The sequence below is a fragment of the Diceros bicornis genome, unplaced genomic scaffold, assembly GCF_020826845.1.
Source record: "Diceros bicornis minor isolate mBicDic1 unplaced genomic scaffold, mDicBic1.mat.cur scaffold_97_ctg1, whole genome shotgun sequence".
NCBI lineage: Eukaryota > Metazoa > Chordata > Mammalia > Perissodactyla > Rhinocerotidae > Diceros > Diceros bicornis.
Window position 1 is genome coordinate 93878 of NW_026691866.1, and position 72089 is coordinate 165966.

The 72089-nt window shown below is 38.8% G+C and overlaps 1 long non-coding RNA gene across 1 annotated transcript; it reads right to left on the minus strand.

Annotated features, from left to right (window-relative positions):
* Positions 1 to 4513: 4513 nt before the first annotated feature.
* Positions 4514 to 27865, minus strand: LOC131403946 (uncharacterized). The gene is made up of 5 exons (XR_009219658.1): positions 27749 to 27865; positions 18482 to 18545; positions 9400 to 9495; positions 7967 to 8164; positions 4514 to 4560 (listed from the first exon to the last, which is right to left on the minus strand). It is a non-coding gene; the product is annotated as an uncharacterized LOC131403946 (long non-coding RNA).
* Between the last annotated feature and the right edge of the window lie 44224 nt (positions 27866 to 72089).

Genomic DNA, 72089 nt, shown 5'->3' on the forward strand with positions numbered 1-72089 from the left:
GTTTTGTTGTATAATTATTCACTAAGGCACACACAGAACAAAATATTCTTAGTGGATTTCACTGGATACAAACTGGCCTGAATTAGTAAAAGTCATATATTCCAGAATATTTTTAAAGATTTACTGTTCTATTATTTTCACGTAACTCCAATCAATTAACTGTCCATAAAATGTTGTCAAGCAGATATCCAACTGAGGCTTCTTTAATGAATAAATAAGCCTTTGTTGGTAAATGTGGCGTCTAGAATGCTGATTAACGTCCACAGAAGTGTGTTGGTTCTTGGGGCAAGTATACAATAGTTAAGAGTGAGTTGTCAACCAGAAGACACACAGCTAGGTCAGAGTGCTAAAGAATATGCAGCATCTCTTTCTCAGGGAAGACAAGCATGTCGTTTCCTGGTTTGCAACACACCTTCTGCATGTTCTCTACCGCCTTTGTAGAAGCTCAGCAGGGAAGAAGAGAAACTGACTCTTTCTTTGAAGGCTCTTTCTTCTTTTTGATCGTGAAACAGATCAAGGCATGACCTACACTATTTCTGTTCACTCTGGTCTTAAGATAAGAAAATGGTATCTAAACTCAAAATCTGTCTACACTGAATACATTAATTTTGGAGTAAAGAAGGTCCAATGCTTTTTTACTGATTGATATTGTTTTCAATTTTTTTCTTTTTTTTTAAAGCTCAATTTGCTTATGTAGAGTATAGTCAATTCTGCATTCCCAATTCACTAGGCTTCTCAATTTTATCCACAGGCTTTTCTCAAATAGCACTTTTTCTCACTGTATCAACCTCAGACTAAGAAACTCCCCCAAGACCTCTTAGCAGCATGAAACGCCAGGCAAACACAAGAAAAATGTCTGCAAAGACCTACTTCTTTTGTATGTTTGTTTGTTTGTTTTTTTGGTGAGGAAGATTAGCCCTGAGCTAACATCTGTTGCCAATCCTCCTCGTTTTGCTGAGGAAGATTGGCCCTGGGCTAACATCCGTGCCCATCTTCCTCTACTTTATATGTGGGATGCCTGTCACAGCATGGCTTGATGAGCAGTGAGTAGGTCCGCACCTGGGATCCAAACCTGCAAACCCCAGGCCACCAAAGAGGAGTGTGTGAACTTAACCACTAATACACTGGGCCAGCCCCTGACATACTTATTTCTAACGACTTGATAACAAGAGATAACATTGTTCCCAACCTTCTCCACTTACCCAGGAGTTTTGCGATGCTATAAAGGGCCTGTCCCCAAAGAAACGGTTTTCCATCACGGCCACAGTTGCTAGGAAATCGCTTCTGACTACCAGGGTTTCTTTTTTCAGATTCTACAAAATCAGCTGGCACATAGTAGTACTTTGGTACAACAGGATAACCTATGGAGTTTAAAAATAAATATTTAAATTATAACAAATCAGTGTCCTTCCCAAATTTTCTCTTCAAGAAATTGCAATAACTAGAAAGGAGAGAGAAAGGTTGTAGAGGAGGTAACAGATTTGATAGACTACAGAAAATTGGATATTTTGGCTCCTTTCAGAAATTGCAAGTGCAAAATGCGGAAAAAGCTTCTTGACATTAAAACACTAATTTGACAGCATATGTTATGCTTTAGCCAACAATGTTAACATATCTCCTTTAACAACATTTAATTTTAACACCTTTAAATGAATCAACAAATATACAGTACGCAAATATTTAGAGCCATTGAAGAAGCTATTTTTAATAGGATTAGTCTATGGAAGTTTTACAAATGAGATACTGTATAATCTTAAATGAAGAATTATAACCCTGAGCCATTGCTTAGAGGGAAGAAATCCTCATTTTAATCATTAAACCCATTATCTACCATTCAATATCACTGAAGAGAAAAAATCCATCTTACCCTGTGAGCAAACTGTTTAAAAATATTCCTTGGTAGAAACTAAAAATTATTATTTAAAGACTAGAATCTCTGTGGATGATGTAAAGGGGGAAAAAAACCCAATTCCAGTAGAGTGCTACAGAAGACTTTTTGCAATATCAGCCCATAGTAAACTTCATTTCCCTCATTTCCCTAAAATTTGCTTCCTTCTTCATGCATCAATCAATCACGATATTTGCGTCTAAAACTAGTAAAAAGGTCTATGATTCACAGGGAGTAGTTTGAACACCACTCTCTGAATGTGATGAAGCCTAAAGCGTGGTACACTAAACCACCACCTCAAGGCATCAATGATTTACCACTGAGTACTAAAAGATCTCATTCGAGGGATTTTAAATATCATATGCATTACCACACGCATTACATTATTTCTCACATTGCACAAGTAATTATTTGGAGCATAAAGACATAAATAAATTAATTAATTTTTATTTCAAATTCAATGTTTATCCATAAACATTTCACTACTTTAACATTACAAGGATTTTTTTTTTTTTTTTTTTTTCTTTTTTTGTGAGGAGATCAGCCCTGAGCTAACATCCGCCAATCCTCCTCTTTTTTTGCTGAGGAAGACGGCCCTGGGCTAACATCTGTGCCTATCTTCCTCCACTTTATATGGGACGCCGCCACAGCATGGCTTACCAAGCAGTGCGTCGGTGCGCGCCCGGGATCCGAACCAGCGAACCCCGGGCCGCCGCAGCGGAGCGCGCGCACTTAACCGCTTGCGCCACCGGGCCGGCCCCTACAAGGATTTTAAAGGGTGAGTACATACTGTGAAGTATTTAGGGTACTTGTGGAAAACCCTAAAGAATATCACAAACTTCCTGTGAGATAGGAACAGGGCTCAGTGCTGTAACCGCCAGTTCATGCATTGTGCCCATAAGCCATCCATTTTTTACCAACAAATCATATATATATATTTGATTTTGTGAGGAAGATTGGCCCTGAGCTAACATCTGCCAATCCTCCTCTTTTTTTTGCTGAGGAAGACTGGCCCTGGGCTACCATCCGTGCCCATCTTCCTACACTTTATATGGGACACTGCCACAGCATGGCTTGACACGCAGTGTGTCGGTGCACGCCTGGGATCCGAACCGGTGAGCCTCCGGCCGCCGCAGTGGAGCGCGCACACTTAACCGCTTGCGCCGCTGGGCCAGCCCCAACAAATCATAATTTTTAACTTCCAGATAAATATGTTTTCAAAGGTGTTCACTTATGAGAACATATTCTCATTTTATTAATACTTCCAAACCCCAAAGATATTTGGAACTTCTCCTTTGGAATTCCTTTGATAACTAGTTTTCTAGTCATACAGAAAAATCAGTTATGTTCTTTTATGGGCCCTGACAGTGTTTAACTGCAACCAACATACTACTCATAAGATGGGGTCTTTTGACCATTTCTAAAATATTAAACCCATCCTCAAAGGATGACATTTTAGCATCACAGCAGACATTCAAAATAACATGCTAAAAGCCCTAGAAGCAACTCCAAAGAGGAGGCCAGAATGTTCTTGACAATGGTAGTACCTTTAGGCTAGGACAGAGCCTTTAGCTGGCCCTCTGGAGGGGGCAGCAGTCACCTGAACATACCATTTCTGGTGACCTGAATACAAATCAGTCATTTTATATTATTGCCACACTACACAGAGTGGAGTTACACAGTAGATAACAGATGAAGAACCCGGGCCTATCCAGTGAACTATTTTCCAATTACTACAGCCATGACGACCTAAATTCGTCTCCATCCTTGTATTGCCTAATGAACTCCTTTTATAAAAACAAATTTATTATAGCAAATTAATAAATTATTCTTTCTAATTCATTCAAGATCTCATTCATTTTTTTCAATTTAAATAAACTGTTCTGTTTAAAAAGCAATCATTTACGCTTTTCAAAGGAATGTGAAGGAAATATCAGGAGGAAGAATTTCTTGAAAAACAAGCCAACTATACCGTCTGTGGTCTGATGAAGCACTGGAGTCAGAAGGTCCTGATATTCCTTTACTTGGTTGGGATTTTGCCTCTAAAAACTCCTAAAACGTAAAATACAAAATCCAACAGCATCTGAGCTCAATAAGCACCACAGAAATTTTACCTTAGGAAAATCTATTAGCCCAGTTATAATTATTTTGGTAATTTTCTACATAAATGATAAAAATAAAATTGAAAAAGGTAATGCAAACGTGCATGATATTTTTTCAGGAAATTGATTTTAGAAGGTCATGTTAGCATTTAGAATCGAAAACAGAATTTTAATTGAAATATCTCTATTTATATGTGTAAATATTATAGATATTCACAATGTTACGAATTATGGTATTCGTGATTTCTATTCATAAAAAAACTTCTTTGCAAATATGAAAATATGTTTGCATCATTTTTTAAATAAAGTATTTCTTTAATTCTTTAAATTCTTTTACAGAAAATGATTTAATATTCACTCAGAAAGCAGAAGAGTAGCGTACAAAAATGCAGAGCAGTTAACATCACTGTGTGCAGTCTATTTTGCTAGCTGAAAGGAGTCATATTTCATTTTTCTCTTCTTTAAACCACTTACATCCTATAGCTTAAATTTCAGGAGGAAAGCTCACTTACCATCAACCATCATGTAAAGGAAAAATATGGGAAATTCACATTCAATGCCATCAAATAGCTAAAACAAAAATAAAATATTAAAAATTTCACTAAATTAATTAGAAAATTATATTAATTAGAATAATTATAGTTAGGATGTACATAAAAGATTCATTTATAGTAATAACAAAATTGGACTGATTTATAAGTAGTTTCATTGTTCTTTTTTAAAAATTTTTCTCAGAACTCTTATTATTCAAACGCTCATTCATTTAATCCATCACACATAGTAGTCATTCATTCAATAAGCATTTGCGAAGTACTCAGTAATGCCTGGCACCAACTAGACAGAGGGCTGTGAAGACAAAAAGACAGAGAAGCTGCCCTCAAGAGCTCACAGCCTAGGGGAGAGGCAGGCATGTAAACGAACAACTGTAGCACCCGATGAAATCTATATACGTGATATACCAGAAACACAGGGAATGAAAGACCCAAGTCTGCCTAGGGGGTCAGGGAAGGGTTTATAGGAAAAGAGATGCTTCAGCTAATGCTTGATGGATTTCTCCAGGGAGATGAGCTAAGGGAACTCCACACAGAGAAACAAAAGTATAAACTACAGATGCATGGAAGCACAAAGTTTCTTAAAGAAACTACCAGCAATTCAGTATTTCTGGAACAAGCAGGGAAGAAATAGTGAAAGCTGAAGCCCAACAGGTGGGCCAGGCCAGCCAGATCAAGAAGAGCCTGGCAGGTCACGCTAAGAGACTAAGACTTTGATCTGGAAGCGACACAGAACCACTGTTGAATACTGAGCAGGATCAGATTTATTCATTAGATTTACTTGCTAGATGGACAGCAGGCAGTGTTGAAGAGAGTTTTAGGGCAAGAAATGAGACCAATTGGAAGGCTGCTGGGAATAATCCAAAGAGAAAAGATGATAGCCTAAACCAAGGTTTTTCCGCTTCAGCATTTATTGACATTTTGGGCAAAATAATTCTTGGTTGTAAGGGCTATCCTGTGCATTGCAGGATGTTGGTAGAATCCCTGGCCTCTACCTCCAGATGCCAGTAGCACCCACCAAGTGGTGACAATGAAAAAATGTCTGCAGATATTGTCAAATGTCCCCTGGGGAGCAAAACTGTTCTTGGTTATGAACCACTAGCCTAAACCAAGGAGTTAATAGAGAGGAAGGTTAAATCTGTCAGCCTTGGTGAGTGACAATGAGGGGTGAGTGAGAGTGAAGTGCCTAGGATGACTCTCAGGTTTGCGACCTGGGCAGAAGAGCGGGAGACGCACATAAGCAGACTGCAGGGCATCCAAGGGAGGACGTCCAGAAGGCAGGTGGATACATGGTAGGGCACTCCTGGGGAGAAGTATGAGTTAGGGATAGAGACACTAAAGTTAACAGTGATAGCTATGATTGCATGAATAGCAGAAGAGTAAGGATGGAACCCAGGAGAAGAGTAATATTTAAGAGGTGGAAGAAGAGGAACCTGCAGAGGAGACTAACAAAGACAGTGAGAGAAGTAAGCAGAGTGAGGAAGAGAATGGGGTCACAGAAAACGTTCCAAGTAAGAGAACTCAGTTAAGACACCCAAATGCCAAGGAAATAAGTGAAATAAGGCCAGAAAAGCATCACTATGACCCAGTGACCTAAACTGACTGAAGCCAGCACAGCTACCGGAAGTACTGGGAAGAGGAGCAGGGTTATAAGGTGAAGGAGTGAGTAGAGACAAACGAGGTACTACACCTAGAATGGACCATGCTTTTCAGAAGTGTAGCCACAAAGAGAGAGGCGATGGGAGGCAGACAGGGGTGAGTGGTGAGGGAGAGTTTTCTGTTTGTTTTTTTAATGATGAACTTCATTGTGTTTATGTGAAGAAAAAGAAGCTGATTTGAGTTGGGGAAGCAAAACAGCGGAAAGGAAGAAGTGGGGAAGATGCGGAGACAAAAAGAAAGAGATCAAAACAGACACCTATCTATCAGGGAAGAAGACAAATGATACAGCAAGAATCCTAGGAAGTAAAAGAGAACAGGATGGGGTGTACATATGGAGGGTTAGCCTTAGAATGAAGAACAGACAGCAACTTCTGGGAGACAAGAGATATGGAGGTAAGTATGGATGAAGGATAGACGCAGTGGAGGAGGCCAAACAGAAATGTAAGGCTAACAAGTAGAAAGTGAGAAGTCAAGTCTGGGAACTTGAGTACAAATGGAAAAAATTTTGAAAAGCTTATAAGAGGAGTCCCTGGCAGGGTCACATAGCAGAACTAACAAGCAGTGAAAGCAATGATGAGAACTGAACCAAGATGGATGTCCTAAATCCGGGGTGGCATCTATCCACACTGCTGTGGCCTTTCTCAGTGGTGCTCAGCAACAGGTGGGAAATAGAGAGAGCCTGCTGGACTGATCCAAACTTGAAGGTATGCAGGGTGGTAGTTACAGGGGGTCCAGTTCAAATGTAAGTGCTGTAAATCAGCACAGGAAAGGTATTAAATAGAAAAGAAACATCTCAAGGTGTTTAAGAGATAAACGGATCTTTTGGCCCAATCTAACAGACTGCTGTAAGGTTTCAAAGATGTACACAATACAATGGCTCCTAATGCTCCCAAATGATAGTCAATTGTGAAATTAAATAAAATGATAAATAGTGTGTCTCGCTGTTCTGCAAAACTAAGTGTATACTAAATTTTAAAAGAGTATTTAATTGTCAAACAAATTACAAGGTACCATGCTGCCTGGACATTTTTTATATACAGATTCATGGGATTTTCCCTATCTTCAGTGAATGAGTCAAAATTATGACAATGCTTACAAAAATAATTTTCACTCTACCCCACTAATTGTATTCAGCAATGTGGAGGCACACTTACCATTTTGGGGGGTGTTATAGTTTTCTGGACAGCTTAAAAACACCTAGTATAAATCTAGATATAGTGGTACATATGTATATTTGAAATAGAAAATTTTTTAAAACTAATTATTTAGAGGACTATATTTCAAAGGGAAGTGTCTAAGTGAAACAAAAAAAAAGAGCATTTGCTTAACAGATTGAAAATTGGATCACAAATAGATATTTTCTATTACATGAGACAAATGGTATGAAACAGGCAGGCAGAGTTCTGAAAGTGTGAAAGAAGAATTATTCACCCGATGAATCAATATGGCTCCATATGAGCAAATGGGCTTCACTGGTGGTAAGAGCTAACACTTATCAAGTGCTTACGATGTGCGAAGCACCAATCTAAGCATTTTTATATATACTAACTCATTTAATCCTCACAAGAACCTCAATAATAGGACCAATAATAGTAGGTACTATTATTTTACCAATGAAGAATATTAACACAGAGAGGTTAATTAACATGCCCAAGGCCAGACAGCTAGTAAGTAGCAGAGCCAGAAGTCAAACCCAAGAAGTCTGACTCCTCAATCGGTGCTTTTGACCACTCTGTTATGCTCTGATATAGAATAGTTTTTGATACCTTCATTTCAGCTGGTTTGTAGTAGCGTCTGTTGGGATCTTCCAGTGATGTTCTATATCCATCTCTCAAGAAACGTTTAAATCCATATTTTCCTTTTAATTTTCTAACCACTTTATCAAGTGTCTGGCTAAACAGAACTTCATCATCCAGGGCAAATGCAGGATAAGTGATGCAGGGGAGCAGGGCAGCATCTGTGTTCTGGCAGCAATTAAAAAAAGAAGGGACTGTAAGTGCCTGCAGTGATATGATCAACACAGCCCAAGGAGAAGCATGGAGATGAAAAGCCGATAAAAATAAGTCAATAAATAAGGAATAGATAATAAAAGGTAAATAAATAAGAAATAAGTCAAGAATAAGTCAATAAAAGTCTTTAACTGACAGTGAGATTGCTGTGCTGCAAGGGACACACAGACGCTTATATGGTATGGTTTAGTGAAGCTTACAGAGGAGATGAAACTTTATTCACCAATAAGGAGTATTTTCAAGGTTCAAAACTGGACTCAAACTTTAAGATATTAATTAAGGCAGTGTGTAAAAATTTAACACCAATAACTAATCATTAAAACTTAGTTTCTCATAACAATTTTTTGGTATCAGTGAAAAACACAAAACAATCTAAATGTCCAACAATTAGATAAGTAAATTAGCAGCCATTAAAGTTTATATTGTAGAAACATTTATTGATCTGGAAACATGTCCATTCATAGAACCAGATTATCAAATATTATGAACAATATTCTCCCAGTATTATAAAATGAAAAGTATATATGTATATAAAAATATATAAAAACATATAAACACAAATGTTGTCACCCTAAGATTATAACTGAGTGGTGGAATAACGAGTGGATATTATATTATTATTATTCGCTTATTTGTGGGTTTTGTTTTTCTTTTATCATAATCCTGCATTACTTCTATAAAACAGTTATTTTTAAATAATTAAATTATTCCATTTTGAGTGTTTTCTAAGAATAGAGCCATAAATAACCCCTATAAAAATCCACAATTGCGTACTATAGGCATATAAAAGTTTATCAGCCAAAAAAAATTGTGACTCGAATGAGAGAAAAGAAGCATGAAAAATAATTTTATTCAAAAGGAATATAAATTATGAAAAATATTTTTCTAATATTCTGTGACAAAAAAATTCATTTTGGTATAATGTTGCTACTCCCTCCTGAAAAAATAAAAGGTCTACTTTTCTCCTGTTCTACAAAAGACTCGAAAGACAAAGCAGCTGTGTCCACAGCTCTGCTCACTTCCTGAACAAGACCTCCACAGACCAGGCAAGTGAGAGGCAACGTCTATTCTCTCTTCTCTTCTCTGCTGGCAACCTCTAACATTCTGGAACACATTCTTAGAAAAGTAAACAAAATTACATAACAATCATAAACGATAGCTCTTATTAATTTATTATAAAAATATCTCACATGAGATCTTGATTCTCTGGGTAAGAGTGAGCACAAAGTTTGCCTATTGCGATTGTGAGCATCGAGATCCACAAATATAACCGACCAAGAACAGCCCTGGAACAAGAAAGAGAAAAACATTTCCTAAATTAAGAAAAAACGACTTGTAGAACATTGGGCATTTTGACTGTAAGAAATTTCACAAAAACACTAACACTGGTTGCATTGAGAGTGGCATTACAGAAGATTTTAATTTTCTTTTTTTATACTTTCAGCACTTCCCAAATTTCTTGCAATAAACATTCATTTTATAATCATAAAAAATGTTATTTTTACATTTCCCTATTTCTCCTCAGTCTTCTTATAAATCAAAATGTATTGATTGTAAGATACCTAATCAATTAAGGATATTCATGTTAATAAAAATACAAATAGTTTACTCACATTTTTGACAAGGAATAAAACAAGAACCAATTTGAGTTCACAAAATCTGAATTGTACAGTCCTAATAAAGAATGTTGATTATATGATCAAACTAAGCAAATTTAGATACAATCTAGAATTATAGATATAAAAACTACTTGATTAAAATATAGAGACAGGAGAATCTCAAATAATAAAAATGCAAATAAAAGCTAATATTCACTGTGTGTCAGGCACTGTGCTTTATGCTTCACATGGATTATCTCATTTAATCCCCATATATAGAGGATTATTATCCCCATTTTACTGAAAAAGATGCTAAATCTTAGTTTAATAGAGCACGGGTTCAAAATCAAGTCTCTAACACAGAAGCCCACACCTTAACCACTAAGTTATACAATTTCCCACAATAAAAAATATCTTTCAAGTAAGAGCCAAAAAACTTGAACAAAAAGACAGGTGTAACAAAAAATGTCAATTGGTCTGCTAACCAAGTTAAAAAAAATTTAATATTTAGCCATTAGTGCTTTCCGTATTTATGAGCATAGCCATAAGTAAACATAGCTTTGTTCTTTTACTGGGGAGCTAAACATTTTGAAAACACAGAGAATGAAACTGGAATACAAATACAGCTTCCATTATAAGAGAATACTCAGAAAAACACATGGGGAAGGGAAGAAGAGAACTATCATTCTAATTCTCACCAACTTCAAAGACGCATTCACTCTGAAACTAAAATACCTCAAATCAATCACCTAGACTGAAACTCAATGTCTAGTGGTACTAGGCCCTACCTCCAAATATCAGACTCACTATATGTACATTTTTCCTGTTAACCCACGTACATACATGAGTATTAGCTCATAAAATAGAATGATTTCTCAGGCCGGCCCGGTGGTGGAAGTGGTTAAGCGCGCACGCTCCGCTGCGGCAGCATGGGGTTCGTCGGTTCGGATCCTGGGCGCGCACCAACACACCGCTTGGCAAGCCATGTTGTGGCGGCGTCCCATATAAAGTGGAGGAAGACGGGCACAGATGTTAACCCAGGGCCAGTCTTCCTCAGCAAAAAAAGAGGAGGATTGGCAGATGTTAGCACAGGGCTGATCTTCCTCACCAAAAAAAAAAAAATAGAATGATTTCTCATTCATAATATCATTTCTTAAATCTGTTTTAACTCTGACGAGTAAATTAATAAATGAAGAAGAAATGAGTGAGGCTGTCATTCTACAACCAGATTAACACTAAACTGTCCTTTCTATTATTTGAAATTCCCTAGTTTTCATATCCACTGACAAAATTGAATTCAACAAAGCTTCATGCGGTATCTGCCACTGTCAGAGTGATGTGTTCTCTGCTTTGAGGAAAACAAGATAGAACTTGACCTCTGCTCTCAAGGAGCTGACCCAGGTGATATTCAGTCCTAACCAGATGAATATTAAACAAAACAAAAAGACTGCACATGGCAGGCAATACATGACGATGTACCAAGATATGGGCCTATGTACCAAGTGAGTGGCTTAGATGAGAGAATAATAATGATAATAAATCTCTAAAGGTAACATAAAAAAAACAAAATAGGGAACCTGGGATACTTCATGGAGAAGGCAAGGACCAACGCTAGGATCTGAATTTTTGTGGGAAGGGGAGCAGGCAGGGTAGTTAGAACAAACAGCAGAGAAATGAATAGGTATGAGATGTTGGGAGCCTGTGAATACACAAAATAACAGGACTTATAATTTATCTTTAGGCTCATAATTAATAAAGTTAATTGCATGCCAAATCAGTCTGCCTTGAACTGAATTTTTAAAAGATAAAATCTAACTAGTGTAATTTATAAATAATGAAGTGAAATAGCAAATTTGGCAATTCTTGCCATTATCTGATTAATATAAACAAGCCAATTTCTATTTTCTGGCCACGAATAAATGGTTTATTTATCTAAATTCATCAAAGTATTTGTTCAGGTTTCTTCCTCTGCCAGCCTCTAAGAAATATGCACAAAGGGAAAAATAATTTCATAATATTACTGGATTTTAACAGTGAGAGCAAATGCTAGTTAACTATATTGTGTGGCTGTCCTCTTAAAAAATATACCATGCTTAGGCATAGGGCCAAGATTCACAGGAAGATAAAATTCACCATAAAATTCACCTAAGACCATGGGCACCTATTCCTCTTCAGAAGCAAATTTTTAAGAAAGTCATCAAGGAGACCCTACTTATGGAATTAATTATCACCAACTTTAAATCATCAGACACATTAATTTTATGCCTGCAAATTTCAAAGGAAGTTTGATATGTCTGCATTGCTTTGAATGCTCTGCATAACATGAGCAATTTCTCTAGTCATTACCTTTTAGATTCTGGCCTCAGCTCATTTGTCAGTATTGTGATTTCTCCAATCAAAACCAGGAATATGAAAGGATGTTTTATATGTATATGTCACTCCAAAGTATCTGATTAACACTGTATATTTTATTTTCATCTTCCATTTCCTGAAATTATCACAACTCTACCATCATATCCTGACTCCATCTACAGAGCATATTTTAAGACTGATAGCTCAAACTGTATTCCCAAACTGAGTTTCTATGACTACTTTCTAGTAAATACACTAGAAGATGATTCAACCTAACCACTGTCATGGGGACTTGAGTTCCAATGGTGGGGAAGAGCTGCACTGAACCATCTACCTCAGACTCCATGACTGCAACAAACACTTTTGAGATGGTACCTAAAGCCAAGGGTGACATCTATGACCATAAGACACTGCTGATCTCTTTAGTCTCAATTCAAAGGGAAATGATTTGAAGGATTGTCTGGGCCTTTCTTTACCCCATCAATCACTTCTCTGAACCTGAGCTAATAGGCTTGCTGCCACATAGCATCAAAGCATAAAACAAGATGAACCCACTCAGTGTATCTACTACACATGATTTCTGTTCTTCTGAATGCAAAATCATACCACAGAACTACCATCAGGAGACTTTCTTCCCTAGTTCAGCATTAAGCTGTTCTTGAGCTCCGTGGCAGAGCCTGGAGAGCAGGATTCTTACAGAAAGGATATTTACTGATGGGAATTACCCCTCTGCATCATGGCTGTGGTGGCAATGGGCATGTAAATAGTCAACTTTTACTTACTGGCCCAACAGTAGCTTCCAGCAGCCCCTCTCACAAGCCATGCTTCTCTTTTCTACAGAAGATTCTACTCACATGCGTTAAAAGAACTTTCCAACTACAGAGCGAGGTGAACCTGAGTAGTAATTCTTAGGGTTTCAGAAAGGGGAGAGCTGAGACTCAGACCCAGGAACCACAAAACTGTTGCTTAGCATGTCTATGACATTTGCTGAGTGTGAATTATAATTTATTTAAAAATTATTATTTAAATAGTGTCAAATATCACTTAAATATTATATATGTCACTATATTTATAGAGAACATATTTGAAAGTATGATGAAATATGTGATTCTCATATTGATGAGTATGTTTCTAAATGCTCCAAATTAGCCTTTATTATAAACTTATCACTAAAGACATTAGGCCATTTTATCACATTTTCTTCTTAGATATTTTCTGCCAAAGAAAAATAACTTGCTTTCACAGGGAAGATTTAAATGATAAGGTTTTTTCCTTGAATAATAAGACAAGTCTGACATTTTAAAAAAAAGAAGAAAGGAAGTGTAAGAACACATAATAACCATTATCAAAGCTAAAAGCTTATTCCACCCAACAATTTTCCATAAAAATAAAAATTAACATTTATCTTATCTCATACACTGAAGCACAAAAAGGGCAAAAGGCAAGCCTTTCACGCTGTTTGCCAAGTGGATGTCTCATTCAGAAGTTCAACAATTAAGAAGAAAATAATGTGGTCAAAAGGTAAAAACTTCCAGTTATAAAATAAATAACTCATGGGGACGTGATATACAGCATGGTGACTACAGTTAACAATACTGTACCGCATATTTGAAAGTTGCTAGGAGAGTTGATCTTAAAAGTTCTCACCACAAGAAAAATAAATTTGTAACTACGTGTGGGTTTGGATGTTAACTAGACTTATTATGGTGATCATTTCATAATATATACAAATACTGAATCACTATGTTGTACACCTGAAACTAATATGTTGATTACACCTCAATAAAAAAATTAAATTTTTTAAAAAAGAAGAAAATGGCTTAAAAGTTTTCAAAAGCAAATGCACAGTTCTCACCTCTAAAGGTAGAAAGCATTCAAGATTTAAGATTTCCTGTACTAATAGTTGATATTCCAGATTCATTACCAAGTGGCTTTGGTTTAATTCCTGTTCTGCCTCTTTGTTGCATGACCAGTGAAAAGCCACCTCAACTCTGTGACCACTCATTTTGAGAGAAGGGCCCTTCCAGCTCCAAAGATCTAAGATTGTCTGAGTTGCGATCAATAGGTGTACTTTTTCAAAGCTCTAAATTAATTTAGTTAAAGACACATGATCAGGTCTTCTAAAACACTACATCAACAGTTTTTGGAAATAGCTGAGAATATTCATCTGATCTGAAATCCCTCAAATCTTGAGGAGGTTTCTATAGGTTTTCATTTGAATAAAAACATTTCTTTGTTACATCAGTTCTTTTCCCAGCCACTGACTTCTAATTAGACCACAGCCCATTGAAGGACATGGAGCAATATGATAAAATGATTAAACACTGAAAAGATCATATGCACTCTTAAATGTGCTACTATTTAGCAGGTATATTTTTAACTTTGCTGTAGAGGTGGGAATTTTAACATTAACAAAGTCAGGTTTCTGTAATTCTCCACATCAGAAACAAAAATGAAAGGGAATTGGTAAAACTAGGATACTGTTTGATATTATCCAAAAAAAAGGAACATGGAGAGCTCCACTTGCAACATGTGACATCTATGTGGCTAAAGGAATAAGACATTATTTGTCTATATTTCCATCCAAAATACTCAACGAATAGTCAACTCGGCAAACATTTGGCACACAGCTCTGCTGGGAATGGACGTGAGCTAACCAAGGTCAATATTAACTCTGCTTAGAGCAGTCGTTCTCATCCTTGGCTGAACATTACAATTCCTGGGCAGTTGGAAACATCTCAAGGCCAAGGTCTCCCCCTAGACCAATTAAATCAGAATCTCCAGGGGTAGAGCCCAGCAATCAGTATTGCAAATAATTCCACTGTGCAGCCAAGACTGAGACATTATGGCTGAGGAACAATTCTAGCAGTATATTTATAACTCAGAATCAGAAAGTATAGTAGAGCAATTCAGTGCTTTTAGAGTTATGGCTAAGAGATCTATGAAAGCTTCCTGGGAAAAGTAGGCTGAAGACAGAGCCCTGAAACATGGGTAGTTAGGAAAGGTAGCATGTATACGTGTGGGCTTCTATGTAGGTGGAGGCATATATGTAGTATATATACCAGACACATAAGCAACATACACTAAGACTCAGGGACATCAAAGGAGATGGCACGATTGCAAAAAAGAGCTGACCAATACCTTATAATGTCCAACCTAGACACAAAACTCCATTCAGCACACTACTTGGTATGCCATGGAAGGCAGAAGAGCAAGACCTGTATCTTTCCAGACTGCTGCTGTAACACTATTGATTTAGTCCATGACTCCTCTAAGTCTCCTTGAAATACTCTCTAGAAGCTTTTCAGTCCAATCTCTTCATTTCCGTTCTTTAACATTACCAGTACTTCATTAACAATAACAAGAGATAATATTTATTGAGGGTTTAATCTTTGCCAAGCACTATACTAAGCTTTTTATTTGCATGAAAACCTTCTGAGTTAGGTCCTAGTATCATTATCTCTATTTTTTTAGTTGAGGAAGCCGAGACAGGTAAACAACTAGCCAATGTCACAGAACTCACTAGTGGGAGTACAGAGCATACAGTGAGTCTCCTGACTCCAAATACAATGCCATTCTTTTTTTTTTAATTGAGGTATAATTGACGTATAACATTATATTAGATTCAGGTGTACAACATAATGACTCAATATTTGTATATACTGCAATATGATCACCACAATAAGTCTAGTTAACATCCATCACCGTACATAGTTACAAAAATTTTCTTTCTTGTGAAGAGAACTTTTAAGATCTACTCTTAGCAATTTTCGAATATGCAATACAGTATTATTAACTATAGTCACCATGATACACATTACATCCCCATGACTTATGTTATAACTGGAAGTTTGTGCCTTTTGACCCCCTTCTCCTATTTCACCCACCCTCCACCCCCGACCTCTGGCATCCACCAATCTGTTCTCTGTATATATGTGCTTGGTGTTTTGTTGTTTTAGATTCCACATATAAGTGAGATCATATGCTATTTGTCTTTCTCTGTCTGACTTATTTCACTTAGCATAACGCCCTCAAGGTTCATCTATGTTGTCACAAATGTCAAGATTTCATTCTTTTTCATAGCTAAATAATGTTCCATTGTATAGTCATGCATCACTTGATGATGGGGATATGTTCTGAGAAATGTGCTGTTAGGCACACTGTATGCTGTTCATCATTGTGTGACTATCACAGAGTGTACTTACACAAACCTAGATTGTATAGCCTACTACACACCTATGCTACATGGTACTAATCTTATGGGACCACCATCATATATGCAGTCCATTGTTGACCAAAACATCGCAATGCGCCACATGATTGTATATATATTTACCACATTTTCTTTATCCATTCATCCATCGATGGACACTTAGGTTGTTTCCATATCTTGGCCATCGTAAATAATGCTACAATGCCATACCTTTATGCCATGTTTATGCCTTTATACCTTTATGCCATACTCCTTCCTTCCTTCCCACCTACCTATCTATCTAATATACCTATATACATACACAAACACAAACACAGACATACACACACACATATACACACACAAATTCATACATACACACGTACACACTAATTTAAATGAATGTACTGAGAGTGAGGCAAGGGTGAAAAGGAAATGAGAAGTACTGAAGGATACATGTGGGACTTCCATGAGTATGTTGACTCTTCCAGTGAGAAAGAAATGTTGACATAAGCCAAGAGATCAGTGCCAGAGGCACCAAGAATCTCCAGGAGAGGCATAATATTAATAATCATGATTTCGATAGGCTCACACCCCTCAAACCCCCATGAGCTCTGATCTCTCCATTTCTCCAGCCAGAGGTCTTGAGAGAGGAGGAAGAGTGTGGGAAGTGGGCGATTTAGTCTTGGGCACCCAAAATAAGGTGCTGCTCCCCTCTTCCCAATCCGTTCATGTCTATGTTCATTCTTCATTCTTCATGTCCTGGATGTAAGCAGAGTCCATCCTCCAAGAGGAAGTTAGAGTGAGAAGAGAAGTGAGTTTGTGGATGTAGGGAGTGAAAGAGAGGCAGTTGTACTATAACACTTCAACTTAAAACTTTCTTAAATTCAAGACTTCGGGTACATAGTATTACAATTGCCATAACAAAAACCATGTTACCTTTTGCATATCTGCATAACTTTCTAAAATGTATTTTTACTGACTCGGCATTTTAATTGGTTGTTGTTTTTAGTGCCATCAAGTCCGTTCCGACCCCTAGTGACCCTGTGTACCAAAGAGCAGAACCCCGCCTGGTCTTTTTGCTCCATCCTCTCACCTTCTGGTGCTGTATCAGATAATGCTCCAATGCTATTCATAGGGTTTTCATGGCCAATTTTTTCAGAAATGTGTGGTCATGTCCTTCTTCCTAGTCTGCCTTGGTCTGGAAGCTTCCCTGAAACCTGTCCACCACGGGTGACCCTGCTGGTATTTGACATACCAGTGGCATAGCTTTCAGCATCACAGCAACACATGGCTGCCACAGTATAACAACCAACAGATGGGTGGTGAGGTTCCCTGACCAGGAAACGAACTCAGACCACAGCAACGAGAGTGCTGAATCTTAACCACTAGACCACCAAGCATTTTAATAACTTAAGGTTAATTATAATATCAGCTGGAAACCGCCTTTGCCCTCCCATCTTAAGAATCTTTACAAAAATTGCTAAAGACAATTAGCCTAGTTCTTGATCCAGAGTAATAACCTGTATTCCTACATTTTATTCCCTTTCATTGACAACTCAATCCACGGTCACTTGATTGGGTGCAGAAACTTGTTAAAGATCTTGTTTTAAGAAAATTTAAGGCAACCCTTAGGATTTCTCTTTTATCCCGAAGAAAATGAGATTTAGACATATAATTACAGCCAGTTGAGGGTTAAGCTAGGATTAAAATTTCCAATTCTTTGGCTGCACATATTACACAAATTCCCCTCTACATAAGATTTACATTAAGTTGAAACCAACATGAGAACTAATATGGAAAATATATGATATATAAGGCTAGGAATATTTAAAACTGTGAAAGCTCAACAAGAGACCTGAGGAAAAAGCTAGGGAACAAAGACAATGAGAATTCTTTATGAAGAGATTTTTTTTTTTTTCTAATTAAGCAATGTTTTTTAGTTAGAAAACTAAAATTTAACCGGCAAATCATATTCAAAGGAAAGTCTGTTCAACCATGGTCTGCCACATAAATTTCAGACATTCTCTGATCATAAGGAACAACTTGGTTAATGAATGGCCAAATTAATTAAAAACATAATTCAAATAAACAATCACAGTTTATTGTTACTATTGCTGTTTTTTTTACCTGGTTGCCAAAGAGGTTGAATCCATTAATTGCTTCTAGAGCTGCTTTTGCTAAGCCAACAGAGCTAAAAGAGAAAAGGAAATACTTTATAACTCTAATATATCTGGCTACAAAATAAGAACCATTATCTGATGAATATTCACAAGTAAGTTTCTTTATTAAAACTTAGAACAACTTCTGTAGGAAGAATAATGTCTAAGAGATCGCAGTCTGACATTTCACTATTTTAATTTCTCTTTTTTATAGTTAGTGATCTTCTGGGAAAAATATTTCTAAGTTCACCTTGATCTAGGCAAATGGTCATACTATTGATGGGAGTAGTTTTAATTCCAGTATCATTTATATTCACTAACTCAAGAAAAAAAAAGATGAACTTTAGAGGAAGGTATATTATAATATGTGCACAGTAATAACAAGGCTGCGCATCATTAGCTCAGATCAATGTAAAAGAGCTTTTCTGATATCAACTCTGAGCCTTAAAAAAAGTTCTTGCACATCATACACTTACCACGGAGTGGGGTTTAATATACCCATTCAAATACTCTTTGCTTAGAGTCCAATAAAATAGGCATTACTTTATGCTCACAAAACAACTGATCATCATACCTCTCATTTTTTGCTATATTGTTCTGTTTATAATAAAATACGTACTCCTTTGCCCTCTCAAATGCCACATACAATAGTGCTGGAAAATGGGAAGACAAATTTCATTAAAAATATGACTGTCATCTTATAAATAACATTTAAATATTTTAGATCTAATATCCAGTTTATTTTACTTATTGCATTTTTTCTGTTTTTATTAAAAGCAAATGCATATGCTATTAATATCATTTAAAATTAATGATCAGTCATCATTTCAGCATTTCTCTAAAGGAGTGATTATCAAAGTGTGGTCCCCAGAGCAGTAGCATTATCTGGGAACTTGTTAGAAATGCCAATTCTCACTCCTCTCCAGGAGTGGGGCCCAACAATCAGTGTTAAAAAGCCCCCCAGGGGGTTAAATGCACTTTAAATTTGAGAACCACTGTTCTAAGCTATTCGAATCATCATTATCTACATTTTCAATGGGTTGTTTACATGAAATGTTCTCAAGTATGCATTACTTTTAATACAGGATAGTAAATAGGTGGGAAACCTTTTAAAATACATGGATGGGGAAGTGGAGTAGACATAAGTTTCCCTATTTCTCTCACTAAGTACAACAAAAAACCCTGGACATCACATAACAAAAATAAAAAGCCTCAGAAAGATGGAAAGGCAGACTGGCTAGGAGCCTTAGGATTCTAGGAACAACACTTGGTAAGTTCCCTGAGTTTCCTTTTTGCCTCCAATATACCAGACTTAGAGCTAAAGAAGCCAAAAACCAGGAAATGCCAGTAGGTGTATTAAAAAAAGCCCCAACAAAAGCCTGCTCTCTCTAGCTAAAGGACCAGGAAAAGGATAGCCTAGCAAAACACAATAGACAACAACCACTCAAAATTTAGACAGTTTAAAATTTAGAGAAGAACCACTCAAGAAAAGAAAACTGTGGCCCTACCCCCACTCACTCCTGTAAAGGCTAGTGGGGAACCTAGACTTCTACATTGAGTCTATAATAAGGAACTGCACCCAACCTGCAACCCTCTCAGCTGCCGTGTGGTGTCAGAGAAGTCCAAGAAGGAAGCCAAGACTTTCATTACCAATGAGTGTTAAGAAGTCTCCCCCCTCACACTTCAGCGTCAGTGGAGAACACACGGAAAGCCTAGACTTCCACACCTGCTTGCCAGTAATGAGGTGAACCTACCCTTCCTGCTGGGATGGCATCAGAGGAGGTCCAATGGAGAGTCAGTACTTTCACTAATGCCCAGCTGCAAAGAGGCCATATCCTCTCCCTGTTCCATAAGTAGAGGCCAACTGGGAATGAGTAATGAGGCACTCCTATCCTTCCTAGCCAAGGAGGTATCAGTGGAGGCCTACTGGGGAACTAGGCATCCCAACTGGACCCAGCAACAATGAAGAGTCTCCATCTTGGATATCAAAGAAAAACCTAGACTTACATTCCTACCCAGTAGTAATGAGGTGATGACCCTGCCCCCTTCCCCTGGCAGAGTGGTGCCAAAAAAATATAGCTAAAATAGAAAGTTAAAATAAGATTCAGGGTGTTACAACATAATACTCAAAATGTCCACATTTCAATCAAAAATCACTGATCATGTCTAGAACCAGACCCAGCCAAACTGAATGAAAAAGGACAATCAATAGATGCTAACACTGAGACGAAAGCAATGTTAAAATTATCTAACAAAGATTTTAAAACAGCCATAATAAAAATTCTTCAATGAGCAATTATAAATATGATTGAAACAAGTGAAAAGATAGAAAGCCTCAGCTAAGAAACAGAAAAGTGTAAACAAAGTTTTTACAAGTGAAAAATTACAATAATAAAAATTAAAAGCTCAGTGGACAGGATCAATGGCAGAATGGGGGAGAAAGGGGAAACAATAACCAAATTGGAAGATAAAACAATAGAAATTATCCAATCAGAACAAAAGAGAAAAAAATTGACTAGAAAAAAAAAACGAAGAGAGCTTCAGGGACCTTTGGGGCTATAACAAAAGATCTAACATTCATGTCATTGGACTCCCTCAAGGAGAGAAGAAAAAGGGCAGAGCTAAAAAAAAAAGTACTTGAAATAATGGCAGACAACTTCCCAATTTGCAAGAAACAAAAAGCTACAGATTCAAGCAGCGAGTGAAACTCAATCAGAATAAAATAAATATACCCATGCTAGGCACATCAAAACTTTTGAAAACTAAAGACAAAGAAAAAATCTTTAAAGTAGCCATGGACAACATTTTACCTATAGGGGAAAAACAACGGAATGACAATGAATTGCTTACCAAAAACCATGAAGGCTAAAAGGATGTGGCGCAAGTGTTTTCAAGCATTGAAACAGAAGAACTGTCAACCCAGAATCTTATACCAGTAAATATATCCTATTTGTTTATTTATTTACACAAGACATTCCCAGATGAAAGAAAAATAAGAAATCTGTCACCAGTAGATCTACCCTAAAAGTATGACTAAAGTAAATTCTCAAAACAAAATGATTGCAAGCAACCAACCAACCAATCAACCTTGGAACAATCAAAAAGGAAGAAAAAATATAGTAAGCAAAAATATGGGTACACACGATAGGCTTTTCTTCTCCTCTTGAGTTTTATAAATTATGTTTGACAATTACAGCAACAGTTGTAACACTGTGGGTTCTAAATGCATGTGGGAAAAATATTTATGATAACTATAATATAAATGGGGGAGCGTAACAAGACATAAATGGAGGTAAGACTTCTATATTTGCCTCCAGTGGGTGAAATAATGACCGCGGTACACTCAGTTTATATATATAATGTAATACCTAGAGCAATCGCTAAAAAGCTATACAAAAAGATACCTTCAAAATCATTACAGATAAATCAATATGCAATTCTAAAAAATGCTGAAGAACCCACAGGAAGGTAGGAAAAAGAAAACAGAGAAATGACAAGGCCTAGAACCTGAAGGAATAAAGTCCAAGCGAAAAATATGTGCCAGTTTAAAACATGTCTGCAAATTCTTTGACAGTCTTCCCATCAAGAGGTGGACTCTTATTCCCCTCACTAGAATATGGCCTGGTCTTACTGACTCTAACAAATAGAATGTGGTGGAAGTTATACTGCATGACCTCTAAAGCTAGGTCATAAAAGGCAATACAGCCCCCACCTGGCCCTCTCTTTTGTGACGCTGGACCTTGGAACCCAGCCACCATGTTGTGAGGAAGTCTATATGAAAAAACTTCATATAAGTCTTGTGGCAGACAGCTCCTGCCAAGGTTCCAGTCAACATTCCGATACCTGAGTGAGGAAGCCATCAAGCTGACTCCAACCCCACCCACAACTGACGGAAAATGCATAAAAGACCCTGAGCAGGAACCACCTAGCTTAGCCCAGCAACCCTCAGAACTATGAGAGTTAATACTAATAAAATATTGTTGTTGTTTTATGCCTCTAATTTGGGGGTAGTTTATTGGCAACAATAGGTAACCAGAAAAGAACCTAAGTCAGGTTCCTAATTCTATCACGTACCCAGAATAAGTAGGCCAATCATACTCAGCCTTGCATGCTCCAAATGGAAACCAAATAGTACCTGCATAAGAATTCTAGACTCCTGGAACCTAAGGGTTAGGAGAGCCCCTAGGGGTCATCTATTCTGACAGTTCATGCAAAAACATCCATCGTCAACTGGTGTTCTTGCTTAAGAATGTGTTCCTGATGTCCTAGGAGTTCCCTTATAGTCCCCAACGCACAAACATTTACATGCATTTAACTGAGTAATACCAGAAAACCTCCACTTACAGTGTGACGTACATGTGTTATGAAGACTGTTTGTAGTATTTTGAGAAGCGAGAATAAATAAATTATTCAAAAGGCAAATATCCAAAAGAAATACTGCACTGGAGGAGATACACGATGTAGCTAACTCAAGGTTTTGTCTTTAACAAGACAGCTAAAGGATGAATTTTGAAATTGTCTTCTAAATAAAGCATTACAAAAAAAAACAAACACTGTACCTGGACTAGAGTAAATGTGGAACTCTTTCTCTTTTAACTTTCTTTCCCAATGCAATTGGTTAAATAATTGGACTTAACTGAAATTCACAAATATGTTACTTTATTATCCACTGGTTATTTAAATCTCTGGCTACAGCAAGCTATTTAGAAACTCAAACATACTCCTAATGTGATCTTACATTTTACTGTCAAATATAATACATACTGTTGTAAGAGTTAAAAATATTTTACTAGCACAAGACATTCTCAGAAAATTAAATTACTCTATAATTAGTTATTGAATATATTAATATTAGGTGAATACTACCAGTAGAACATTCACCAATCTGGTCTTGAAAAGTGTTACCTCAACATTCATTTAACAGGGCTAAAATGAAGAGATGTTCGCTTGGGAGATAGTTTGTAATAAAAGTGGTTTGTTGCATATTTCAAAGCTTTTCTAGAAAAGATGATGGGTTTGGACTCAGTGATTGACAACCCACCACAGAATCCAAAAAATTCATTGACAAGCATGAGAACTAAATTCACATCCTCCTGCTCATTAACACTATGCTTTAGTTCCCTGAGCCACCCAATCATATCCCCTGAAACAGCAAGAACTTGACAGGACTATAGTTTTAATGGGTGCTGATGAATTGTTCAGTACAGCAAAAATACATAAAATGAAGCAGAACGGAGGGATAGTTGCTTCTATCATAGTTCAATGACTGGAACATCAAAAATGATTTAAGAAGATTAAGTAGTTACTTTAAATAACAAGCACTGTGTGGAATAAAATGGTCACTAAAAACATCTTAAACTGAGTAAAGTGGTGATATGATGGTTACTTATCTGATATTTTAGTGATGGCTTTCTTTATTGGAAAAGCCAAGCGAATAGAACATAAAACCATGAAAAAAAAAAAAAACTGAAAAATCAGATCTAAATTTCTAAATTCTCTTTGCTTCTACAGTCTTCTTTGTACCGCAAATATTAGATTTAACAAAGTAAAAAAGGAAATTATGCTATTAAATAGAAAGTTCTATTTAGGAGTTAATGTTTCAAAAACTTTTCTTTCTATTTGGGCAGATATCCACATTACTAAGTTATTAAGTACAATTTTCCTTTTTCTTCCCAACAGCCAAAAAATTCAAAGTTAGTCTTGGTGAAGGTTCAATTCACATCTTATAGATGACTCATCTCTTCTCCAAAACAAAGAATTTTGGTTTAAAGGTAGTCCCAAGGTGTAGGAATATCCTCACATAAATGAGGAAGGGGAAATATAAAGATTAAAATACTTTAATTCAACTTGGAGCAGCTGAGAAGACTACTTGGATACGTAATTCTGGGGGTTAAGAATTAGTGCTACAATAAATAGGTACCAAAAAGATATATGGAGGAAAATGTAATTAAATCAAATAATATAGGATTTTAAAATACATAGGCATTTGTTAGAGACTGAACAAGAGAAAAGAGGAGAATTAGCTGACACAGTTCCAGACACCCTGGGAGAAACTGAAAGGAGCATGTCACTTGAGGAAAGTCAAGTCAACAGAAAAACCAGGAAAGCAGGGAACACTTGCTTAGGAAACATTTCAAGAAAATCATAGTGAGCCTAGAGCAATGGATCCTTTTCCTAAAGCCCTGAAAAGGGTGAGGCAGCTGCTAGAATGCGGTTCAGATAAATGTAAAGAGATCACCTTTCAGAAAAAAATTCTAGGGTTTATCTAAGAAATACTAAATAATTCAAAAACTTGGACTAAAAGGGATACCAGCAAACCTGGGGCTGAAAAGGGCAGATCAGGAAGGGTCTGATCAAAGCATTAAGCTGAATCAAGCTGTACTGATTACTAAACAAAGATATACTTGAAACTTATAACAGTTTCACCAAGAGCATATACCCTACTGTTCTTTCAAACTTTAGAAAAACTTTTTAAGACTTGAAAATACAACGTGAAAGAGCAGAAACAACTTTGGACTTGGAGGCCAATCACCTGGAATCCAGTTCTGATTCTACTACTTACTGGGGTGTATCATTTAAAGGCAGGGTCGGGGGGAGATCGCTAAACCTTCTAAACCTTAGTTTCTTCCCGTATAAAAGGCAATAATGTTCCCTGCCCGACCTAAATAAAATATATTCTGTAACTGGACAGTGCCACAGATTGCAATTATTAAAGGACCACTGAGAATGGATGCTGAAAAGGGAGGCTCTGACTTCAGAATACTATGTGTGCGTTTTGGGGGCCTAGGGGTGGTAACCTTCTTTGATCAAGTTGCAGCTTAGAAGGGATGTGCCCAGTGTGACAAGGGAAGAAAGGAACATTCACCAAGCCAGTTGCTTTGGCCAAGGCCCTAGTGAGCACCAAGGCAACAGTCAGATTGTGCTCTGTCTCTTCTCTGACTCCTGCTAAGGAGGACCATATAGTACACAGCTAGAGGGAGAACGGCAAAGAAAGCCAGAAGGCAAAAAGGGTGGTGTGGGTACTTACAGCAAGAGTTACTGTAGACTACTTCAGGCTGTCTGAAATGAGGAGGACAGCTTAAGGAGATAACAGGGTATTGCACTAAGCAGTAAAGATCAGATCCAACCAGGCACAGACAGTTCTGGGATGTCTTACAGCAGCAACAGGCTAAGCAGCAGCTCCACATTCCACTACCCAGGCCTGAGCACAGAAAGATACTGGCCTCCCACGACTACCGCTATCGCTGCGTCCGTCAGTGCCAAGTCCGCCTGCAGTGTCAAAATAGACCCTTTTGGCACCAGAGGTGACACATCCAAGAAGGCTTGTGGAGATCTGAGGTCAGACACATTTGAAAAAAATGTTTAGAATTCTTATGGAGAATTGTAAAGTGTTATACCATAGAAAATTAAAAGATCAATGTTAAATGTATAAAACCCATCATCCAAACCTAATGGCAAACTTCATTACCCATCCATTTGAATAGAATTGGCCTGCTACAATTAAGATTAATTTTGCATGCAAAAGGTAGCAAAGAACATCATATAATGATCTTCCAAGCCTTGAAATACAATCCTTAATGGTTCAATTAAAGATTAGCACCTTAGTTACAAGAAAACAAGTTGGAGCCTGTTTTTTCACTAGAAACCTTCCAACACCTTCACTTTCTAGGATGGTATCTTTCACCCAAGGTTCTTTCTGAGTTTACTACACTTTTTATAAACAGAAAAAATGCTACTCCAAATATTTTATACTGAAAATAATGTCAGTGGGATAACATTGGCATGTATCAAACGGTTATTAAAACGCAGATAAAAGGTCTGATAAATCATAAATGCTAGAAAGGTAAATTTTTAAAAATCACCTTTTCTAATCAAATCCACTTTCTTTCTTGTAATTTGATAATCTGGAAAATGTTGAGAACTTAATTTGGATTATGGCTGAAATATAACATTATCTTCCTATTTTTAATATTTGCCAGAATTTGTTTAATGTCTGAACTGAACTTTCCCACAAATTATTTCTCCACTTCACTGACTTCTTCACTGATTGTTACTATTCTGCTGTGCACTATAAAAATGCCTCATATGAATCATAAAACTTACAGAAAAATGTTTGTATTTTAGTTAACCCAGAGTTAACTGAAGTCCTTTTTGTTTCAATCTTTGTTATTAAAATATTCTTAAATGTGTGAGTACACTTGTATTCTAGTGCTCACTTATGCCAGGTATTCAAATGCTTTACATATATATTAACTCAATCATTATAACAACTTTATAAAGTAGAAACTATTATTATCTTCATTTTATAGATGAAGAAACTGAGGCATGGAGATGATACACAGCTAGAGATCTGGAGCCAGTTTCTATATCTTAGTTTATATCTTATATTGGCTTAGTTTTCTGTGTGATTAGTTCTTCTACCCAAAAAAATATACAGCTGTGGATTCCTCTTAACCAGTGTTTCTTAAACTGTTTCTCTACTTCAAGTCTCAATGATGTAAACTGACCTATAGTTAATCACCTTTAAATTCTTAAATCTTTTAGTGTGAAATGGATAGGACTCATTGAGCTACACTTTTTAGTTAAAAGATGACCTCCTGGGCAAAAATTTACAACATCTGAAAGGTGCAATCAGTCATTAAAGCTATTTCCCTCACCCTAAAGAGTAAAGGAAATTCACAAACTACTAACATAAGTTATCAACTATTCTTGTTTATTCAAACCCCCTAAACCACAGCTCAAGATGGTGACCACACCTCTCAGAGAAAACAATGAATGTTAAGTTTTATATGAAGAGTATAAGTATCTCTGATTAGGACAAAAATCAGCTCTATAACATGGAAGGGAATTTTACATGCAATGTATATACATAGGTGTTTGGCAATTTTAATTTCCTTGATCTTTCAAAGAGTGTCATTGTAAAGAGGAAAAAGAAAATGACTTGGCTGAGCAGCAAGGCCAAGCCGTGGACTGGAGGCTGATATGCATGTACCAACACCACGGGAGGCTGGGAAAGACACCCTGCTCCTTTCCTGCATCTGTTTATCGGCACTGAGAGCAGACTCTTCTGGTTTAATTTTAAGTGAATTTCATCTGCATCACATAGAAAAAAAAAAAAAGAGATGAAATTAACATAGAAACCACAGTTCCCATCTAATACTTTTGATTTTTATTCATATTCAAATTCCACACATTTAAATTAAAAAAAAAAAACCCTTAGAAATAAACAAATTACCTCGAATGTAGCTCTGTGCTGCCATTATTATATTTGCTTCCTCTTTCCCAGACACCAAAATCAGGCACACGGTAAACTCTTTCTACACAAAATACAAGGTTTTGAATAAAAGAGACCTAAAAGAAACGAAATAAAACATAAGGACACATGCAGTAACAGGATCTTTCGATACTGATAAGAACAATTAGATACCGTTTGAAAACCAAATACATACTTGCCTACTAGCACTTTTTTACCATGTTGAAACTCTTGTGATTATTACATTACTATTAATATTCTGCTATACCCGGCTTTTCAAATATAAAGCTTAAAATGAGAACCTAATATTATACCGTACAGATACAGAATTTAAATCCTATCAATGCTCCAACGATAATTCTTCAATGATACACTTATTACTGTTCATGACTACTGTGCATCTTAAGAATTAAGAAAAACATAAAGCACTCTTTTATACTAGATAATAATATTTGGAATCTAAAATAGCCATATGAAATGTTAAATAAGCCTAAAACTTGAGAGATAAAAAGGTATTTCTCAGTTCTGCAACGAGCCAGTCCCATGTTGAATAAACCAGGAGTCTTGGGTCTATTACTCCTGGAATCTAATTTTCCTCCTGCCTTTTCGACAGCTATAGGTACCCATTCTTATAAACTCAAAACTTGCACTTGGAGGTAGGCTCCAACCAACAGGTCAGGAGTCACAGCTTCCGTGTAAGGATTTCAAATATTTGATGAAGTTTACACTCTCAGAAGTAACTACGGAAAGCAAAGATTACGGTCAGTTCTTATTTAATAAAACTTTAGTCATTTTAATAAAGGCAATATCTTAAGTGGGCTATGGTCCTGATTATAGGGTTTTTAATTTAGTCATCATGTTTGGTTCAATAAGACAAACTGAATATGTGCATCGAGCCTAGCCTTCATCTCAAGATCCCTCTCAAGTGGCAATATATATTCCCAACTGCCACCCTACACACACATAATTAATATAATGTATATACCTTCAGAATGACAGAATAATAACACTGAAAACCAAGGTAAGGTCCCACCAGTAGACCAGAAACTTTGAGAAATTACAGGAAGACAGAAAGCAGTAGGAAGGAATTGATCAAGAAATCAGAGCAGGAGCCGGCCTGGTGGCGTAGTGGTTAGGTGCGCGCGCTCCGCTGCGGCCGCCCGGGGTTTGCGGGTTTGGATCCCAGGCGCGCACCGACGCACCGCTTGTCAAGCCATGCTGTGGCAGCGTCCCATGTGAAGTAGAGGAAGACAGGCACGATGTTAGCCCAGGCCCAATCTTCCTCAGCCAAAAGAGGAGGACTGGCGACAGATGTTAGCTCAGGGCTAATCTTCCTCACACACACAAAAAAAGAAATCAGAGCAGAGGAAACCATAGCCCCTCAAAATGGTTCTTCATTGTAATCTAGCGTCTCTGGAAAGTCTCTACGGCCAGAGTCAACATATACATTGATCAAGAGTTGAGCAGGGAGCAGTCTACCCAGATTCTCTTACAAATGATAGACAGCTGGGGCACTTGACACCTGCCTTTTCCATTCTCCATCCCAACAGAGAGATATTTGCCCTCAGGGCCAAGAACAGCTCACACATTTCAGTGGACAAAAAGGACCTAGGATGTTGGGGCCTCACAGAAAGAGAACTGAACATAAGATAATTCTGGCTTTCCACAAAACATGCATCTATCTCACAACTTGTCTACCCAAGAGTGGAGCAGTACATACCTACAGTAAACTTTTTTTTACTTTGATTATTGGTGAGGGTCTCCCTAGCTTTCCCAACCTCTTGCTACCGTGTCTACATACCCTAAGGAAAACCTGCCTGTATAAAAACTCTGGTCCATTTTCACAAAACCTGGTGTCTTTGCCTCTTCCAGGGTCTTTCAAGTTATTTAGATTCTATAACACATACAGGAAATATGCTATACTTTGTCAGGTCTCCATGTTTAAAGCTTTGAAACCATCCAAACCTTCTTCCTTTCACGATAAACTTCTCAAGTGATAGTCCATATACCTCTTTCTTAATCCTCTTAGAAGAACTTTAGGAACAGGGTTAGGCCCAAGTAAGGCAGTCTGGTCAGGCTGTGTAATTGGTATAACAGGTGGCTAGAAAGGCATTTTTGGCTAACAAGCCCTGTGGGGAAAACTAAAATAACACTTACATTCCAGTTCTGCAAGTAAGCAGTTTGGAAACTGCCATTCCACTCCGTCTTAACAAGTAAAAAGCTGAACAGACTGAAAAATCCACAACTCTTCTTGGATCCATAAGAGAAAAGAGGACACAGAGCAAACTGCTGCTCTATGACTGGAAAGACAACAGGTGAATACAGGCAGTCACGGCTTCCTGGAGCAGAGACTCACGGGGGAAACCAACTTGGGAACTAGCACTGGGGTAGTAAAACCTTAACTGTAACTGACAAACTGCTCAGTTAAAAACTGAGAGTTAAAAACTCCAGGAGGACCCAGTCATAAGGGGGTTCCCACAATATTGTGAGATTTACCTCCAAGAGTCCAACTAGATTTCCATACTAAATATCAGAGAAAAATCCTCTCTGGCTTCCAACAGGGGGAGGGGAAAAGAAACCATTTTGAGAGACACCAAAGCACTCAGTTTTTCTTAACAAGGCCTGCCATTGTGGGGCAACCAGTCAAGCAGAGCTTGACCTGCTGGGCTATTATCAGAGCCTAACTGACCTGGGGAAGGGGAATACCCACCTCCAGCCAGCTCTAGCCTTCCACAAAAGGAAGCCCACCATAGCCATTCTGTCCTCTCTGAGGGGAGAGAAAAAACTAAGAAACACTTGTAAAGTCCACAGTCCAGAAGCATAAGGCAACTAAAAGACTGAGACCTAATCATAGGACTACAGAGTGCTTTGCTTCCCTCCCCCTCACACCTCACCACCAGAACACTAAAGGCCTACTTACAGCAGATCCTTTTAGTTGGCACATCATGTCTGGCTATCAAGGCATACCAAAAGACAAAAAAACACAATTTGAAGAAACAAAGCAAGTACATGGCAGGATGTTGGAATTATCAGACTGAATTTTAAAAAACTATGATTAATATGATAAGGACTCTCCTGGGTAAAGTAGACATCATGTAAGAACACATGGCCAGTGTAATCAGAGAGAGGGAAATCCTAAGGAAGAACCAAAAGAAACGCTAGAGACAAAAAATTGTAACAGAAATTTAAAATGGCTTTGATGGGCTTATTAGTAGACTAGACTGAAGAATCTCTGAGCTAGAGGATACGCCAACAGAATCCTTGAAAACTAAAAAGCAAAGAGAATGAAGACAAAAACACAGAACAGAATGTTCAAGGACTGTGAGACAACTAAAGAAGGTGAAACATATATGTAATGGGAAGATGGAGGGACAGAGAGAGGGAGGGAGGAAGAAAGGAAGGAAGGAAAGAAGGGAGGGAGGGAGGCAGGGAGGGAGGGAGGAAGGAAGGAAGAAAAGAGAAGAAATATTTAAAACAATGACGTCTGAGAAGTTCCCCAAATTAATGTCTCACACCAAACCACCAAACCATATGATAAATGCCAAAAAAACTACACCTCAGCATATCGTTTTCAAAATACAGAAAATCAAACATAAACAAAAAAACCAGAAAGAAGTCAGAGGAAAAAAACACCTTACCTATAAAGGAACAAAGATAAGAATTACATCCAACTTCCAACTTCTCAGAAGCCATGCAAGTGAGAGTGGAGTAAAATATTTAAAGTGTTGAGATAAAAAAACCATCAACCGGGGCCGGCCCGGTGGCGAAAGCAGTTAAGTGCGCGCGCTCCGCTGCGGCGGCCCGGGGTTCACTGGTTCGGATCCCGGGCGCGCACCGACGCACTGCTTGGCAAGCCATGCTGTGGCGGCGTCCCATATAAAGTGGAGGAAGATGGGCACAGATGTTAGCCCAGGGCCGTCTTCCTCAGCAAAAAAAAAAAAAAAAGAGGAGGATTGGCGGATGTTAGCACAGGGCTGATCTCCTCACAAAAAAAATAAAAAAAAAAAAAAACCATCAACCTAGAATTCTGTACTCTGTAAAATTATCCTATAAGAGTGAAGGAGAAATAAACACTTTCTCAGGCCAATAAAAATTGACAGAATTTGTTGCCAGTAGACGTGCCCTGCAAGAAATGCTAAAAGTCCTTTAGAGGGAAGGAAAATAATATAAGACAGAAACTCAGATCTACATAAAGAAATGAAGAGCACCAAAGAAGAAATAAGTGAAGGTAAGATAAAAATTTTATTTTTCTTATTTTTTTTTTGCTGGGAAAGATTTGCTCTGAACTAACATCTGTTGCCTATCTTCCTCTCTCTCTTTTTTATTTCTCCCTAAAGCCCTAGTACATAGCTGTATATTCTGGTTGTTAAGTCCTTCTAGTTCTACATGAGCCGCCATAATATGGCTACTGACAGACAGGTGGTGTGTTTCTGCACCTGGAACTGAACTCAGGTCGCCAAAGTAGAGCACACCAAACTTTAACTGTAGGTCATCAGGGCTGGCTCTATTTTTCTTATTCTTAGTGGATCTAATATATAACAGTTTGTTCAAAATAATAATAGCAACAATGTAATTGATTATGTTTATGAATATACCCTATGTATGCTTATATATACGTGAAATGAATAACAGCAAAGATAAAAGGGAAGGAAAGAAGGAACTAGTGTTATTTCGTTATTATAAGGTATTGACACTATATGTGAAGCAGTATAGTGTTATTTGAAAGTGAACTAGGTTAGTTATAAATGTATATTGCAAACTCCAGGGCAACAAGTAAAAAAGCAAAAAAAAAAAAAAAGAAGTGTAACTGATATGCTAAGAAAAAAGGGAAAATGAAATCATATAAAATACTCAATTAAAAAGACAAAAGGCAGAAAAAGAATGGAAGACAAAAATAGACAAACAATAAGGGCAACAAATAGAAAACAGTAAAAAATATAGTAGATAGTAATCCACCTGTATCAATAATCACTTTGAATGTCAATGGTCTAAATGTACCAAGTAAAAGATAAAGATTATCAAAAAACATGGCCTAATTATATGTTGTCTATAAGAAACCCACTTTATATATAAAGATACATAGATCACAAGTAAATGAATGGAGAAAAACACACCATGCTGACACTAATCAAAAGAAAGCTGGAGTAGCTATTTAATTTCAGAGAGAGAAGAATTCAAAGTAAGGAAAAGTTATCCGGGGTAAAGAAGGGCATTACATAACGATAAAGGAGTTAATTCTCCAAGAAGACATAACAATCCTTAACGTGTATGAAACTAACAACAGAGCATCAAACTAAGTGAGGCAAAAACCAATAGAATTGGGAAGAGAAATAGATGAATATACTATCAGGATTGGAGACTTCAACTCCCCTCCATCAAAAATAAGCAGATCCAGCAGGCAGGAAATCAGTAAGAACATAGTTGAATTCAACAACACCATCAATCAACTGGATATTACTGACTTCTACAGATGATTTCACATAGCAACAGCAGAATACACATTATTCTCAAGCTTACATGAAACATTCACCAAGACAGATCACATTCTGGGCCATAAAACATACCTTAACAAATTTAAAAGAATAAAAATCATACAATGTCTGCTCTCAGACCACAATAGAATTAAAGTAGAAATCAATAAAAGAAAGATAACTGGAAAATCCCAAAATATGTGGAGATTAAACAACATGCTTTTAAATCACACATGGGTCAAACAAAAAAAACCTCAAGAGAAATTAGAACATATTTTGAGGGGCTGGCCAAGTAGCGCAAGCGGTTAAGTACGTGTGGTTTGCTGCAGCGGCCCAGGGTTCGCCAGTTTGGATCCCGGGTGCACACCAACGCACCGCTTGTTAGGCCATGCTGTGGCAGCGTCCCATATAAAGTAGAGGAAGATGGGCACGCATGTTAGCCCAGGGCCAGTCTTCCTCAGCAAAAAAGAGGAGGACTGGCATCGGATGTTAGCTCAGGGCTGGTCTTCCTCACACACACAAAAAAACATATTTTGAGATAAATGAAAATACAACTATTCAAAATTTGTGAGATACAGCAAAAGCAGTGCATAGCAAGAAATTTATAGCACTGAATGCATATATTAAAAAAGAAGAGGGGTGGGCCCGGTGGTGCAAGCGGTTAAGTGCGCGCACTCCGCTGCGGTGGCCCGGGGTTCACCGGTTCGGATCCCGGGCACACACCGACGCACCACTTGTCAAGCCATGCTGTGGTGGTGTCCCACATAAAGTGGAGGAAGATGGGCATGGATGTTAGTCCAGGGCCAGTCTTCCTGAGCAACAAAAAAAAAAAGAGGAAGACTGGCAGATGTTAGCACAGGGCTGATCTCCTCACCAAAAAAAAAAAAAGAAGAAGAGAGATCTAAAATCAACAATCTAAGTTTCCACCCTGGGCAACTACAAAAAGAAGAGCAAATTAAATCCAAAATAAATAGAAGAAAAGAAATAAGAATTAGAGCAGAAATCAATGAAATTGAAAACAGAAAATCAATAGAGAAAAATCAACGCAACCAAAAGCTGGTTCTTTGAAAAGATCAATAAAATTTATAAGCCTCTAGCCAGGCTAAGGAAAAAAAAAAAGAGGACACAAATTACTAATACCAGAAATAAAAGAGAGAACATCACTACAGATCCCACGGAAATTAAAAGTAAATAAAGAAATATAATGAACAACTCTATGCCCACAGATTTGATAGGCTAGATAAAATGGAGCAATTTCAAGGAACAATTCCTTGAAAGACACCATCTGCCAAAACTCACACAAGAACCAACAGACAATCTGAATAAACCTGTATCTATTAAAGAAATTGAATCGATAATTAACGAAATTCCAAAACAGAAAACACCAGGTCCAGATGGGTTCACTGGTGAATTCTAACAAACATTTAAGGAAGAAATTATATCAATTCCCTACAATCTCCTTCAGAGGACAGAAGCAGAAGGAATATTTCTTAACTCATTCTACGAGGCCAGCATTACCCTAATATCAAAACCAGACAAAGACATTGTAAGAAAAGAAAACTACAGACCAATATCTCTCATGAACATTGATGCAAAAATGCTCAACAGGGGCTGGCCCCGTGCCATAGTGGTTAATTTCGGCACCTTCTGCTTCAGCAGCCCAGGTTCACAGGTCTGGCTCCTGGGCGTGGACCTATACCACTCGTCAGCCATGCTGTGGCAGCAACTCACATACAAAATGGAAGAAGACTGGCACAGATGTTAGCTCAGGGTGAATCTTCCTCAGCAAAAAAAAAAAAAAAAAAAAAATCCTCAACAAAATATTAGCAGAATGAATCTGAAAAAGTATAAAAAGAATTACACACCACAACTAAGTGGAACTGATCCCAGGCATGCAAGGCTAGTTCAACATTAGAAAATCAATTAACGTAATCCATCAGATCAACAGGAAAAAAAGAAAAATCACATGATGATATTAACAGATGCAGAAAAGCATTTGACAAAATCTAACACCTATTCATGATAAAAACTCTCAGTAAACTAAGAATAGAGGGGAACTTTCTCAACTTGAAAAAGACTATCTACATAAAACCTATAGCTAAAATCATACTTATGGTGAGAAATTCAATGCTTTCCCACTAAGTTGGTACAAGGCAAGCATGACCCCCTCACCACTCCTTTTCAACATGGTACTGGAAGTCCTTGGTAATCAAAAAAGGCAAGAAAAAGAAATAAAAGGTATACAGATTGGGAAGGAAGACATAAAACTATTTTTGTTCACAGATTACATGATCATCTCTATAGAAAATCCAAAAAAAATCTACAAAATAACTGGAACTAATAAGTGAATATAGCAAGTTGCACGATATATGTTTAATATACAAAAGTCATTCACTTTCCTATATACCCAAAATGAACAATTTGAAATTAAAAACAGCACCCCTCAAAATGAAATACTTAGGTATAAATCTAACAAAATATATATAAGATCTATATAAGGAAAACTACAAAACTCTGATGAATGAACTCTAAGAAGAACTAAATAAATGGAGAGATATTTCATGTTCATGGATAGGCAGACTCAATATTGTCAAGATGTCAATTCTTCCCAACTTTATCTGTAGATTCAATACAATCCCAATCAAAATACCAGTGAGTTATTTTATAGGTATCTACAAACTGATTTTAAAGTGTTTATGGAGAGGCAAAAGACTCGAATAGCCAACTCAATATTGAAGAAAAAGAACAAAGTTGGAGGACTCACACTACCCAACTTCAACAACTACTATAAAGCTATGCTAATCAAGACAGTGTGGTATTGGCAAAAGGACAGACAGACAAATCAATGGAAGAGAATAGAGAGCCCAGAAATAGACCCCCATAAATATAGTCAACGGATCTTTGACAAAAGAGCAAAGGCAATACAATGGAGTAAAGACAATCTCTGCAATAAATGGTGCTGGAACAACTGGACATCCACATACAAAAAAATGAATCTAGAGAAAGACCTTATACCCTTTAAAAATTAACTCAAAATGGACCATAGACCTAAATCTAAAAGCAAAACTACAAAACTGCTAAAAGATAACATAGGAAACAACCTAGATGACCCTGGGTTTGATGATGCCTTTTTAGATACAACACCAAAGAGACAATTCATGAAAGAAATAATTGATGAGCTGAACTTCAATAAAATTAAAAACTTCTGCTCTGTAAAAGACAACGTCAAGAGAATGAGAAGACAAGTCACAGATTGGAAGAAAATATTTACACAAAAGATACATCTGATAAAGCACTGTTATCCAAAATATACAAAGAACTTTTAAAACTCAATAAGAAAACAATCAACCCAATTATAAAATGGGCCAAAGATCTTAACAGACACCTAACAAAAGAAGATACACAGATGACAAATAAGCATGTGCCAAAGGATGCTCCAAGTCATGGCATCAGAGAAATGCAAATTAAAACAACATTAAGATACCACTACATACCTATCAGGATGCCCAAAATGTGGAATATTGACCAAACCCTGGCAAGGATGTGGAGCTACAGGGAATCTCATATATTGCTGGTGGGTATACAAAATGGTACAGACACTTTGGACTATAGTTTGGAGGTTTCTTACAAAACTAAACATACTATTAACAAACGATCTGGCAATTGCACTCTTTGCTATGGACCCAAAAGAGTTGAAAACTTAGGTACACATAAAAACCTGCATTCAGATGTTTATATCAGCTTTATTCACAAATGCCAAAACGTGGAAGCAACCAAGATGTCCTTCAGCAGGTAAGTGGATAAATAAACTTTGGTATATCCACACGATCCTACTTGGAAAAAACACGATGTCATCTCCCTTAAGAACTTGTCTTGTATCCACCCTTCAGACAATATGAACTCGCAATTCTATGGGATTCCCTGATTATGTAATCACCACAGAATTACATAGGGTGAGGTTTTGGTTCAAAAACGTTTTGAACAGCAGTTTTTGACTCTATGTTTTATGTGCTTTTAAAAGAACCCACCAATTTCATTTCCCCATCAATTCTCATTTCTTTTCAGTTTTCTTTGAAAATTCATTTTGTACTGTGTGCCCGTGTCACTGACTAGGTTCCTCAGAAACTCAAGGGTGGGTTTGGAAACAATGAACTGTTTTTCCAAGTTGTTTCTTTTCCTTTTGTATGTTAAGGAGATGTAACCACCAGCCATCCTGAAACTGACCAAATGAGGCACTCAAGGGAGATGTAACCACCAGCCATCCTGAAACTGACCAAATGAGGCACTCAAGGGAGATGTAACCACCAGCCATCCTGAAACTGACCAAATGAGGCACTCAAGGGAGATGTAACCACCAGCCATCCTGAAACTGACCAAGCCTCATCACAGGAGCTGTGCCCACGACCTTTGCCTTATTTTTAAAGCAAAGATCTCTCCAGGGGGAGCTTAGGCCTCATTATGTGGACGCATGTTCTCCAACTGAGCCTCTACAAGTGAATACCCACCTCTCCCTTTTGAATATTCATTCCCCAACGAAATAAAAGTTGCTGCTTCCCTTTGTTCAGGGATGCCATGACTTCAGAAATGATTCCTCGTGGCCTCCTATTTGCTGCAAATACACTTTACTTTGTGAGACAACTTCTACTCGTGTCGAGTCTTATTTAACTCACCAGGAGGCGAGCTCACTTGGTTCAATAACACCTGTTCCTCAATTTATCTCATTTTTAATTCATCACCAGCAATGGTCTTCTCCATAAACTGGCAAAGTTATCACTTTGATGTAGTTTTTATAAAGATATATTATGCTTACATGTTCTAAACATTTCAAAAGTGTGAAGTCATCAAGTCTTTCCAGGCTGCATTCATTTCTACAGCACTTGCACAGCCACCACTGCTCTAAAACTGGGCTGAAGTCCAGGAACCTTGTTGTCACGCATGAACAGGTTTGTTCTAACCCCTGTGTCTAATTCCAAGGACAAATGTTTGTTGTTCTGTTAATTGAGCTATACATACATGCAGCAAAGTACACACAAATCTCAAATTCACAGCTTGATAAATAAACACATGTCCTTGTCCAATGACCACCAGGCTTAGAGTACAAACCTCCCAAAACCCCACTAGTCTTCAGATGGCACCAGGTCTCAGAATCAATTCCTGAGATCAGACCCTGCACACAGTGCGGGGCAGTCAACAGACAAGTGCTCAGAGCCTCAGGCTCAACCGCCAACAGGCTGTGTGGCCTCCAGCATATTATTAATCACTCTGAACTTTCATTCTCCTGGCTGTACAACAAAGATGATGTGACCAGTGTCAATGTCACTGTGTGAATTACATGAGACTGTGCACGAAAATCACTTTCTCTGCATCTGACATATCATTGCTAGTTCCCTTCTCCCACCACAATGAGGAAACTAGGTTGGGGGTAGTAGAAACAGACCTGTAGCAAGGTGGCCACAGGCTTGCTCTAGGCATTCAATAATTTTGCTACATTCTTCTGTGTTTGCAGTCACAGAAATCAAATGAATTGGCAGGGGCCACCTCCCACAGCAGGATTTCTCATGGCGCAGGCCTGCTAAGACTGTCCACTTGTGGATGCCTCGGGATGTTCATAAAAATGTAAATCTTTCCACTTTAAACCTAGTAAAACAAATTATAGATGTATGCATGTATATATCTGTGTGCGTACATTTGTATGTATTTGCATGTACGTGTATGTGTGTGCGTGAGTGTAAATTAATGTGTGTACATGTGTGCATGTATGTTAATTTGTGCATGTTTAGAACAATTCTTGAAAACATGCATTTTTAAAATGTTGTTTTGTATTCTTTTGGCACATTCACATTTGATAACCACTATTAAATATTGGTTATTTCATTTGAGATTCTATGAATTACATTTGGTGAGTAATTTGGTGTTTTCTACTAAGTGGAAGTGATGGTAACTTTCCTAGCAACAGATACCTGAGATCTTCAAACTCACCATCTAGTTTGCAGTTTCCCCATGTTCTTTCCTACGCGGGCAGAATGATGTCAAACAATATGAATTTAGTAACTCTCTTGGTGAGAAAGACTGATCCCAAGATACACTTTTAAAGATAAGACTTGTTCATAGAAACTGAGCAGCCAGGACACCTGTAGATGCTGGCAGGCGACCTCAACTCAAGGGAAAAGCATCCTTGACCACTTTCCAAGTGCTGGTCATGGGGCGTAAGGTAAACTTCTTGCCCTCCAATTTTTCAGTTTAGTCTTAATATTTACCTGATTAAGATTCCTCATTTGGCTCCCCTAGCATCTTCTGGTGGTTGTTGGAAAACAGCCCTGCTCTCAGCCTCTCTATGGCCCACCAGATGATGCAGCTTTTAGAGAAGGTTCCTACTAAGTTATTCTAACTGTCTGTCTTATCAGACCCGAGCGTGGGGGCCCAATCTCAGTATTCTTTCAAAGGGGGAGGCCTTCTCGATTACCTTCAGCTGCCTGACCTAAATTCCTGTACTTGCAGAGGGGAAAAGGCTAAGACTTCCTCAGAGCAAAAGGCATTTTAATTATTAATCCTTGCAGTTTTTGTTCAATGCAGATTGAGTTTTTTAAGTATCCCATTTGGCCGTTTTTCTATTATTTTCTTCTAAGTTCATAATGAAAGACAGCTTTCTGTTAAATCACAAAATCTAGTTTACAATTTACTTTTCAAAGACAGTGCGGTTATTAGGAAAACATAACTTTCAACATGAGGCACCCAGATCTACAATCTTACTCCCATTGATTTATGTAGAAAACAGCTAAGATTGTCTCTTGACCTCTCCTGTTCCAGTTTGAATGGAGAACCCTCCACTGGCCATGTCTGCATCTGCTGTCACAGTTTAGATTTCTGCTGTCCCAACTAGATGAAATCTCTTCAAAGACAGACATTGTGTCTTATTTTTGCCCAATTCAACAAATATAATTTGAGAGCCTGCTAGACACCAGACACTTTTCTTGGCACTGGGATAGCGGAGCAAACAGAGAAGAGAAACCCCCACCACGTGGCACTTGCCTTCTCGTGGAGCAGATGGACATTCAGTGTAATAAATAGTCAGTTGTATCGTGTATCTGACAGTGAAGAGTGCTATGGAGAGGAAGCAGAGAAGGGTGGCTGAGATTGCCCCCAGCATCCAATGAAGTGCACGATTCAAACACTATTGAACACGACTATATTTAACTAAAAGGAAATAGCATCTTTTGAAAATATTTTGAGAACGGAAGATAATGTTCAAACAATTCACTACTCTTGTATAAAAATGCCTGCAAGGAAAATAATGAAGGATGTATTAACAGTGTGTGTAGGACAATACAATTTAGTCAGAATGTCCAGGATGTAGAAGGCATTCCATTAGCCTCACTGCATAAGGAATCAACTCCATGTGTAATATTATTCACTATAAACCAGTTCCTGGACTCCTGCTGGCACCTACTGTGTGCTTAATAAATACTTTTAATCTATAAGTGAAGGAGAGCAGAGGATAGAAGAAGGAGGAGGAGATCTCATTTCTAACATATGAGAGCGAGGAGTGAAATCCAGTGCTCTCAGCACTCTAAGGGGAGAATCAAGGGTTAGCGTTGAGGACAAGAGCACTCCAGATTGACCTCTTTATTGGAGAAAATTCTGAGTAATCTATGCAGACTTACGTTCTCTCTTGGCTCATTTACAACTGTGAATAGACTGTCATCATCATTTGGGCAAGGATTTTTTTATCCTAATTTCTTAAAATACTTTAATAATTTGAGAAACTCGTGTTGTTCAACTATTTTCACATTTTGATGTGTCTAGAAAGCCTATTTGAAGACAGGAATGGCTATCTGAATCATACACGCACAATGCTATTAATTGCAGCTTAGTATTTTTTACTACTTCTACAGTAAACAAAAATTATTTTGCCTGAAACTGTAACCCTTCTTCCCTTGGTAAATCTCCTGTCTGACCATCTGGTTCTTGAAAAAGAGGAGTGCTGCCCTCACAGTCTCCACACTCTCTGGCTCCAGGTGGGCCCTGACCCTGGGTGAGTCAGCATACTCCATCCCTCAGAACAATGGTTGGTCCAGGAAGACACACCTGACTCTCCAGGCCAGTCGGCACCCTCCAGGAGTTTCCTGTCCAACTCTCTGGGGAACAAATCTCCTTCACATTCTCCCAACTCTTTAAGGATGTGACTCCTGAGCTCCCAGCAGCTGTGTGCTCAGCTGTGTGAAGAAAGCCATCAGACGTACAAGAGCATGAAGCTGAGACAGAAAGAAAAACAAAAAGCAAAGACAAAATACAAAGAGATCGAAAGAAAGAGAGATAGAGAGAGAGGAAGAGGGGTGGGTACTGGGAGAGAGATTGCTGACAGTGATGCTAGGAGATGCCTTACCTCCTTTATATTTTTCACTAATTTTGTCTTCTACTTTTGTACTCTTCCAATAAATCCTATTTTCATTACTTTAGTTCAAATTGGATTTCTGTTACAACCTAAAAAATATGGAATGCCACAGAAATTAGACTCAAGCGTGGTGTCACAGGGAAATACTCCAAAATATAGCTGTGCTGAAGTGAGAGAAGTGGGTCTGGGGAGCAAAGACCCTTGAGTCCTGGCCACTCACAATGAGGAGTCCTCATTCTGGTCGCTCTTCTAAACTGGGCATGTAACACCTCCAATTGTCTCAATGAATTGGAAGGAAGGCAATGTTATCCCCATTTTACTAATGAAACCTAAGCTTACATAAGTTTATGTAATAAGTTTATGCAATAGAGTGGAGTTTTGTTTAATTCAAAAAAGGTAATATGTGTTTTTGTCATGGATGAAAGATTTAGACTAATATTGAAGGCTATTAGTCTAGAGAGGAATAACAGAAAGGCTTGGAGACCAGGTGCAGGAGACAATCCTTCTGGAGCCAACCCCAAGACCACTTACCAAAGGGCTGGAACTGTGTCAGCTGCAAAGCCTCCATTTGATGGTAACCAAAGCTGGTAGTGTTAGTTGTCTGGAACATCATGAAACACTTTCCTGTGTGAGAACTCACATCTGGTTCTAGTGTCCCATCATTTTTGGGTTTGGCTCTCCTTTTTTCAACAACGGTATCTGCTGATAGAGATGGGAGAAACCAGCAGCCTTTCATTTTCAACAAAATACATCTTAACCTATTTTTGAAAGGTTCTGGCAAACACATTTTGCACAAATTTGTTTTTCTCCTCAATCACTGGATTTGCAAAGAAATGTTAAACCATGTGTATTTGATTAAGTTACCATTAACTCTTTGAAAAAGCTCTTTAGAAGAAATGTTTAATGGACAGAAATCCTTGGAAATCTTTGTTGTTGGACCAAATCTTACCATTTTGTTGAAATGAAATGAAACTTGAAATCAATGCATTGAATTTGAGTCTACAATTGGCACTCTATATTTGACTAAATGTACAAAAGACTGAAAACACAATAAGCAACATAAATTATACATATTGAATGTGTTATGTTTTAGAATATTCTCATTAGTTTCAAAACAGCATCCTACCATTACTAAATGGCATTTACTTTAAGTGAGTAACTATGACTATATGTCTCACAAAAAGTAAATTAAATTTAGCAATAGGTTTACACAATTGTAATCTCATAACATGTTATAGTCTCTCAAGTGTAAAATATGAATAGAAAAACCAGAACTGGTGATTTTAAGGAGTCAATAAGACTTTCAAAGAGGTTTAACTTCATCTTGAGTATCAGGAGTAGAGCAGCAATTAAGTGATGCTCTGAGAACATATTGGGTACTGTCTACGGGCTCCACGCAGCCCCTCAGTATCGCTTATATCTGGATATCTCTTCTGAGGCCTCATCTCTCATTTCTGTCACCCAACTGCGCACCTTACACTTAATCTCCTCGCCATAACCTCAAAACTAATTTGTCTAATTAATGCAAAGTTTCCCCTGTTCTCAAACTGGTTTTTCTCTTTCTTCTTCTCTTTATTTTCCTGCTGATAACCGAATTGTAAATTTCTCTACCACTTATTTTTTTTAACAGCTTTTTTGAGATATTAACTGCAAAGCACAAATTCACCCAATTTAAGTGTACCATTCGGCATACATTTCCTTTTTGTCTTTACACAAAGGTCATCTTCTCAGTGATTTCTCTCTAACCAGTTATTTAACTTTTCAATACCTTTTCATCAATAACTCCCAGATATTGTCTTTGCTTTACATTTGCCACTTACCATTTGCTTTTTTATTTTTAACACACCTTAACAAGGTCAGGGTTTTTCATCTGTCTCATTTGTTACTACGTCCCCAGTAAGTACAACAGTGGCTGGCACAGAGTAAGCACTCAATAAATATTTATTAATGAATGAAAACTCGTGAGAAATTATGATTAATAGAGACGGAATAAGAACTATTGGATTTAGTGGTAGGGAATTAAGTAGCGATCCTGTCAAGAATAGTTTCAATTAAATAGCTGGTGTAAAACAAGATCATAGTGGCTAAAAAAGTGAAAGAGACCTTTGTGCACTGTTGGTGGGAATATAAAATGGCACAATCTCTGTGGAAAACAGTATGGTGGTTTCTCAAAAAATTTAAAAAAATAACATACGATCCAGCAATTTCACTTCTGAGTATACATCCAAAGGAATTGAAAGTGGGGTCTTGAAGAGATATGTGTACACCCATTTCCATAGCAGCATTATTCACAATAGCTAAAATGTGGAAGCAAGTCAAGCGTCCATTGACAGATGAATGGATAAACAGAATGTGGCATATTCATACAATGGAATATTATTCAGCCTTAAAAAGGAAGGAAATTCTGACACATGCTACAACATGGATAAACCTTAAGAACATTATGCTGAGTGAAATAAGCCAGTCACAAAAGAACAAATACTGTATGATTCAGTTATATAAGGTCTCTAGAGTAGTCAAATTCACAGAGACAGAAAGTAGAACGGAGGCTGCCAGGGGCTGGGGGAGGCGGGGATGGAGAGTTACTGTTTAATGGGTATAGAACTTCAGTTTTACAAGGTGAAAAGTATTCTGGAGATGGATGGTGGTGATGGCTGCACAACAATGTGAATGTACTTAATGCCACTGAACTGTACTCTTAAAAATAGTTAAGATGGTCAATCTTATATGTGTGTATTTTACTACAATGAAAAACAACAACAACAAAAACAAGCAAAAAAGTGGAAAGTGAGGAAAAAATTAACGCATTGAAACCCATTTAAAAGCTTAATATGTGGCATGCAGAAGAGTGATAATTAAAAAAGGATGTGGGATCAGGGGAGGTGTTTTAACGTACAGATATGGATTTACATGTTAGGAAATATAAAGAAGTTGAGAGAGAGAAGCGAGAGAGAATAACTGAATAAATCAAATAGTCTGAGGAGGTAAGAGGAGATGTGATCCAGAGAACACACAGGGAAATTAGCCTACAGGAAGGAGGAAAGACAGAAAACACGATATATAAAGATGCAGATAAATGTGTAGCCTTGAAGGTAAATTTTAAGAGAAATTTGTCTCTTACTTCTGTGTTCTTTGTGATGTCTGAGAAATGGAAATCCCTGGAGGTTTGAGGATGCTAGGGCATACTTGAAAGAACTGTTACATAAAACGGCAGAGAAGGAGAGAGAGACGACTCACAAAGTGTAATGACACAGTAGGCAGAAGGGAGGGTCCAGATGAGGTTGCTGACTGTACTGATAGTGGTGTCAGTCTAGACTTGGTACGTAGATTTAAAGTTGCTGCAGTCTTCACGTTTCATTCTGTTATTGATGTTTTCTCAATTTTATGGGTGTGGGGTCATTGCTGTGCTATTCTTATCTCTACTAACTGTTCTTAGAGCCGTGGAAAGATGAGGAATGTGAAAGCATTGGGTTTGAGAAAACCCGGCTCCGGGGGTACTGAGGTGGCTGTGTCAGCTCCCATGAATGATTCCACAGGCTGAAGTTGAAACTTAAGCAAATTAGCCTCCAAATAAAGACTGTTCTTTCAGCTTTTGACTCAGAGATGAGCAGAATAAGTGGGGAAGGGGCCATATATTGGGATTTTCTCTTGGTAACAAAATAAGGGAAGATACACTTCGATGAAATTTTTACTTATCTGTGGAGATAAGTAATTCCATAACGGAAAGAGATACCTACTAAATTTTATAAAGTGGCCGTGAATTTGGGGTATTTAAGTAACTGATCATTTTTTTTTAAATTATCATTTGTATGTTTATACCACTGTCTTGATAGTTTTGTAGGCAACACACCCAGATATGATTTATAATGTTAGTTGGGATAGGGTGGAGTTCTTGGCTGTGGACCTGTTGGAGCAGGAGCTATAATGCATGCCCATCACCATCTTCTCTTCTTGACCCCGAAATGTGAGAAGAACAACAAAAGAGGCTGCACAAGACCATGCCCTATTGTCTTACCTTTCCTGGGAATCCAGAATTTTTACGTTTTTCTTGTATACATAAAACTGAAGATCTCCCCCCACCACTTTCCTTCAAAAATTGTAAAAATACACTCTGGACAGGACGGCCCTCTGAGACTCTGACTTGCTCTTTCTTTCTCTTCTTCCACATGATGACACAGTGGAAGTGGACAGAATGGAGAAGGCCAAGGCTGTGGCCCTAAGATTTGGTGCAAAGTGGTGACCACAGGAAATCTGGCCAAGTTGAACTAAGACAGCTCTAGGCTTCTCTCTGTGTCTGTCCTGGCTTTTGGCAGCCCTGGATTCTTTTTAATCAGTCTTTCTTCTAGTTATATTGACGATGGCTGACACTAAGGCTTAGACGTTAAAGGGAAATATATAGGAGTGATATTTGTGCTTTCTTTGAATTGAGACTATTCAGACCTTCCTGGAGTAGGGGAAAAAAAAAAGTAGTGCCCTCTACATGGTCCAGCACATTCGCTAAACATTGGGTTCTGAGGCCATTGGGATCTCTTGCCCAATCCCATTAAAAATAAAGGGATATTTTGATTCATTTTCCCTCTTGGTTTGTTTTAACTCCCTCTAAGTCTTCTTAGAGGAGAAAAAGAGGCTCAGTTAAATCAGGATTCAAAAATTCAAAAGCCTACTCACAAATTCCATTGTAAGATAATCTTACTGCTACCCCAATCAACATTACTAGCATTTTCGTAGGGTTCAAGAGCCTTCAGAGACATTATAAAGGTATTTCTAACAACCTAAGGCTGGAAATGCGGGTAAAGGTAGAGGAATAAAAACATTAGAAAATAAATATCATAAACAGTTAGGTAGCATTTTATTGATATTCCACTGAAAGCCATCCTCAAAGAGGAAGGGGGAACAGGAAGACCCTGGACAACCACCCTTCTGACTTGTAAGCACATTCGGTCAACAGGAGAAAGCACCACAATGGAGCCACATGGATGGCAGAATACGGCTTCTGGGAGGACTCACGGTGCCTTCTGGGAAGATGTTACTACAGCAGCTATGTGTGCAAAAACGAAATGTGATTAGGGTGAGAAGAACACACATAAAAGAGATAAAGTTAGTGAAATTTTGGTCAAAAAGGAGATTGGTTCCCAGGTCACTTAGGACCTCAGATGTAATGCAAATGAGATCTTTTTACACTAATAATTGTAATAGCTAATATGTGTTGAGCACGTGTTATGTGCCAGACACTGCAAGCGTGATGTGTATATTAAACAAATGTACAATATGTAATGTTACAACAAGAGGAGAAACACAAAGAAACCCAAACCTGGGCACATCATGGTCAATTCCATCAAGTTAAAGATAAAAAGAAAATCCTAAAGGCTTCTTGGAGAGATGGCTGTTTCTAGGGATGGAGTAGGAAATATAGAAGATGAGGCTGGTGCATCTTGTAATGACAGAAGTAAGGAAGCAATTATTAAAATGCACAAAGATGCAGTCTGTCAAAGGGACACAGGAGCCATCCTAAAGAGCTCCCAATGGCCAAAACTGGACCAACTGGAGGAACAAAATAGAGTTACTTGGTCATAACCCAAAGTATAAATAGATATCTATGAGCCCATACTTATATAAACAAATGATAGAATGAATTAAAAATGGGGGAGAATGGATGTCTCCCATCTTCAGAACTTCAAATAATTCACGCAGATATTCTGCCCTGTAAGTGGTGGAGCATAACTCTTCACTCCTTAGGTGTGGGCTGCACATAGTAAATTCCTCCCACAGAGCACAGCATGGAAAGGGGGTGAGAGTCACTTTACAGTGGAGACACTTGACAACCCCACCTCAGCCAGGTGATTGGGGTCAACATCAATAGTGATAAGCCATGTTGAGATGTAACTTAGATACAGTGTGATGAAAAAGGCACCCTGCCTCTGTGTCTCTCCTCCCAAGAACACATAACCCCAGTCCCATCATTAGGAAAACAACAGACAAATCCAAACTGAGACACATTCTACAAGATTCCTGACCAATCTGTCAGGAATCCTCCAAACTGTCAAGGTCACCAAAACAGGGAAAGTCTGAGAAACTACCGTAGCCCAAAGGAGGCTGAGGAGACAGGGCTACATGTAATGTTGTGTCCTGGATGGGATCCGTGAACTGAATTAGGATGTTAGGTAAAAAACAAGAAAATCTGAATAACATACAGACTTCAGTTAATAACGATATATCAATATTGATTCATTAGTTGTGACAAATGGAATATCCTATAGTAAAATGTTAGTAATAGGGTAAACTGGGGTGTGGGGGCTATGAGAACTCCCTGTATTATCCTTGTAATTTTACTGTAAATCTAAAACTGTTCTAAAATAAAACGTTTATTTAAAAAAGGAATTCTTCAAGCAGATTAAAAAACACATTTTATAGAGAGGAATAATGATAAGAATGAGTCCGTTCCATCAGAAACAATGTAGGCCACAAGAAATGGGTTACTTCTTTAAAGTGATAAAGATGAAAAGCATCAATCTAGACTTCTATGTCCACTTAAAATATCTCTCAGAAGCGAAAGCAGAATAAAGATATTTTCAGATGATCAAAAGCTGAAAGAATGTATTGCCAGCAGGTTCACACCATAATTGCTAAAGAAAGTCAGGCTAAAGGAAAATGGAAATTTGTATTTATAAGAGTGTTAGAAATTGTAAAATGTGGGTAGGTATAAAAGATTTTTTTAACTAATAATCTTTAAAAGTTAACTGATTCTTTAGAGTAATATAATAATGCACTGTAGAACCTACAATATACATTGAATTGAAATATGTAACCTACAAAGCACAAAGGATAGGAGAAGTTAAATGGAATTATACTGTTGTAAGGATTTTACATTACATACAAAGTGGTGTCATATTAATTCAAAGTAGATTGTATTAAATTAAGGATGTGTATTTATAAACCCTGTAGTAACAATAAAATATAACATGAAGAGTTACAGCAAAAAAACCCAATAGAGAAGATAAAATGCAATGTAAAGAAATACTTAGTTAACCCAAAGTACAGCAGGAAAGGAGGAAGCAAGAATAAAAGAACAGAAAGGATGAACGGAAGGTAAATACCAAGATGACGGACAGAGACAGGGAGATGGAGTGTGATGGAACACAGCAGGCAGAGAAGGCGGTGTTGCTTCCTAGGGCAACAGTGATGTGTAAGAAATATGGACATAAAGAAAACATTCAAAGTTTTCTTTGTTAGCAGATTATAGACATGTCAGAGCCCTCACTGATGTCCACTCTCCCTTTCTGGAGATCTCAAGTGGGTACAGCATCTTCAGTTATAAATCAGCCAGGTGTGTGAAAGGACAGCCCTTATTTCCATGGAAGATTTTCTAGTTAAGAAACTGGAAGCTATTTTTAGTAATTGCTTGTTTTCAGTCGGCTCCAGTTTACTAAGTTGATACAAGATGTAATCTTTTAGATCACATATTGAAATATTATTTGTGAGTAAGAGAAGTATATGACTTCAGGTCCCTAACTGAATATAAAAATTCTCAGGCAAGACACTCAACATGAAAACAATGACCATTCCAAGAGGCTATTCCTGTATGCTGTAAGAAATCTGTGACTAAGCTATGTGTGAAAAGATTCAAACTCTATTGCAGAGTCACAGGAATGTGCTATTTCTATGAACATATTTTAAGCTGGAGTCACATTTAACTTAATTCTTTGAACATCTTTGGTGGCTTCCTGGGTACTCTACCTGTTCACTGGACTATCTTCCGCATTCACATGCTTAGGCTAAAAGTAATGGTATATTTTTCTTCAAACAAGCAGAGTTAAAAACAAAATTTGTCGAAGATTTACAGATGATACACCGCCTTTTGGAGGTGATTGCTTTTCTGTGGCTTGAAGGTGCGTTGGGTCCAAGGAGTTCCTCCTGAACCCAGAGGAACCTGGTTCCGCTGTGGAACCCAGAGATTTGTAGTGAGCTATTCAGCTTCACTTCCACTACCTTTAACTGTAATTAGTACCACTCAGAAATTTGGGGACAAGGTTTGATCCCAGAAAGGGCAAGCATAAGGAATCCCACGGCAGATGGTCTTGCTGTGTGTCCCCGAGGACCACGTGATATCATGGATAAACCAAGAATTCTGGAATCAGAGGGATCTGAGTTTCAACCTACGTGGCCTCTGGGTAAAGAGGGATAACGGCCTTCTCAGAGGAACTCGAGGATTAAATCATGGCAGCAGAGCTCTCGCACAGCCCCTGCTACTGGCGGGTAGCAATGAATAGTGGTCCCACCTCACTCCCTCTCTTTCTTTCTTCGCTGACCTTGGCCACACCTAGATTAACTGAAAATATTCAGTTATTAGTCTTTTAAATTTAAGACAATATGTTCTTATATGTCTGCAATGGTCATTGTGACTCTAATTTTCATTCATTGTTGACTGCTGATGTTAAACATCTTTTCACATGCTTATTGGCAATTTGTCCCATTTGAAAGTATTTATTCAAATATTTTGCTCACTTTTTAATTGTCCTGTTCATCTCTTTACTGAGTTGTGAGTGTTCTCTTTGTATCCTGGAGACAAGCCATTCCTTTGTCATATATTTTCTCCCAAGATGTGGCTTGCCTTTTCTTCTTTTTCATTTTTTAAGAGCAGGATTTTTTATTTTGATAAATTCAAATTTACAAAATTTTTCTTCTGTTATACATACCTTTTGTTTCCTGTGTAAGAAGTAACCACAAAGTCTCAAATATTTTCTCCTATAATTCCTTTTGGAAGTTTTATAGTTTTAGCTTTTATGCTTAGGTCCACGATCCATTTTTAATTCATTTTTGTCTATAGTATGAAGTAGTTGTCAGGGTGTTTTCCCTTATATTTCTATTGGTTGTCCCAGCACCATTGGTTGTCCCAGCACCATTGGTTGAATGACTGTCATGTCTCTCATTGATTTGCATTGCCAAACTGGTCAAAGATCAAATGACCATTTGGGTGTGGTTCTGGACTCTCTCTTTGTTCCTTTGATCAATGTGTCTATTCTCTCTCTCATACCCGCTCTCTTGATTATGGCATCTTTATAGTCTGTTGCAGGATCTGAAATCTTTGTAGTTTGATACATGATTCGAAACCAGATCGTATAAGATATACAGATTTTTTTCTTTTAGGTTTGCTTGACTCTTTAGATTCTTTTTATTCCCATCTAAATTTTAAAATCAACTTACAGTTTTCTAGATGAAATTTACACTTTTGGAATTTGACTAGGATTGCTTTGAGTCTATAGACCAAATTGGGTAAAGTGAACACTATAACAATATTGAGTCTTTTGATCCTTAAAACAACATATATCTCCCCATTTTTTCAGGTCTTCCTTAATTTCTCTCGGAAGTCCTATTTACTTTTCATTGTACAGATCTTTTTCATATTTTGAGTTCATCCCTAAGTATGTCATATTTTTTTACACTGTTGTAGATAGTACTTCAATTTCAAAGTCCCATTTTTCTTTTTTTTTACAAAGATTCATGCTGAGCTAACATCTGCTGCTAATTTTCCTCCTTTTTATTCCCCTTCTCAAAGCCCCAGTACATAGTTGTATATTCTAGTTGTATGTCTCAAATTCCCTTTTTTTTTTTTGATGAGGAAGATTGGCCCTGAGCTAATATCTGTTGCCAATCTTCCTCTTTTTGCTTGAGGAAGATTGTCGCTGAGCTAACATCTGTGCCAGTCTTCCTCTATTTTGTATGTGGGATGCTACTGCAGCACGGCTTGATGAGCAGCGAGTAGGTCCACGTCTGGGATCCAAACCCACGAACTCTGTGCCACCGAAGCAGAGTACACAAACTTAACCACTACGCCACTAGGCTGGCCTCTCAAATTCCAATTTTTGATAGTAGTATATAGAAATACAAAAATACAATTGATCTTTGCATTTCTATATTGTGTGCTGTGACCTTGTTCAACACATTTATAAGAGCTAGTGGCTATTTTGTGGATTCTTTAGGATTTCCTATGTGCATGATCATATCATTTACACATAAAGATAGTTTTACTTCTTATTTCCCAATTTATATGTCCTTTATTTCTTAATTACCTTATTAGGTGGGGTAGGATATGTCCTTTTTGGTGGAAAGTTTTCAATATGTTTTTTTTCTTTTTGCTGAGCAAGATTCACTTTGAGCTAATATACATTGCCAATCCTCCACTTTTACTGCTTGAGGAAGATTAGCCCTGAGATAACATCTGTGCCAATCTTCCTCTATTTTGTATATGGGGCACCACCACAGCATGGCTGATGAGTGGAGTAAGTCCTTGCCTGGGATCTGAACCTGTGAACCCAGGCCGCCAAAGTGAAGCGCATGGAACTGTAACCAGTCGGCCACGGGGCTGGGCCCTCAATATTTTTTTTAATGTATATAGGACTTTGCAGATTTTCTATTTCTTCTTAAGTCAGTTTTGGTAATTTGTGGCTTTCAAGGAATGTGTCCATTTCATCTCATTTTTCAAATTTATTGGTGTAAAGTTGTACATAAAATAACTTTATTATTCTTTTAATGTCTATAGGATCTTAGAAATGTTCCATCTTTCACTCCTCATATTAGTAAGTAATATCTTCTCTCATTGTTTTCTTATTCAGCCTGATTAGAGTTTCATAGATTTTATTGATCTTTTCAGAGATCCAGTTTTGGGTTACATTGATTTTCTCTATTCTTTGTCTATTGAATTGATTTTCCACTCTTCTTTTTATTTTTCCTTCATTCTACTTACTGTGAGTTTACTTTGATCTACTTTTTTTCATTTCTTGAGGAAAGCATTGATTTTATCATAATCATTTCAAATTCTACATTTCCCTCTAAGCATTTCTTTAGCAATACCTCAAAATTTTTGAAATTTTGTGTTTTATTTTTATTTATTTGAAAGTATATTCCAGCTGCTCTCATAATTTCTTTGACTCATGGATTATTTAAAAGCATGTTGGATTATTTCCAAATATTTGGATATTTTTCAGATATCTTTTTGTGATTGATTTCTTATCAGTACTGTTATGGTGAGAGAATGTACTCTGTACAATTTTAAGCATTTTTAACATTCTGAGATTTGTTTTATGGTCTGGAATATGGCCATAATACCCGGTGAGTGTTTTATATACAACAGAAATGAATATATATTCTGTAGTTTTGGACTAGAATGTGCCATAAATGTTAATTATGTGATTAAGAGTATTATTTCAGTGTTGCATAATCTTCCAAAGACATGTGTCTGAGATTTAATTTAGTCTGATAATATCTGTATGTAAATCTCCTGGGGGAGAGGTCCTAGGGTAACACTGAGCTCTGTTTCCTTTGGTGATGGCCCTTGACTGTGTAACGGGAGGACACAAGAGAAGGAATTTGGTCTTCAGACACAATCAGCAGCAGCAGGAGATTTTCATCATCATCAACTTAATCTTCAAGTATTTATTAAGAATCCATTAGGTTACATTCCCCCAAAGACCTAGTTTCCAGTCTGTCCTGTTGTAAGTCACTAAAAAAATATAAAGTCACAAAAACATTAAGGTTTTAGTATTTTTAAAATGGAAATATGTTGAGTTTTGCACGTAGCAATTTCTCCAGTGATTTCTGCTCAATCTACACCATTTTTTACTTTCCTCCAGTTTATGTATTTGTAGCTTAACTCAGCCTCAGCTAATCAGATCCCCATGATTCTCTGATATATGTCCCTGTTAGAATCCACTGAGGACTTCCCATGAGGCTGTTAAGAGAGAGGGGTTTGCTCTTTCCCTTTGGTCTTGAATCTGGGAGGATCCAGGGGGAGCTGCCCACAGGTGAATTGCATCAAAGGGATCTGAAGAGACCAGAGACAAAGATAGGTGAGAACAGATCCCAGTGAACGTGAACTCCTGAGTCCAGCTCCCCCTGCAGCTGCAGATGTGTCCCGAGAGCTTTTTGATGGCACAAGCCAATGCAGTTAATCCTTTCTTCCCTAAGCACTGCGAGCTATTTATTCTTCCTGTTGCTTAAATCTGTAAGACTTCTAAATGATGTAGATATTATCAAAGTCCTCAGTTGTATAAAAAATGTTAATATGTGTTTTCTGGTCTGAGCTTCTATAAGACAGTGTGGATAGTTTGCTCTGATGATCTCTGCATCTTCACTGGTGAAACAAGCATCTGTTCCTGAGACAGTGGTTAATAAATGGCTAATGAGTAACTGAAATATTGAAACGTGTTTAGTGTACAGTAATACAGAGGATGAAGTAGTTGCCTGAGTCTTATAATTGTGAATGGTTTAGGAGGGCTCCCTAAATTTTCTTCGTAGAAATTTCTGGTTGAATGCAGCCAATCGTCAACCTCCAGTTTTTGTATCCTTGTCATGCACATTACCTGACGACCTTCTTCTCAAACACTTAGTGTTGGTGGCACCTTGCAGGACCAGTCTTAGACCATAGGGTCCATGAGGTAGGGACTCTTGGTGTTCCCCTTACACCTGGCCTGTGATGGTGGAGCATCATGAAGAGGTGCTTCAGTGCCTCTATGTAGGCTCTCTCCTGCAAATCCTCCTCCCAGAATCCTCCTCTGCTTGAGTTCTGGCCAATGTCTTTCTCTCTTGAGGGTACAAATGGATAAACATCGTCTTCCATGGAACTCATCCCAGTTTCACTGTGGGGTGAAGACAGGGAACAGACAAATATGAACTCTCCTCCCTGCTCCTGCCTTGCTCCCCAGGGTTATATCTCATCCTTTTCCTCAATAATATCCTGCACTTGGAAGACTATCCTACATTAAGATTCAAATAAGTCACACTTTGCAATGTGTTCCTGACCCCAGAATTTCTTGGCTAAATTCAACCCTTGTTCCACTGTCTACAAATCTTGCTCGAAAAAGGAGTCAAGCCAAGGGGTCTGTCTTCTGCTCACTCACCAGTTCAAGCCCACTTGTCACCCAGCAATGAAGACCAGTGGCCCTGCCTGATTCTCTCTCAGCTCCAGAACAACCACAAAACCCTAAACGTTATAGTTTGAATTATGCTCTTTCTTTTCTTTCTAAATTGAAATGAAAAGCAACTCACAGAAACCACAAACTGTGTCAGGAAAAGTAACAAAGTGGCAAATTGGAGGAGGAAGGAGGGCAGAATAATTTGCAGCAGTTTTAAGTGCACTTGTCATCTCATAGATAGAGATGGTTAGTTAGCATCTTACATTTTGCTGGCAGAGACTGTGTATGATCCAGAGCATTATGTAACACAATTTTTCGATAGCAATGGAAGGCTTCCATATTTTTATGTATTTGTCTAAGAAGTCAAAATGTGAAGAAAAGATATTGGAAAGGCTCTGGCTGCCAGCCATTAATCTCATATTATCACTTTTTACAGCCTGTGCTGATTATGCTTAGAAAATTGATGTAGTAGGGGGAAAACAAAATTATAGCCATTGGAATGAAAAGCTACTTACAGTCGAGCCAATGGAGATAAAATCCAATAAGACGTCTGCACACGTTCTCCACTCTCACCCTCCACTAAATTGCTGACATATTTGTTATGCTCGAACTCAACAATATCAAATACCAATATCAAAATGTAAAAAACATTTCTATCCCTTTACTAATTGCAAAGAGGGCAGTAGCTTTATTATTATTTCTTTACTTTTGTAAAAAAAAAAAGAACAAATAAACAAAAACGTGATACAAATTTGGAGCATTGGTTGACACTCAGTAAATGGGCCAGAATCCACATGGATGCTGACACTGCAGCCACCACTCACTGGAAGTGACCCCACATTATGCGTGATGGGGCGAGAACCTCAGAAGTCCCTCAGCTTCTTGGTGAGTGAAGTTATATGGTTCATGCTCTCGGCAGACTTATTTTCCTTTTTATTTGTGTTTCCTCAAGTTTTATGGCTTGGCCCCTTAGAAACCATTTTCATTTTTGCAAATAGAATTTATCTTCAGTTTATTTTATTTTACTTTTACTGGTTCCTCAGTCACCATGGTTTTAGGTTTCATGCGAGGATTTGCAAGTCTCTAAGCTATTGAGACTCTTGGCTGCTGCAAATGTCTGTGAATAACCAGAGACGGCCTGATTGTGGGGAAGTTGGAACATCGGCCAAGTCACCTACGGCCATTTTCTGGGATTCCTTCTAACATTATGTTTTGTATCAATGGTGATAACCATTAGCACTAAAGTGTGGATGCTGACTTCAATCCACATCAGCAATAAAAAGTAGCCAGTGAGTAGGTGGAGTCGCTTTATCCAAAATATTTTAAACTAGGTCTTCAAATAGCATGACGAAAACTTATTCTTACTTGGCACATATATAGCAACCCACAACTCCTGCTTTCAATAATATTTGAATCCTTAGCTTGAGGAAATAAAGGAAAATGTCAGTGTTATAAAATGACATGCTAGGCTCACTGAAAGGAAAGTCTCAGAAATAATTATGTCCACAACCTTGGTGAAAGATAAAAATCAGAAAATGCAGCTTGTTTCAAAATATTCCTCTTTCAACACATACTACTTTCATTGGATTGTGTCTTAGTTTTTACATTTTCAGATTGACTGAAAAAGCTAATTCTCATTCAAGATTAAAAGGTGACTGGTGGTGAGTGAAATTTGGTAAAGACCAGCAGATATAGCATTAGAAAGGTCCAGTATTCCATTGGATTTGCCAGAAAATCAATCTGGGTGTGAGATCTGGCTCTTCAATACTGCTATTTTGCCCATATCTCTGCCAAAGAGTCGCCATCTCCCTGACGCCTAACCCACCGAGGCCGCGCCTATCTGGATGCAGGTGGAGGCGGCTCATAATTTCAGTTTAGAGGTCATTTTCCTTGAGTCTCATCCAAACGCATGAACCCAAACATGAGGAAAGCCGAGGTGGGAGGTGATCAGACACAGCTCTCCAAAGACCAGGGCAAAGCAGCTGCCAAGTGGATGGAGCGGGAGAAGTGGAAGGATGAGGGCATGTTTCTGTCTGTTGCAGGGCTGGGAGGGTAAGAGGAGGTGGGGGAGGCTGCGAAGAAGTGGGAACATGAAAATCGAATCTTGATCATGTTTCAGACAACACACGATGAACTTTTTGTTCTTCATTTTATTTTTTCCTCAAACAACTTTCTGAAGTGGACATTAGTCTCCCCACTTTATAGGCGCAGTGGCGTTCACTGTTCTGCCAAGTACACACAGGGAGTGAATCCTGATCTAGGATTGTTGGGCGCAAGAGCCAATTAGTGTTTCTTAGGACCACTTTTGTCCACCAAGGAGACTGAAACGCTAGAAATGACTCAGTCTTCAGTTTCAAGTGGGAGATAAACCATGAAAACAATGACTAAATACTATTAAGGTGAGTAATATGGAAATGCCTTTTTTTTTTTTTTTGCAAGTCAGGTCAAAGGCAGGTGAATATTTGCAAATTCATATGGTTCAGCCTAATTAAAATAGATACATTGTTTGATTCCTTTGGGGAAATATGGAGGTCAGCAAGGCCAGCCCTGGTTAGACGGTCCATGATGCCGAGTCTAGGTGACATCTCTGCTCTCCTTGGCTTCTCCTCAGGGTCTCAAGACCCATTTTCCATTGTTCCCAGGACTTTTGGTTCTTATACTGTCATATTCTTCAATTTCCTTTTCTGCAATATTCAATCTACTATACATTGGCATCAGTTTTTCTTTGTTTTTATGTTGGAGAGATTCATTATCTGCAATAACTGTTTATTGTGAACAGATTGGGTCTTTTCATGACAGTTTGATGTAGAACAAATATCATTGAAAAGATTATTTGTGTGTGTGTGTGTAAATTATTTTTTCCTCCATTCCTATTTCCTACAATAACTCTGTCCATTTTGAGACCATTTGTTCTAAGTACTCATATGTGCCTGCTACCTCTCAAGTCTAGTTTTTCTATTTTTAAGCTTCTGAGACTGTTTTTTTCCCTTCACTCTTTTTTTTTTTTTTTGGTGAGGAAGATCAGCCCTGAGCTAACATCTGCCAATCCTCCTCTTTTTGCTGAGGAAGACTGGCCCTGGGCTAACATCCATGCCCATCTTCCTCCACTTTATATGGGACGCCGCCACAGCATGACTTAACAAGTGGTTCGTGGGTGGACGCCCGGGATTCGAACCAGTGAACCCCAGGCCACCACAGCGGAGTGCACTCAACCACTTGCGCCACTGGGCTGGCCCCAAGCTTCTGAGACTTTTTATGTAACTGTTAATTTTTCTATGCTTATTCATGCTTAGAGATGGATATCTCTTTGGTCAGAGGCAGTAGCCCATAAAGACTCCATCAGAGGTTGTACAGTTTTCTGCACTCCTTAAAACATCTTAAAATTTTGTATGTGCCTCTAAACATCCTCCCTAGATACCAGTCATCTCATAGAAGTTTACCAGTCGTATTGATGGTATGGCAGAGATTTTGGGTGGCCCCGCATTCCTGGCACTGGAATCATTCTCATTAGCAATCCTACACTGATAACTCACAGAATAATGATCAATCCAAAGTATTCCTATGCTGGCTGTGATGCCATCTATGGTGTGACCACTCGAGATGTAACGGTTCCTGTCAGAAACAAGCAACATTAAAATGATGTACACAAATAACTCGAATTTGCTGGTTCCAGTTGAGGATCATAACTGCGCTGATGTTTTTTTCATCTAAATAAAAAAATTACTGAATTTTATATGTGAAGTAAAGATGGTGTTTCATAGAATTGTTGCTTTGTTGCTTTCTTTCTCTAACATGAATATTTCACCTTAACACTACATTAAAAATTTGTTATTCTTTGATATTCTCCATCTGAGCTACTGCTTGCTTGAAATTAAGCCTCAATGTTGTGCTCATTAACTCTCAAAGCTTCTAAAAATGCCAAACTTACTCTTGGAAAAAGTGTGGTTCAAATGTTGCACCTTGATGTTTTACTGGCCCTCATACATTTCAAACCCTCAACTGTCACAATAAAATTAAATGAGTATAATTTATTGAAGATTTCTTGACATAATTATAGCTTTTTGAAAGAGAGGAATATTTTTTCTGGAAAGTAGCAGTCCAAAACAAAAGAAACCTAGAGCATTCACCTGACTGCAAAACCATAATTAAATCTGCTAGAGAAACCTGCAAATAGCACAAATGCTATTTTTGTACTGAGTTCAAACAGACATTGGCTTTCCCTAACTTAAACATCTCTGGTGAAAAGCTGAGTTCAGAGTCCAAGGCCTGGCAGATGTCGAGATGTCTTCTCCATGCCCACATGGAGAACCAGCAGCCATGTTGAGGAAAATGGCTCTTCTGCAGGTAAGGAGGTTTATTTCTCCTTTAGCATCTCTTAGAAAATGGCTGGCCGAGTCTGGAGAGCACTGCGGGAGGGCAGGCCATGAACAGCACCTACTGTAGGTAAATGTGGTGGATTCAGAGGGCCCACATTCCTCCTACTCTTCCCACTTTCTCTCACCGTGGGCCATGCTTCACCCATGAAAGCCTCCCAGTTTCTGCTTGGGCCTCAGAGAATGACTGCACTGGGCAGAGCTGTACTCTATGGAGATGTCTGATTATGAGAGGACAGCATGCTGGGAAAGGCCACATGGGGAGACGGCAGGGAGAAGCCCAGTCAGGGGAGAGATGTCACTAACTCCCAGCCATGAGTTAGCTGAGACCCCAGCTGAGACCCTGATCAGCAGGATGAGCTGACGCCCCCGAGCCCTAAAAAACTGCAGATTTGAGAACAATGTGATTTAGTATTATTCTTTTAAGCCACTGAGTTTTGGAGGGGTTTATTACGTAGTGATAGGTGATCACAAGAGTCAAGTCTACTGCTCACCCAGACTTGATGTGCTCATCCTCCAAGATTGGGTCTGGGGCCACTGCTCTGGTAGGTATGGAGAGTCAGCTAAAGCCAGAGGTTCAGAGTAACAGCATAAGCTAAAACCAGAGAATAAAACAAGGCATTTCAAAGCCAGGGAAGGGAACGCCCCCTGGAATAGGAGACATACAGACACCTCCAGGATAAAATAAGAGTTATTGACATTCCCTGCGCCGCCCAGGGCTGGCCACTCATGTGTGTTCACAATAACTGATGATACCTCTGCAAATAAAAATGAGCCCATTTAATATGCTGTGGTCAATAACTAATTAAATTTATTTTTAAGAAGCCATCCCACTGCTCCCAAATGGTTTGTAGTTGGAAACCAAGAATCACAGAGCAAAATAACCATAATGGTCAACTAACTACGTGTTATTTAATTGAAGTAGCCGTGAAAATCCATCTTCTTGATAAGACACAAGCATTTTATGGTTACAAAATGCTTTAGTAATCCTTCCTAACACAATACTTGGGGGACCTCCTGCCATTAAGGTTTCCTTTCTGAAGGGTCACTAGCAATAAATGTTCTATATTCACTTTTATGTCAGTTTCAGCTGTAAGGCCATATAAAATCCCAGAGCTGAACAGTGCAAAAGCATCAGTTGCTTGAATTCGTGAAGAATTCTGGGCAGTGGGACCAGATATCTGCCTTCTTCAGACAATGTCATAGTGTGGAAAAATCAGCTGTCCTCTGCTGCTGGAAAGGGTCATTAGCCGTTGCTGGATCTCCCTGCGTTGTGTGAACCCTTAACAGACACACAACAGCTGTCATGTGGAGGTCTACACATGTGCCCACAACTGGAGTGCAAAGACTCCGCTCTGTGGGAGACGCAGAATCGCACATGGGCTGTCTGAGCAACGTTCTTGTGGCTGCCTCTGCTGGGCCTCCTTCACTGTGATCAGTGGCAGGTTTTTCTTTTGTGGATGATCTCCTGTCTTACATAGTATGTTAAAGATGGAGACGATGACCGTAACCCAAGCGCATTTTTCCAGGGCAACTGTTTATTCCTGGCTCAAGGACCGGAGACGCAGATGTCCCCACTGGGGTCAGTGCTATGTGTCTCCAAGGTCCCTGTAGATCCCTCACCCAAGGACAGGCAGCCTTCACCAGTGGTTTTATGATTCAATGACAAACAGACAGAAAGGATCACGCTGAGAGGAGGAGCTCTGGGGACCTTGATTATCTCCCACCTTTGGGAGGAGAGAGAGGAATTTGTAAGGCCCAGGTGGACATCTGGATATGTGGAAGCAAGACAAGGGAGGAGGGCCTGGGAGGAAGAGTGGCTCTAAGCAGAAAAGCAGAGCCCATCACGCCTTCCTCTGGCTGGGTCTGGGCAGTGGCCAAGCGGGGCAGGGCCAAGTGCCCAGAGCCGGGCCGAATCTACGCTCCTCTTGCCTAGCATAAGGAACGTGTGCACAGAGAAAGCCCATCCTTGTTTACAGAAGTGAATCTGGAGAGCATCCTCGTCTGCTGGTGAAAGTGTCCCATTTTCTCCAGCGTGGGTTCCTCCCTCAGGCTTAGCTACAATGGCAGATGGAATTGGCAGGAATGTCCTCACCCTATAGGAGGATTTTCTTGATTTTGTGCCCATACCAATGGAATTACTGGAAACACGAGACAGACTTTTATAAGTACCACAGGCATGTCTGGTTTTTCAAGCTTCAGCAAAGAAGTTTTTTCAGTGAAGAATACGAAACAGACTTAATAAAAATATAACAAAGCAGCATTCTCTTGATTCGTTGGTGAGGGGATTTTGCCTTTCCCCAAACTCGCATCAATTTTTAAGTATAGTTCATTTTTAAGCATTTAATGAGTAATTAATTGAACAGAAATGGAGTCAAATGTTTTCACTTGCAATTGGGAGAAATTTTGCTTGTGTCACTTTTGTTAAAATGGGAGTTCAGAGTACTTTGACTTTTCATAGCCATACGAGAAAAAATAAATAAATAAAATGTAAGTAAAAAAACCCCACGGTGTCAGATGTCAGTCTCTAACTGCACTGGGTATAAAAATCTAAACACAATATAAAACAAACCAACAGAGAAACACATTCCCAAGTCTGTGCTAGCTTTCTTCTGATGAACTGCAAATAAGAGATAAACGAAAAGTTGAAATAAAAGCTATTATTTGTGACTATCGTCCCATTAATGAAATCTGGCTCTGGCAGCCTGTGGACGTGGAGGCAGATAACGCTGTCAATGCGGGTGGACAGATCCACGCAGACAAGCCCATACCAGCACTCTGGAGAGCAAGTTCATATAATCCTTTTCTATACTTCAGCTAGTATTTTTCTTTTTCAGATTATAAAATAAAACCTCCCCAAATTGGAAAACATAAATATTTTACGCATCTGTAGAGAGCAGACATATGTTTTCATTGGTTTACAGAGTGTTCTTCATATCTGAGGTTAAATTGTTATTCTTCCAAGATGAGGATTATTACTAATGACAACAGACACCTGGCTCTTGTGGATCTAAGAGTGCACAGCATGTCAAGGGCAACTAGTCCTGTGCAGCTGAATTGAAATGGTGTCAGTAAAAATGGAAAATGGGAACAGAGATATTCAAAACGAACGTTATTTTATGAAAAAACTAATCCACTAAAAATGTAGCAAAAAGGATGTGCCAAAATGCAATGACATGCTTGAGTCTAAGTTTTTAAGTAATGCAGACAGTAAATCTGTCTTTCCTGACACAAACATGCAGAGAGATAGAAGTATCTGGAAAGAAATATACCAAAATGTGGTTGATTTTATTGTGCATGATTTTTTTTTTATTTTAACATTTCGTTCTTTAAATTCGCATCTTCCAAATTTCCTGTAAAGGATATTTATTCCTTTATTTTTTTAAGATAACATTTTTTAGAGTGCATAGAATTAATAAGCCTAGATATAGGAAAAGACTTATGTAAATACTCCCATTAAAAAAGAACATTCCTACAGTTAAGTTCGGAGCTTTTGAATACAAAAGAAATACTAATTTTAAAAATAGTATTCCTTAGTAAATTGTAACGTATTAATTCTTTGAGTTTGGAGAGAGACCAGTTTATTTGTAGTCCACACTATTTACAAAATGCTTCATCCTCATGCAAATGCTAACACTTACTCCAGAATACAGTAAAACAAATTAACAAACTAAGACTTTCTAGATGTTACTATGCATTAGGTTCTGTGCTGAGTGTTTTACAGACACGATTCTATTCACTGCTCACAATCACAATCCTGTGAAACAGCTCCTCTCGTTTGCATTTTATAAATGGGACAGTTGAGACACGGAGAGGACAGTTACCACACGTGTAAGCACACAATGAGCGTGGAGCCTGCAATCCGACCCCACCGGCCTTCCCCAGAGCCCAGGGCTCAGTCGCTATCGTCTCAGCCACCCCGCTGTGCTGCACTGTTTTTGCTTCTAAATGAAATAATGTACAAGTCAAACATGAACTTTGAATAAGTAAGAACTGTATAAAAATGAAATAAAACAGAATGATATTGTGTCTCTGCAAATGGAACCAGACGCAAGTGGACTAATGTGTGAAAATACGAATGCGCCAGGCTGCTAGTTCGGACCCCAGTGAGGACAGCGGGTCCCCACGGCAGGCAGGGAGTGAACGCCCTGCGCTGACAGAGCCCCGAGTCACCAACACACACAAGGCAGCCTTGTTCCCCTCCCTGCTGACTCCTCTCTCCTTCCGCTGCGGGGGGCAACTTCTTCTGCATTTCACAGCAGATAATTTCAATCCTCCGGATTGTTAGAAGACGTCCACGGGTTCCGGAGAGGATTGTTCTGAGAAACAGCATGTCTCCAGAGTGTTCATCTATTTCTAATGTTCTCCTCTATTTCTCAACCTTGTGGAAGAAACCACAAACTGAGAGCGAGACAGAGAGAGGGGAAAAGCACATCCCGGCCATGGTGCTCTTTAAACGCTTTACATCCTCATCTGGATCATCAAGTTCCCACACTGATCATGAGAACCAGACGAGGCACTTGAGCTGAAGCAAAGAGGAAAAAGTACAATTAAATCCATTGAATGAAAATCCTTAGATGTTTGGTGTTGCCAATATGCCTATGGTCTTGGGCCACGTCATCATCCTGGTGCTTTATACCCGAGATGGAGAAGAGAGAAGATGGACGCAAAAAAGGAGCAGCCTGCACCAGCTCTTCCTACACCCCTCAGCGGGGGACGGGCCCGTGTTCTCACCAGAGCAGGGCTGGGTGAGGGGGAAGCCGCCCACTCTCCCCACGGTGCAATCGTATTCGTCCTTCTTCAGACTGTACTTTCAAATACGCCACTTCGCGCTGTAGGTCGGCATTGTCGACTAATCTTAGAGGCACAAGTGACAGGGGCCCCGAAAGGGCCTGCAACAATTAATATGAGGTGGAAGATCTCACCACCAACCTCTGTATACCACCCACAGGTGTCTATGAGGTCTCTAAACACCACCCCATGAAATTATAGGGGATTAAGGAATAGATACAGGTACCCAAATAAACAAGCAAATGAAAAGAGGCAGCAAAGGTTGAGGGACACCCGGGAAGAATGTGTAATGAGAGAGGCAGGGCGTACGTACATTCAGAGGTACATGCCTTTTTGGGGGCCACAAGATACCCCACAGCACGAGTTTTTTGAAACAGAAGTGAAGTGGACAGAGTATGTCTGTTATGACCGCAGCCCGTGCAGGCGGAAGACCCAGCCCAGTGAGAGGGAGCTCTTCTCCTGGAGGCAGAGTCGGCCACGGGGAGAAGAGAAGGGCAGGATTCAAGGCACCCGGAGATGAACTAGTGCAGGCAGGCCCGTTGCGTTCAAAGGACGGACGCTGCAGAGGACATGGGGAGGGGATGGGTCTCGGAATTCTCGTCTTGTTTTGTTTCCCAGGATTGACCCGATCCTTATTCTATGGCTCCATTGTCCATGGTTCCACTGGGTTGCTCTTTTATAAAAACAATGGTCATGGAAGCACAGAATTCTCCCCAACATTACTAGCTGAGTACCTTCTCACAAAATTGCTTCTAAAGCTCTCTGTGGTATAAGAAAATCTAATAGAAGGTTTTACTTGATAGAACTGAGTATTTCAATATATTCATTATTTTTTACAAAGAGAAAGAATCATGATTATAGAATGTTTGCTTTAGCCTGCTAAATATGCAACATTTTCCCAAGTCTAAGATATTGATTTGCTTTCTGTATATACATAAGCAGCTTATATTTAAGGTAGGATACTGGACTCAGTATTTTACTTCAAATTCCTGAATAGTCAACACATATAAAACCGTTTCCCTTGCTACACACAAGACTGAAGCTACACAGATTTGCTCCACCCACTGGCAGTGAAAGGAAGAAGGATCTGATTGAGATTGAGTGCAATATTAGAATTCAATTAACTCATCAGAACAATTAAATATTTATAAAATAGATATCCTCTTGTATGGCAGAAGAGAATTCAATTTGCCATATTCCACCTGTGAGATCTTCTAAAAAATGAAATGTGCTCCTGAAATGTGGTCTTTGAACAATTGGGTAGTTTGTTTTTTTTTTTTTTGGTGAGGAAGATCAGCCCTGAGCTAACATCCATGCCAATACTCCTTTCTTTTTGCTGAGGAAGACCAGGCCTGAGTTAACATCTATTGCCAATCCTCCTTTTTTTTTCCCCCTTTTTCTCCCCAAAGCCCCGGTAGATAGTTGTATGTCATAGTTGCACATCCTTCTAGTTGCTGTATGTGGGACGCGGCCTCAGCATGGCTGGACAAGCGGTGCGTCAGTGCGCGCCCAAGATCTGAACCTGGGCAGCCAGCAGCCGCGTGCGCGCACTTAACAGCTAAGCCACGGAGCCGGCCCCCCAATTGGCTATTTTAACCGAATCTTTGCTTAGCCACCTTGAACGTCCACAATGAGTGAAAGTCTCAGTTGCTTTTTGGGATGGTCATGGTGTTGAATCAGAGAAATGACCTGAATTAGACCAGAACATGCTAATTGGCTTGAGATGGAAGGTTTGACATAATAATAAGAAATTTGTATTAACTCCAAAAAAACTACAAAACTCTCACAGAAGGCGGGGACTCCTGGATTCGGATGAAGACCATGATCTATGCAGTGGACTGAAGCAGAAAGAGCCCAGGGCGGGAGATGTGGTATTTTTTGTGAGCTTAGGCAGGTTCCTTACCAGTCCTGAACTCAAGGTCTTCATCTCTAAAAAGATGGGGACACTGTGTGTTGCTGCCTGTGCCACGGTTGTCATAAAACCAAATAGAAACGTAATGTAATATGTCTTGATTTCCTTTTTTGTTCTCCCATACGTGAGCGCTCCCTTGGGAATATTCTGGATTGCCCCATTTTTCCTTCAGGCTGTTACATGTGGGACCAATGGCGGGTCAGGACTAGTTTGAACATGTGAGCCTTGCCAATTTGAGCTCACAGTACATGGTTTTGGAGGGTCCTGCACTGGGAGTTGGGAGAGCTGGGTTTTCATGCTGGCTCTGCTTGAGGAGAACATGGGAGATTCATTCACTGCTTCCAACATCAGCTTTCTCATCAAGAAGTTGAAGTATTTTAATCCCTCTGTTTCCTCTGAGCTCTGAAATACCAGGAATCACTCTCTTTTTTAGAGTCGGACAAAGAAAAGGAAGCTCTGTTCTATTAAGCACCTCTTCTTTCAGGCTCAGTGATGTGCTCTGTCCTGACATTCTCTGGTTTTTCCTCCACAGGGACCCTGGATCCAGCTGTCGTGGGGACACTTGATGAGGATGGCGAGGCTCATCCTGGTAAGACCAGGTCTGTATTATGAGAGGGCACCCGGCCTGGAACCGTGCATGAAGAGTATGCAGAGACCACGCACAAGACAGCATCCAGAGGCTTCTATATCACTAGAACACGATTCCCCAAAATGTTTCTTCCCCAAACTTAAGTTTTGCTAAAATTTTTCAAGGAAGTCATAGATTAAGAATGCCACCCCAATGATAAACAACATTCTGAATGAAAGTTTAATACAGTGTGACTTTTTGATCAACTTTATTAGCCATTGCTCTGTTAAATTAAATGCGAAACTCTCGCAATTTTGAGATGCATCTATAGTTTGAGCACAAGAAGACATTTAGACCTTCCTCCGTCGTCATGCTTTTGTTTTCCATATGACAAACTCATTTATGATCGATCACTCAGCATTCATCATTAGAACTGTGCTTCTTGGTTTTTATCTGTTAAAAGCATCTAATCACAGAAATCCCCCCCAAGGATTTTTGTGAAGGATAAATTAGCTGATGCTGCAAAGCTTTTAAAACAGCGTTTGGTACAGAGTAAGATTTTTATTTTTATTTTTAAATATTATTGATGTGACTACTCACATATTTGTGAATTCCTCTTCCAACTGAGGAAGGTGCCTCTGAATCATTCTGTATATTCCATGGCTTTCTTTGCAAAGCAACGAAAAAGCATCCGGGAGAAACCAGGCTATCACTGCTTCTGGGCTGTTACACACAAAGGTTCTTCCCACCAGTTGGGAGAGGGGGACAAAGATGCATCAAGCAGCTTCATAGACTCTCCTTGGCGATTGGCTTGTACAGCAAATGTGGAGAACACCCCCCTGTTTCTGATATTGAGTGCCACCTATCCCTAAGCTCATGATAATAATAAAAATAAAGAAATAATGTTATAGAGATGCTGTATTGGAAAAAAAAAGATTTCCAAAATCTTCATACCTGTTGTGTCCAAAGCTAAATACTACAAACCTACTTCTTTGTCTATCTGTCCACCCACCCTGCAACCTACAGCAGTGGCTTAGTGCACTGGGGGCCCGAAAGGCTAGGCTTGCGCAGTTAGCAAAGTGGATCACAGAGCTTTCTGCAAACATTTTTGTCAAAGTGAGATAGAAAATGCCAAGGTTTCTAACTCAAGAATGCTGCTAAGATTTCAGGAGCTTCCTTCCTTTCACAAGAGATGGTTCAGGGAATTTCCCACGAAGAGAGAAATAGAAGACTGAAAAGTAAATAGTCAAGAAGCTCCAATTCGGAGAGGGACAGGTGGGAAATGGGCCTCCACGGTGTCTATGCCACATCCAGTCTAAGCTGACGGGGGGCTTCACAGGACACTGGGCACCCAGCCCCCAGGCCTGGGTCGTCAGCTCATCGCGCTGCACTGGGCAAAGCTCCGACTTCTCTTTTTCTTGCGTCAGCCTCTTATTTAGGGTGAAGGGAAAAGCCACGTGGCTTCTGACAGCTCCACATGAAACTATCTGAGCGACACTTGAAAGGATCTTTGCTCACTTTGGTCAAACACTGGACCTAACTCTCAACAGTGGCCCCTCATTTTCACTCATCAAACTTGTTGCAGCCAGGACGTTAGTGCATGAACCCCAGGGGCCAGCTGGACAACTGGGAATGAAGCTTCTCATACAGGATGCCCACAGGCGTTCTTTGCAAAGAGGAATGGGGAATGACATCCGTGTATCACATCCTGTGTGGCTGGCTGTCTGTAATTTTTGGTCCCTTGTCCCAGATGAGGGCCACCATGAGGAGACACAGCAGAGAGACACTCAGCCCCACATAGGTGATCACAGTCAGCACAGGGGCCTCCTGGATCCAGCAAAAGAAAAGAGATATCAACTCATTTTGGACCTTCGTATTCTTTAATAAATTTACAATTATTGTAAATAGGATAAAATTGTTTAATTATTATATATTCTTGATCTGGACTACCATTCAGTCCTTAAAAAATTATGTTTTCAGACCACTTATGGATGTTAGAAAGTGTCCATGACAATGTTAAATTTACAAAGCAGTATATATACTACATGGATCAGGGTCTGTCAATCTCAGCACTATTGATGTTCTGGGCTGGATAATTCTCTGTCGTGGAGGGCTCTCCTCTGCATTGTAGGATATTTCGCAACACCCTTGGTCCCACTAGATGCCAGCAGCACTCTCCCCACCAAGTGGTGACAACAAAAAATGTTTCCTGCAATTGCCAAATGTCCTGGAGATGGTGAAGTTGTCCCCAGTTGAGAACCACTGATATGGAGTATGGTCACACAGTTGAAAAAGAATACACGCATAAAACAACACGATTTATTTTTTAAGTTAATTTCCATTATCTCTGGATGGTAGAGATATTTCTTGTTCTTTGTAATTTTCTATATTTCCCATTTTAAAACCAGGAAGCATACATTTTCTTAATTAAATAAAATCAGTATATATTTAAATCCTCCACTGAATATAAGTTTGGAATAAGATTCATTTTATAAAAAAATTAATTATCAGACTCTAATTGCTTAGTAATACACTTAAGACCTTACCTTCATCACACTGGATGCCATAAGCACTGCAAAACTGGAGAGGCGACTGCAGGAACATACCGTTTGCATCACAGTATATAAGATGACATGACAGCCTTCATTGAACCAAACCATTTTGTGCCAATAGATACATAGAGGCCTTTCAATTTCATTTTTCCCCTGAAAAGAGAATAATAGCCTTGTTATATTGTATTTTACAATCACTTCAGTCAGTATATGTAATATATGTATCACTATATGTAAATCTATCAGAGTTAACAATTTATGTATATTTGAGGGTAAAACACAGCTATAATTGCTGCTCCCTATTGTTGATTGAATAATCCCTCCCACATTTGCTCCCTCCCTCACGTATCTAATTACTCCTTGACTATAACTGTGTCCTATGAATCCCAATCTTATCTTTTTATGAATAACTTCAACAGAACTTCTAGCCCAAGAGATGGAAAACTATGACCCTTGGCAGATGTGACCCACTGCCTGTTTTTATATGCCTGTGAGCTAAGAATTGTTTTTACTGTTTCAAATAGTTGAAAAAAATAAAAGAACAATATTTCATGACACTTGAAAATTGAACAAAATTCAAATTTCAGTGTCCATAAACAAAGTCTTGTTGGAACACGCCTATTAGTTATGTAGCTGATGTTGCACTACAGTGGCAGCATTGAGTCATTTTGACAGAGACCATATGGTTAGCAAAGCTGAAAGTAATTACTGTCTAGTCTTTTACTAAAAAAAATTAGCTGATCTTTGTTTGAGCCCACCAGCTATGAGTGATCAGCTTTAGACCAACTGGAGAACTTTGCATCCAAAGTGGGGAAAAGAATTATTGTTTGTTGAAAACCTGCCAAACGCATCAACTATGTTATATCATTAAGTTGCCACAACAGCCCTGACGAGAAAACTAAATCTCACAGAGCATCAAAAACTTGCCTGGGTGCCAGCCCTGTGGTGTAATGAGGAAGTAGGGTGGGCTCCGCTTTGGCTTCCTGGGTTTGCAGGTTCAGATGCCTCAGTTTTCTGTTACCTCCAGTGTCTTCTCCAGCAGTGGTTGTGCAGTGAATGCTCACCACTTCCATTCCAGCACTCAGGGTGAACGTCTTTTTGGACCCTTTACAGCCTCCTTTAATGGACAGGGTTTCAGTAGCTGAAAGCCAGACATTTTGTTATGAAGATTGATATCTACTTATATTAAAAATTCACAGCACTTTACACATTACACAGAGTGAGTTTCATTGTATGTGACACCACCACCACCAACAGAGCAGAATCACTAGGTAAAGTGAAAAAATTACAAAGGAGCTTCAAACAGTTATCTTTGTAAGTGAGTTTGTTGGTCTCATGTGGGGAAACAATACACTTGAGGGAACAAAGTAGATGAAATGAGGAATGTGTGTGGGGGAGATAAGAAACAGGAAGTAGAATTCAAGTTTGAGCTGGATGCTCTGTCATTTTCACTATAATCATTTCAAGAGAAGGAATTGGAAGAGGCTCTGCTATACCCCACCACTCTATAATCAATGTGCAGATGGAAAATATAGGCCCTTGTCTTGCCATTTTACCTATTTTGGTGAAAGATAAAGACATTTTAAGCAACTTTACATGGAGATGCTGGTAATAACACACAGTGAGTTTAGGTCATTTTGGTCTTCATCACAGTGTTGAATCCCTTCCTTCTGTATCTCTGAGACTAAGGACACTACATTCAGCTTCATTTGCAAGTTTCTCATATGTTCTGCACATTCCATTACCATTTGGTCATGCCTTTATTTCACCATTTAACCACAGTGTCCACCTACTGCTAGGCACAGGGAAATAAAGGAAACAGGACTTGAAGTGGAGCCCTACCCGTCTCAGCTTTGTCTGTGGCCTCAAAGGCCCAGAAGAACACAGTGGGACACGTGTGTCTCCCACATCCAGAAATGAGGGGCCGAGCACCTGTTCTGGACATGGCTCTTGATACCCAACAGGAGGTTTCCCAGCATTGGCGATGGCTGCCTGCAATCCCCCTCTCTATTAGAGCTTGAGATTGGAGAAACCAGATAGGATTCTAGGGGGAAAAGTTGAAGGTGTAAATGAATGTACTTTCCCCTCCTGTCACATCAACTGAGCAATGTTTCATGGGGACTATGCAGAGAGCATCTATCTGTTACCTGGAGATTGGAGAATGTAGAGATTGGAGTCTGACTCTCACCAAGGGAAGCCTGAAGTGTTTCCTGGATGAGATCGAAGATGCCCTTGCCTAATAGCAGAATAATGAGTATTGCAGTGGAATCGGGATGCAAAGGTGCAGAGTCCTGGGGAAGGAGATTCAGATCTGCAAATAGGAGCTAGACTGGAGCCCATGTTAGAAGGAATCCTACTAAGGGAGCTCCCCGCAGGATGAGAGGATCCTGCTTGAGTAGCTCAGAGGCTGAGGGGAGGGGTCTAAGATGCCGGCTGGGGGAGTGGCCTTGGGACATCTTGGGATGCCTGCAGGTCTCTTGCAAGAGGAGTGCCAAAGACGCCCCATGAGAGAAGCAGCCTTGTACAGTTTAAAAATTGAAAATGTGATTACCAAAACTGACTCAAATATAAAATAAAGAGAGAATATTATACAAATGTTGCCATGTGGTTTCAAGAGAACATCTGAGAAAAAAAATTCCAAATATCCACCAGGCCTGGAAGAATTTACATGGGGCATTGCCTGCACGCCAACTTGCCCAAGAACAAGGTCTCCTGAGCTGGTGTGAATGGAGAGCAGAGGGCGAAAAGAAAAGCATTTAGCCTCTCGTCCTGCAATGAGGAACAGGCTATCCCTACAGCATCCAGGTGCCTGAAGCTGCGGGGACACATGAGCTGAGCTTGACTTCCGCCCCCAGGATATTCACCCCAGACCTTCCCTGACAACACACGTGTTATTATAAATAACATGTCAATACATTTGAAAATTAGATGAAATTCACAAATTGCCAGGAAATGAAAGTTACCAAAACTGTCTCAAGAAGAAATGAGAAATCTGAATAGTCCCATATCTAAAGAAGAAACTGAATCCACAGTTTAAAACATTCCCACATTTCATCGTGGCTAACACCTCTGCTGGCAAATTCCACCAAACATTCAGGAGAGAAATAATACACATTGACTCTAGCTCTTCCACAGAACAGGAAAAATGGGAAAAACTTTTTGATTCATTTTGTGAGAATAGCTTAACTTTGCTACAAAAATCTTACAAGGTCATTACAGGAAAGGAAATTTACAAGCCACTTTTTTTCTGGAACTAAACTCATGTATTCCTAAAAAAAATTAACCTTCCAAATCCAGCTATATTTTTGAAGGAGGCCACATCATGACCAAATTTGCTTTATGCATTGCCATTCAGT